This window comes from Malaclemys terrapin, chromosome 9 (assembly GCF_027887155.1).
Source record: "Malaclemys terrapin pileata isolate rMalTer1 chromosome 9, rMalTer1.hap1, whole genome shotgun sequence".
NCBI classification, from domain to species: domain Eukaryota; kingdom Metazoa; phylum Chordata; order Testudines; family Emydidae; genus Malaclemys; species Malaclemys terrapin.
The window spans coordinates 41341345-41413433 of NC_071513.1; the positions used below are offsets into that span (position 1 = coordinate 41341345).

Here is a 72089-nt window from a genome sequence, read left to right on the forward strand (position 1 = left end):
TAAATAAATAAATAGGTAATAGAGATATAAATATAAAAATAAATTTCTTTTTAATCAAGACTTAAAAAGTCTTAAACTCATAAACAAGTTTCTTAACTCAGTTGGGGGCAGGGTTGTTTGTTTTTATCTAGGTCCCAAACCATGAGGAGTCTCACATGGAAAGTTCGTTACCAATGACGGTATCATCAATTTATGCAAGGATTGGAGAAGACGCTAGGCAGAGGCAGCGCAGATCAGAGTTACAGGCTGAATACACCTCTATAAGCTTCTCTTAACAGCAGCTGTAACCCCAACATGCACAGCTGGTTTTAGGCATGATCAGCACATGCAGTTACTCTGGTAGCCATGTAGCTCAAGAACTCTACTGTAAATAACCAAATTATCCTATTTAATGGGAACGGCACAGAAATTGCAGTATTATTTAGATGGTTTATCCAGACTTCCCAACTCTTCAGAAAAGTGTATTTTACACATGTAAATGGATGATGGATTAAATCCAAAGTGTCTTTGTGAACTCAGGACTCATCTTCTTTTAGGTGCAGCTGGAGGCACTGAAGCCTGTAGAGCAGGCCTGCACAACATGCAGCCTGGGGGCCGCATGCAGCCCGCATCGGCTCACTGTGCGGCCCGCGGGGATTGAGTAGGTGTGCTCACTGTGCGGCCCTCGGGGGGGTGAGTAGGCAAGCAGAGGATGATGGAGCGGGGCTGAATGAGCAGGCGGGCAGTGGGTGGGGGGGCAGGAGAGCCGGAGGGGTGAGGGGCTGAGGAGGCAAGCGGGCGGGCAGTGGCGGGGGGGGCAGGTGAGCCGGTGGTGGGGGAGAGGGGGCTGAGGAGGCGAGTGGGCGGGCAGTGGCGGGGGGTAAGTAGGCAAGCCGGAGGGGTCGGGGGCTGAGGAGGTGAGTGAGCAGGCAGTGGCAGGGGGTGAGTAGATGAGCCGGGGGAGGGGGGCTGAGGAGGCGAGCTGGGGGAGGGGGACTGAGGAGGCGAGCAGCGAATCGGTGGCTGAGCTGTTCTACTGATCTGCTCTGGCTCCCATCCCCTCTCCCAGGGCCAGCTCCAGGCACCAGCAAAACAAACAGGTGCTTGGGGCAGGATATTTCTAGGGGTGGCATTTTGGCGCTGGCCATCATAGGCGCCGACTCCGGGGCATGGGGAAAAAGTGCCCCCGTTGCCCCAGCTCGCCGCCCCAGCTTGCCTCCGCCTGCTCCCCTGAGTGTGCCGCCACCGCCCCGCTTCTTCCCTCTCCCTCCCAGGCTTGCTGCGCGCGAAACGCAGCAAGGCTGGGAGGGAGGAGAAGCCAAGTGGCAGGGCGCTCGGTGGAGGTGAGCTGGAGCGGGGAGTGGTTCCTCTACCCCCACCCCGTTACTTCTTGCACCCCGCCACCCTAGCTCACCTCCGCTCCGCCTGCTCCCCTGAACGCACCGCTGCTCCACTTCTCTGCCCTCCCTCGCCTGAGAGGGAAAGGGGAGAAGCGGAGCGGCGGCACGCCCAGGTGAGCAGGCGGAGCGGAGGTGAGCTAGGGTGGGAGGTGCGGGGGGCCCGCAGGAAGCAAGGGGGGGGGGGAATGCGGCACTCCGGGGAAGGAAGCGGGGCTGGGGATTTGGGGAAGGGGTTCGGAAGGGGTGGAGTTGGGGCAGGGCAGAGGGTCATGAAGAAAAAAGGGGGGGCGGCCAAACATTTTTTTGCTTGGGGCGGCAAAAATCCTAGAGCCGGCCCTGCCCTCTCCAAGGATTGCAGCTGTCTGGAGGTGCCTGCCTTCCATGCCTTCCTCATTCACACCTCATTCATTCAATAGGGCAATTGATTACAAAGTGGGGGGAAGATCTCATTCTATTTCTAGCAAAAAGACATTTTTCTTTTACCTTAATTATACTACCTTAGGGGCCCACTATAACAAATTACCGAGGTTCAATACTGCTGTTTCGGTGGGGTAGCGCTGGGGAAGGAGGGTTTGTTTCCGTGGGGCAAGTGGCGCTGGGGCGGGGGGTGTTTCGGCGGCGCTGGGGGGGGTTGTTTCCATGTGGTGGGCAGCGCTGGGGGGGGGTGTTGTGTTTCAGGGGGGGCTGGATGGCGCTGGGGCGGGGGTTGGCGGTGCTCAGGGGGTTTCGGCCCTCAGCTGTTTTCTTTGGAGTCTGGCCCATCGGGGAGGTCGGGGGCATTGGGCAACATCAATTACAACTCCAATGAAGCAATGTGCTACAATAGGGGAACTGACTGAAACAAAGTGTTTTCAGTCAGTTGAGCAAAGCAAAATGAAATGTTTCAATTTGGGAATCTTGAAATATTTCCTTTCAATTGACAATATCAACATGGAAAATTTCAATGTTTCCAAATTGAAATTTTTCAGAGTTTTTCATTCTGCACAAACTTTCAATGTTTCAAGATTGTTTTTGTCCCAAAGTGGCCCCAATCTTGAAATATTGGAATTTCCTGGGGTGCAGAAATTCTGATCTTTGCCCAACTCTGCAGATAAATTTAAGGCTCTGGAAAGTTTAAGGAGAGTTCCCACCTGTGTCCACAATGTATATAATTGTAAACAGGATTATTTCACACAGCCAGATTCTCAAAAGTGTTTGTTTATTTATTTATTTATTTATTTATTGGTCCCTCCATTTCTGAGACACCTGGTGCCTGATTTTCAGATATACTGAGGATCTGCAACGCCCACTGACCTTAATGTTCACAATGTCTGTGGATTGAGTCCTACGCTGGTAGTGGGATGGAGTAGATGATGTGGTGTGTCTTTTCTAGCTCTGTGACTATGAACTGATATATACTGATTAGAGACAAAAATGTTCCATCTGATCTTTCTCTATCAACAGATGCTGATTCAACAAAACAAACATTTTGCAAGGATTGTATTGATTTTGCTGCAGGTTTCAACAGGAAATTAGTAAAACACTTCATTTCTATAAGGTCAAAATCCCTAATTTTAATAAGGCTGAAATGCTTCATTTAGACTTTATAAGTTATAACGTTATATAATATAGCATAAATTTTTTAGTCTTTTTTGACCCAATTGGTTCGCCAATTTACAAGGCCTTGAGGGTTGTTAGGGTTAGGAGGAAAAATTGATGATAAAGTCAGGTGTTTATTTGATGCAATCCTTTTTATTTACAAACCATGTACCAAGTCCTGTTTCCCTGAACACAGCAGGAATAAAACAACAGTGGATGATTTCTTTGCTCATGGTTCCAAGCCTTTTTCAGCCAGCACTCTGCCCAAAAGCTCTCTGAGCTTGTTCTCAGGGTCATGTTGCCAGGGTTTCTCTGGGGCTTTTTTGCTCCTTCTCAGAATGCTTCCAATTCCATTGTATTTTGTTCCTTCTCTCTCTCTCTCTCTCTCTTTGGCTATATCTACACTAGAGAGCTTACAGCGGCACTGCTCTACCTCTGCAGCTCTGCCACTGTAAGGTTTCCCACGTAGCTGCTATCTGTAGATGGGAGAGAGCTTTCCCACCGGCATAATTAAACCACTCACAACGAGCGGTGGTGCTATGTCGGTGGGAGATGCTCTCCCGCCAACATAGCACTGTCCACACCGGCGCTTCTGTCGGTGAAACCGGCGCTTCTGTCGGTCACGGGTATCATTTTTTTCCATACCCCCAACCAACAAAAGTTTTACAGACAAAAGTGCTAGTGTAAACATAGCTCCTCTCTTTCTCTCACACACACACACAGCTGCAATCAAATCAACCCCCCACCTTTGTGTTTACATTCAGCCCATAGTTAAACCCTTCCCCTCATATAGTTCAGATTCCTGAGTGGCCTCTGTTTTGGGTGGTGGCGCCTATTGTTTCCACTGTCTCTGAACAAAGGGGCCTTTCATATTTCCCTCAGGTAGCCTGAATGGCAGGCAGCTGCACCCATCAGCTTCAGCAAGATTTTTCCCAACCCCCAGCGTAACAATACTGCAACATAAATACTGAAACATTTCCACTGTTACATTAACCTAAAAACCAAAACGAAATGGTTTTGACCATATCAAACCAAAACATTTTACCCCCATTGAAATGCAATGTTTCTTTAAGGCATTTTGATGTTTCCAAAACGAAATATTTTGGAATTATTGTTTCACAGTAAACTTCAACTTTTTGTTCGAATTCAGAATGAAAGGAAATTTTGAAGTATTGGAATTTCCAACCAGTTCTGCTGATATGCAGCAACATGCTAGTTATAAAACAAACATAATTTCCCAGGGTTACTACTGGCAAAATATTATATTCTCTATGTTTTCTGGGGAATGGGCCTCAGCACATTACATTTAATGGGATTACTTTCAGACCTGTCCATCTGAAAGGAAGAAAAAACCCTGGACTGGCCAAAGCTTCTGGATATTCGGTGGGTATGTCTACTTTGCAATTAACACCCCAGGCTGGCTCATGTCCATTTATCCTCTTGCGTAGTGACTGTCCAGTTTGGCCGATGTACATAGCAGCGGGGCATTGCTGGCACATGATGGCATATATTACATTGGTGGATGTGCAAGTGAATGAACCGGTAATGTTGTGGCTGATCTGGTTAGGTCCTGTGATGGTGTCTCTGGTGTAAATATGTGGGCAGAGTTGGTATCAAGGTTTGTTGCATGGATTGGTTCCTGAGTTAAAGTTACTATGGTGCAGTGTGTGGTTGCTGGTGAGAATATGCTTAAGGTTGGCGTGCTGTCTGTTGATGAGGACTGGCCTGCCTCCCAAGGCCTGTGAAAGCGAGGGATCATTGTCCAGGATGGGTTGTAGATTACTGATGATGCGTTGGAGAGGTTTAAGCTGAGGACTGTAGGTGATGGCCAGTGGAATTCTGTTGATTTCTGACACAAGTCAGATATTAGGAATGGCAATATACAAAAACCTGTAGGAGAACACTTCAACCTCCCTGGACACACAATAGCAGATGTAAAGGTAGCCATCCTGCAGCAAAAAACTTCAGGACCAGACTCCAAAGAGAAACTGCTGAACTTCAGTTCATTTGCAAATTTTACACCATCAACTCAAGATTAAACAAAGACTGTGAATGGCTAGCCAACTACAAAAGCAGTTTCTCCTCCCTTGGTGTTCACACCTCAACTGCTAGGAGAGGGCTTCATCCTCCTTGATTGAACTAACCTTGTTATCTCTAAACTGATTTTTGCCTGCATATTTATACCTGCCTCTGGAAATTTCCACCACATGCGTCTGACGAAGTGGGTATTCACCCACGAAAGCTTATGCTCCAATATGACTGTTAGTCTATAAGGTGCCACAGGACTCTTTGTCGCTTTTTACAGATCCAGACTAACATGGCTACCCCTCTGATACTTGTTATATTTTTGTGCCACCTGTAGCATCAGCCTCTATTAATTTTCAAAATGCTCTAAAACCCACATGCACCATGGGATTATATTGAATACTGGTCTTCTTCTTGGTGCAAATTTGAGTTTCTCAAATAGAGCCACCAGCACCCCAATCAGAAGCGACTTTTAATATTCCAATTGCTTTGAAACCCAGGGCCATAATGAGATTGTCTTGAAAATTGCTGTTCCACAACATGGTCTGGTGCAGATGTGTAAATCTGTTGAGATGCATGGGCCAGTTAACGCCTTTTGCCTCTGCCCTCTTTTTAATAATGCCACAACTTGTCTCTGGCAGACATCATATCACTTTATCCTTCCAAATATGGAGCACTGTGGGAACACAGCACATGGGGACAGTGAGAGAGATGGTCAGACTGTGTCCTTATTAAGGCAAAAGTCACATTTAGGGCAGGCTTTGTGAACACCAGCTGTCTGCTCCTGGCCTATATTCAACCACTTCACTCACTCTATGCAAACCACCCCAGAAGTGCCAGATGTTAATCCCTTTTGAAGCAGAGCTAACCTTAACTCTGCATTAAGAAAGTTTTTGAGCAGAGAATTGAATATATATTTATATTTCTAGGTTAAAAGCAGAAGGAAAAGAGTGTAACCCCTTCTCCAAAAAGCCAGCAACATATTTCATGCATCTTAAAAAAGCAACAAAGGGCATAAATTAATGTTTCTTTTCCTATTCAGATTACTTTTAATTAATATATACTCTTATTTGGTTTGGTCTCTTTTCCCATTTCTAAGGAATACACTACAACACAATATAATCCACGCCTTTGCTTCACTTTGTTTGGCTATAAATTGCTTATTGCATGACAGACCCAGCTGAGCTTTTGTTGAAACTTTATCATCATCCTTTTCTTCTGGGCTTAGTTGCACTGGTGAAGCATGGTAAGGAAGTATAAAGTACTCCCTCCAAAACCAAGCCTGGACCTCTCCTATCTCAGTATAGTCAGGGGAGACAAAAAAAGAGATGGAAACTGGTTAAGCACCCGCCAAAACCCCCCAAAACAAAGCAAAATTATTATCCAACCTAATATAAAACCATGCCATTAATAAATGGAACAAATAACAGGGGGAGAACCTCAAGCTTGTCCCCTGCTTGAGCACCACCCCCAAAAGTAAAAATGCTTGTCACGGTAAATTCGAGGTTGCCATGCCAGGAGTGGTTTGGGAAAGGCTAGTAACACCCTAACCTGGCGTGTGAGTGGTGAAGGCAAAGCCCTGGCCCTCCCCACTCATGCCCAAAATCTCAGGCAGGATAGAACTATTTGAAGCATCCTTTGTACAAAGCACACACAAAAAACCCCATGAACTGGTGCACTTTTAACCACATTAACCACAGACATTAAACACCTGCTCCTGGAAGTGGTGCTGGCCCCTGTGGTCTAGGTGCAATAATCCACAGCACCTGCAGTGAGCGCTTTGCATGGGTGCAGTTCTCTGTGGGCACCTGAAACGAGATGGCTTGTGCTGGGTCAGTCTCACTGGTTCAAGTTGCATCAGTGCAATTCTCTAGGGTAGATGCATCCTTCTGTAAGAGATTCCCCCAAACTATACTTCAAAAGTTCAGTAGCTATAGTTGTCTGTTGCTGATGATGGGCAAAAACTCAAATCCTGTACATTTACAAAGAAAGCCCTTCTGCATAGTGTAGAGATACTCAGAGCATCAGTAATGTCCTTCCTGGGCTGCGATGACATATCACAGACGTTCATTTGGACAGTGAGGTCAGTAACGAGGGCTCTCCTCCTGCACTGTCTGCTGTGGCCACGTACACGGAGTCTGACGAGCCATGAACTCTCACAGGAGCAGTCAGATTTGCTGTTCTATCCTGCTGTTCTTTGGTATCATGTTGCCTCTATATAAATCCATGGTATGCCCACATCTTGAATATTGTGTGCAGATGTGGTCACCCCATCTCAAAAAAGATATATTGGAATTGGAAAAGGTTCAGAAAAGGGTATGGAACAGCTGCCATATGAGGAGAGATTAATAAGACTGGGACTTTTCAGCTTGGAAAAGAGATGGCTAAGGGGAGATATGATTGTGGTCTATAAAATCATGACTGATGTAGAGAAAGTAGATAAGGAAGTGTTGTTTACTGCTTCTCATAACACAAGAACTAGGGGTCACCAAATGAAATTAATAGGCAGCAGGTTTAAAACAAACAAAAGGAAATATTTCTTCACACAACGCACAGTCAACCTGTGGAACTCCTTGCCAGAGGATGTTGTGAAGGCCAAGACCATAACAAGATTCAAAAAAGAACTAGATAAATTCATGAAGGATAGGTCCATCAATGGCTATTAGCCAGGATGGGCAGGAATGGTGTCCCTAGCCTCTATTTGCCAGAAGCTGGGAATGAGCAACAGGGATGGATCACTTGATGATTACCTGTCTGTTCATTCCCTCTTGGGGCACCTGGCACTGGCCACTGTCGGAAGACAGGATACTGGGCTAGATGGACTTTTGGTCTGACCCAGTAGGGCCATTCTTATGTTCTTATGTCTTATGTTTGTGTAGTTATTGAAGTTGTCAAGGGTGGGGCAGCTGGTTTGTATAATTTTTGGTGGTGCCCAGAACGGGTCCAAGTCCCCCCCATACACACACCTGCCTTGTAAGCTGATATATATTTTTTAAAATAATGTAAAAGTGGGCTGGAAACAGTAAGCGTTTAACAGTTTTCCTATATTGCACGATGTGGGAGATGGGGTGTGTGTGTGACGGCTCAGGCTGGCGCTGGAGACAGGGGTTTGGGGTGTGGAGCTAGGGCAGAGGGTTGAGGTGCATGGGTAAGGGCTGTGGAATGGGGCCGGGGATGAGGGGTCAGAGTGTAGGAGGGGGCTCAGGGCAGGGGCAGAGGGTTGAGATACAGGTGGGGGGTGAGGGCTCTGACTTGGGTGCGGGCTCTGGTGTGGGGCCAGGGATGAGGAGTTTGGGGTGCAGGCAGGCTGCCCTGGGGCTGGGGCCAGAGGAGGACTCCCCCCAGCCCTCTCCCCGCTGGCAGCAGCAAGCTCCGGGAGGGGGGAGGGAAGGGGAGAGGAGCCCCCTCTCTCCCCTGGCAGCACACTCATCCCGCTCTACTGTCACTACACGTGCTCCTAGGGCCAATCTCAGGTCCAGGAAGCCTCTCGCTTCCCCTGTGGTGGGTGCGGGGGGGTGAGGAGGGAGCTTCCATCACATCTGTGCCTCCTCCCCTCCTCTCTCCCAGCCTGCTGCCGGCGACACTCCCTTTTGTAGCCAGCAGCGGCAGCAGTCGGCAAGGGAGTGCAGTGCGGAGTGGCAGGGCAGCCACCCGCTGCCCAGGGTGCAGGCAAGGATGCTCTGCGGGGAGGAATGGGGCCAGGAACATTGGTGGAGCTGGGCACCCAGACCCTGAATATTGCTGGAGCACGGGCCCTATGGGCTCATATAACTCACTACCCCTGGTCAAAGTATTTTTAAAAGAACATTTCCCATATTATATGATCATCTTTCTGAGCATTAATCAGTGCTGCTGCCCTACCCTGACATGCAGACTTTATTTTTATCAGAATTCCCAGCCAACGGACTCCTTCAGGAGCATTATTATAGAACCTACTTGAGCCCTATGATAACCATTAAGTTACTGGAAAATACTAAAATATATAGAATATGGTGCTAGGCTTTGCCACAACATCTGTAGTGTTTCATGTAGCAAAACCTGGGTGCAATGAAATAAACTCTTTAAAATACCAACAGATTACAATTTTCCCTATAGAAAAGCGGTATTCAATTAGAATGTTTTCTCTGGTATCAGGTGCTGGTGATTTGCTGATCTCTGTATCTGTTTATTGTAGGTTTCTCCCAGCCTGTTTTCACTGAAATCCCATAGAGTTCAGGCAATGGAACTGTAGGTCAGTCTGTCCTTATGTCTGTCTTTCTCCTATAAATTCAATAGATCTTTTCACCATCCTCTGTCAATTCAATGGAATTCCAGTAACGCCCCTGATCCACTCACCAGCTACACAGTGACTAACTGCTCTGTCAGTGCTGAGGGGATTCCCACCCCCTGCTCTGGACATAATTTTGTACATCTCACATACCAAGGCTGGACACCATTTTGACAGTCTCTTCTCACAGCAGAACCACACTCTGAAATACTCAAAGTACTATCTCATTCTGCTGCTTTCACTTACCTGTAACTTCCATCCCAAATTGTCTTGTGACTTTGAAATCACTGGAAAAAGTGAAGACCTCAGTGTCAGCCTCTTTACATTTTTCAACAAGAAGGAGCCACTGGGTGGGTAGAAAGTCATAGTTTGGGTGGGGGGGGGGTGGTTTGTTTTTTGTTTTTAGGGTGGGGGTGAGGAGTTGTATATTATTTTGTCAATACAATACTCTGGGGTGTGGTACCATTTAACCATTTTCACCAACCAATTCCTAAATATTTGTCTTGCCTTCTGAAAGGCATAAACTGGCTGCTCATTCTATGGCCCACCATCTAGAAGAGGCTGTCAGTATGCAGGTGGTATCTTAGTGCCATGTAATCAGGAGCACCTGGAAGTGTTTATGAGGTTACTAACAAGTAGCAGTGAGTGGGGTAAGGACATGAGGCATGACATCATTGCAAATGTTATGCAGTAGGTTTTGCTCACCTCTGGTTGAAAGTAACCTCTGAGGACAGAGGCTGGTGCAAGACTCTCTGCACCACGTTACCGGTAGCCCCACATCGGGGCTGTGCTAGGGGTTGACCAGATGAGTAGTTGCACGGGAGTGACTGGGCACCCGCTGTGAGCAGCAGAACTGGATTCTAAGCCAGCCCAAAGTCAATGTATGAGAGGGCTGAGGATGGCTGGTTGGTGTGGGGGCAACACTGTACTGTAGGACCAGTGTGGAAGGGCTGTAACTGCTATTCTATCCCAAAGTCTGAAGCAGCAGCTGCAGCGAGGTGAAGGGGGGGCTGCAGGAGGGCACTGGGCCTGAGCTGCAGCAGTGAATTTCACCTCCACCTGCACAGACACCAACTACTCCAGCTGTACAGGAGCAGAGTGAATCCCACCCACATGAGCCTAGATCTCGTAAATGCAAGTTCACACCACCTTTCCGCTGAGTGGGATTTCTCTGAGTGATAAAAGCACTAAGGGTGAGTTTACATTAGAGAAGGTGAGGTAGAGGCACAATGAATTTTATAATCATCTGTAATATGCATCTGTCTTGCTTTAGTGTGATGTATGGTTGCAGTTAGGAAAAAACACACAGCAGCAGCACAGAGAAGACAGGGAGGCACCAACAAGATAATGTTCAAAAGGAAACTGTGGTAACGTTGGGAAGGAGGAGATGCATCTGAAGAAGTGAGGTTCTTACCCATGAAAGCTTATGCTCCAATACTTCTATTAGTCTTAAAGGTGCCACAGGACCCTCTGTTGCTTTTTACAGATTCAGACTAACACGGCTACCCCTCTGATACATGGTTCCAGTAGTCGGTGCAGGACCCCTGCGCCCCCAGGCACAACGGAGTTCAGTTCCAGGGGGTCCCCTTGCATGGGGAGACTGGGGGATGGGAAAAATCAATAGTGTAGGCGAGGGGAAAATGCAGGTAAATGGAGTTTTCATGCTTCTCATTTGGGGAATATGGAGTGTCGGTTAGGTTAGGTTACCATCTGCTTTTCTTACCACTGGGATCACTAGAAAGATCCCACTTCCCCCATGGGGAAGGATAGCAGATCTGGTCCTTTATGTTATGTATAGCATGTAACACATTCATATATGTATGCAAAGTATATGCATATACCAACTCCTATATATCTATTTCATTTAAAGTAATCTTTGGTTGTATTTTTTTTTCCTTTTTCCATTTGTTTTCCAACCTAATAAAACTACTTTTAAAACTAAACAAAATTTAAGACTACAAATTTTAAACCTGCTGCATCTAAAGTTTGGCATGTCAAACCATATTTAGGCACATAAATAGAAGCAAACTGATTTTTTCAGAAGTGCTAATCCCTTTTAGCTCCTATTGAAGGCACCTACGTTTGAAAACATTGGTGCTAATATCTAGATACGGTTGTCGAATAGAAGAAAAAATACAATGGTATTTGGTCATGTGCAGTAGTTTTAATATATGATCCTAATCAGTGATGAGCTGCCAAAGTCTTAAGAACCGGTTCCTTACCAGTCCTTCGGTAGCATTTTGGTGGAGGGTCCTTGACTTGCTTTGGGTCTTTGGCTACACATTGGTGGTGGGCCCTTCAGAGCCGCCGAAGACCCAGAGCGAGTGAAGGACCCGCCACCGAAGTGTCGCCAAAGACCCAGTAGGGAACTGCCCGGTGAGTACAAGCCCCCGTTCCCCCCCCATCTGACCCCCACCCGACCCCCACCCACGTCCTGCTCCTGACTGCCCCCCTCAGAACCTGCAACCCATCAACACCCCCCGCTCCTTGTCCCCTGACCACCCCCTCCCAAGATCCCCCACCCTAACTGCCCCCCAGGACCCCCCTCCCCACCCAACCCCCCCCGTTCCCCGTCCCCTGACTGCCTCCCCAGAACCTCAGCCCCGTCCAACTATTCCCTGCCCCTTAGCCAACCCCTCATCCCAGCCCTGGTCCGGCCCCCTTAGCATGCTGCTCAGGGGAAGGAGGGGGAGGGGCTGGGGGAGCCTCCCCAGCCGGGAGCTCAGGCGGGCCGGATGTGGCCCACGGGCCGGTGTAACAACTGAAAAACCTCCCTCTCCCAATTGCCCACCCCTTTAACAACCAGTTCTAAACCGGCTTCTAAATTTATCAACCGGTTTGCACAAAGGCCTCTAAGAACAAGCAGGAGAACCAGTGTGGTCAGGGGAAGCTTAGCCTGAACAAAAGGGTTGATGCTGGAGGGTGAATTCCAGCAGTAAGGGTAGGACGTATGGACGAGGAGGCCTGGGGAATGTACGCTGCTGGAGTTCTTTCATGGGAGACCTGACTTGGGGCTACAGGAGACATGTCATGGGTAAGAAGTGAATTGGGGTGCGCTCAGGTGGATGGCCTGGATAGCGAAGCCATGGAACAAGGGCAGAAAGAGTCTGGGGACAGACTGCTTAATGTCCCTCTTGGGAAGATTAGTTGGAAATGATGTCCCGGGATGTGGCATTGAAAACTGCTGTGAACCTGTTGTATTTTGGGAGAATGGTGTGATTAGGAGTGTTCTTTGGTAGCCTACCTTCACTGCTGACCTTGGTGAAGAATTTCACAAGCCAAAGCCGAGCATGAGGGCCAAGTTTTTTTAGGAATTCTGGATATATGTTGTCATAGCCCGCAGCTGTTCCACACTTGATGCTACCTGGTGTCTGTTCCAGCTCTGTTACAGTGAATGGTTCTGGGCAGCTTCTGATATGATGTACACATTTAAACATATACCATTCGTTCCTCACTTGTCTTTGCACTTATTTCTCCAAAGGTGCTCTGAGCACTTTAAGTAGGTGTCCAGCTACCTGTTGGGTGTCACTGAGAGTCGGCAGAGTGCAGATGGCTGCTGCGCTGCTCCAAGGCGTCAGAGCAGACTCCAACACTTGTGGCTGGAGGGATAAAGCTCATCCTCTTGGTCGTCTCCTCCCATCTGGCTCGGTGAGCAGTGTCCAATGATTCAATCAGATGGTCCATGACATCTGGGTCACCATATGCCTCATATTGCTCGAGCAGGCAGCGCTCTCCTGATTGAGACAGGGGATGTAGACTCGGCGACAACTGCATGGGATGGGTCTGCAGCCTGCTTTGCAGATAGCACCACAGAAGCAACAGTAGGTCTCATTTACCGAGACATGCCGGGCTGGTGTTGTCACCGCACTCTTCTCCAGGGCTTCCTGGTATTTTTCCCAGTCGGCCTTTCAGATGTTCCACTGCTTCTTTTTGGAACTGTTGACAACTGGGAGCTGTAGCCCAATATGCATCATTACCTGTAAAGGGTTAAGAAGTTCAAATAACCTGGTTGGCACTTGACCAAAAGGACAAATAAGGGGAGAAGATACTTTCAAATCTGTGGGGGAAGGTATTTGTTTTGTGCTCTTTGTGTGTTCTCTCCGGGACAACGAGGGACCAGGGCAGGGAAAATACATCTGCTAAAGCCATACTTGAACTAAGCATTTAAGATTACAAATTGTAAGTAATAGGAAGGAAATGCGTTAGATTATCTTTTGTTTTAGCTTGTGAGTTTTCCCTATGCTTAGAGGGAGGTTTATTCCTGGTTGTTGTTTTTTTTTGTTTTTGTTTTTGTTTTGCCGAGAGGGGAATCCTCTGTGTTTTGAATCTGATTCTGATTACCATGTAAAATTACCTTCCATCCTGATTTTACAGAGGTGCTTCTTTTACTTTTTCTTTATAATAAAGTTCTGCTTTTAAGAACCTGATTGGTTTTTAGTGTCCTAAAAACCCAAGGGGATGGTCTGTGCTCACCTTGTTAACCTTTTTGGTTGGTATATTATTCTCAAGCCTCCTCAGGAAAGGGGGTGAAAGGGCTTGGGTGGATATTTTGGGGAATAGGAATTCCAAGTGGCTCTTTCCCTTGAATCTTTGTCTAACTCACTTGGTGGTGGCAGCGATACCATCCAAGGACAAGGAAGAATTTGTGCCTTGGGGAAGTTTTTAACCTAAGCTGGTAGAAATAAGCTTAGGGGGTCTTTCATGCAGGTCCCCACATCTGTACCCTAGAGTTCAGAGTGGGGAGGGAACCCTGACACCCCCAGTCTGTGTGATGGCTTTTGAAGTCTCCAACGTAGACAGCTGGGTGTGGCAGGCTTGGTGGAACTTGTTGGCTCCAGCTTGGAGGCTTATAAACATTTGCCAGCCAGAAACCGCCAACCTGGATGGTGTCACAGAATTCAGTAAACATCAGCTGAATGGCATCTGCAATATCGGACCAAACTTATATGGTTCAGCCGTGCTTCGGGTGTGCCACGTGGCACAACAGGTCGAAGCCATCGATACTGTAATGCCCGGCTATGGCAGTTGCCACATGTGTCTCTTGAAAGCAAATGATGTCAATAGTATGTTGATGAGCAAGAACACTGAGTAAATCAAGCTTGGAAGCCAACAAACCCTCCATGTCCAGTTGTAACATGCGTAGAGCTGGACCAATGACATAGAAGTCACCGGGCTGCACGCTGGGGTTGTCCATGACGACAGTGTCAGGATTCATTGATCTGGTGCTCGTGGAATTCAGCTCGCTGGTTGGATCATTAGCTTCCTGACAGGTACTGGGGAATGGCACAACCGGGATGCTGATCCATTGCCCCCCATGCTACCGAAAATATGGTGCATCTCAAAAGTCATCGGCCTCCTAAAGCCTGGAAAGGACCCAAGTCAAGCATAAAGCTATCGTCCCATATCATTATTGTCAGTGTGCTTCAAGGCACTGGAGCACTTGGTCCTACAGCACATATTACCCAACGTGGAGAGAATTTTGAGCCCTGACCAAGCCAGTTTTTGCCGAGGCCATAGCACATGCCACCACGTACTCGCGCTGACCACATCTATTGAAAATGGCTTCCAGAGAAAGTTGAAAACAGACGCTGTTTTCATTGCTCTAACAGAGGCATACAATATGGTATGGCACACTGGCCTGTTCGTGAAGGTATCATGGGTCCTGCTACCTTGGGTCACAGGCATCGTTGAACTGTTCCTCTGTGATAGGCAGTTCAGAGTCCATAAGGGGGAGAAGACGAGTGCTTGGAGACAACATAGCTATGGGTTACCCCAGGCTCTGTGCTTTCTCCAACCCTGTTCAACCTTTACATCAATGACCTGCCAACAACAGAGTCACGAAAGTTCATCTATGTAGATGACATCTGTTGTGGTACCCAGGCCTGGATGTTCCACAACCTTGATGCCACCTTAAACCGGGACATGTCAAAGTTAGCTGACTAGTGTAAGACTTGGGGCCTCCAGCCAAGCGTCATAAAAACTGTCTCCAGTTTGTTCCATCTTCATCATGCCAGTGCAACATGAGAACTGAATGTTTATCTGAATAGTCAGAAAGTGAAGCATGAAGTAGAATCAGTTTATCTAGGTGTGACCTTAGACCGCACACTGAGTTACCATGACCACCTGAAGAAGACAGCAGCTAAAATTAAAAAGTGCAACAATCTTCTTAGCAAATTGGCAGGTTCATCATGGGGTGCTCATGCTCCACTTTTGCGGACATCAGCTATTGCCACCTCGTACTCGGTGACAGAGTACTGCACACCAATTTGGAGTTGATCATCACAGACCAAACTGGTGGATACGCAGTAACATGCTGCCATGCTTATCATCTCTGGCACCCTGCGTCTGACACCACTCCCATGGCTTCCAGTTCTGAGCAATATTGCTCCTCCTCATATCAGATGAGAGGTTGCCACTGGCAAGTTACTGGAGAAAGTACGCGCCAAGCCTGCTGCTGCACAACGACCTTTTTAAACCACGAGCTGCACATTTGCCATCAGCTCGCTCATTATGGTCTCAACCACCATGCCAGGATGTTAGGGCGGAAACGGTTTAATGGTAAAACATATTAGCCAAGGAATACCAAGCAATGGCAGGTAAATAGTATAATGGCTAACAGGGGTCAGGCTGGAGACTCTTGCCTACATGCTCGGGGTATTACTGATCGCCATATTTGGGGTCGGGAAGGAATTTTCCTCCAGGGTAGATTGGCTGAGGCCCTGGAGGTTTTTCGCCTTCCTCCGCAGCATGGGGCAGGGATCGCTAGCTGGAGGGTTCTCTGCCAATTGAAGTCACTAAAACACAGGATTTGGGGACTTCAACAGCAGAGTCAAGGGAAGAGGTAGGGACGGTTTTGTGGCCTGCAGCATGCAGGGGGTCAGATCAGATGATCATAATGGTCCCTTCTGACCTTAAAGTTTATGAGTCTATGAAACCCTCTGGCGAGATGAACGGGGCAATTTATGGCTGTCCGGGCTTATCTAGAAAAACAGTGTATGGCAAGCTGGGGTGTGAACCTACCTCGTGCTAGCTGGGCAAACACTAACTATGGACCCTGCGCCTGCTCACTAACAGTTCCCTGGAGAGCTTTGGTGTACCCTGCTTTGGAACATGAGTAGGTCAATGTGCACCAGGGAAATTTTAGTGTGCAGTAGCATGGTCCGCACAGACACTTGATGGCCAGCAGGCTAGTGTGGGATGGATTTATGCCCTAAATTCCCACTAACTGACTAATCATCTAGACAAGTCCACAGGGCTATTGTTATAGGCTCTCTGCAAACTCAGGCAGACATCACTGTATCAGTTACACTAGGCTCATGTTTCAAGCTCTTCTTCACAACCATGAGAGATAGACACCTGTTTTTTTAAAAACTGTTAAGATTCTGATGTTAGCAGGTGTCTTCAGGAGCTGTGCCCCTAGCCATATACCTATTGTGCCTGTATCTTAACCTGCACTTGTAGTGGCACTGGTGTAACTTAAAGCCATCCTTACGCTACTCTAAATTATGCCAGGGACCAAAACATCCCCCAACATCCTACAGGATCAGGGAGTTGAAGGGGGGATTAGAGCCACTTTTCCTGCCCTACTCCCCTCAGTTATTCTGAGCAGAATTTAGCCACTGCTGGGGATCTGGCCCAAAGATTATATCGGGATGTGGTAATAGGAACAAATTCCTAAGAAGTGAAAGGTAGAGGAAATTTCAAAAGACTGTCTTCATGTTAACTAACATCTCTGCTCTCCAGTGAATCCTGGGAACAAACAGGAACAGGTAGTAACTCAACAAAACATATTTCACAGAACAGCTCTATGGACCAACTTCTTTCTGAATGATTCTGACACTTCAGCGCTATTATTCTCTAACACAATATGTACCATTTTCAATGCACCTTTCTCATTTATTTATGTAAGAATACTGATGTGGTTTGAATATGAGTCTTCATGATGAGCTAGAATTATTCCAGCAATTTAGGGAGCTCTAGGACTGAGCCACAACTGTATACTTCTCTCAGTGGTGCAGTTCTCTGCATTCTGATTGGAAAGAAACATATCAGGAAGTTTGGGATTAGGGGGTGTCCCATGGTTGTAGGAGTACATGCACAGAGAGTTCAGAACAGAAGAATTCACAATAGCCATGCTGAGCTCTAGTCTGAGAGGAAAGAGTTACCTCAGTATAATAAATTGTAATAATTTGAGATTGCTACCTGTTGACTTGGTAATATTCAAGTTTTAAATGTATTTAGCACAAGCCAGGATTCAGTTAATACCTCTCCAACAGGAAGCAATCTAAAGCTATAAATGTCTAGGTAAATGGAACTTGCAATTTATCTGATGCCTCAGCTATCCTTTAACATTTAATCAATTGCAAATGCTGACACCATAAGCATTATTTCTTAATTCAATGACTTGTTCATTCCTTGCTTTGGATTATATTTATATTGCTGTTTTAGAAGTAGTTTTATCTTTTAAACTGAGTTCATATTTTTAAAAAATACTGATACCCTTCAATTTATGGTTTTAAAACCCTTTAGCTTAATTTTGTCACTAACAATATCAGAGGACAGCACAGTTTGGTGGAAAATCAAATGCATCTCTTTCTGATTATGCAATATGAATTTTTTGGTGTTAATTGCTCTCCTGTGCTGCACCTTTGATTTCTTCACACCTTACCTCCAGGCCTGGACAACAAGGGACATCTTCCAGGACCCTATGCATGACACTTCCATGAACTGCAGAGGGAACGAGAGCTTTTGATGAGAGAAACTCCAGGAAGAAAACAGGTACTGCCAGAACTAGCATTGGTGTTTCTATATGGGATACAATTCCTTCCAAGAGCAAGAGGTTATTGCTCAGTTGCAGGGGGTTGGGCAAGAAATCGAATATTGCCACTCTCTACAACCTAGCCTGATGTCAGAACTGCACTGATGGCCAGGCATGGCATTGGAGGCATTGTGTTGCTGGATGCATTGTCATCTAGAGCAGATGTAAAATACAGAACTCCTCTCTGCCAAGTCATGAAAAATGCAAAGGGTGCCACTGGAAAAGCAGCAGAGTTGATTCCTCCATCCTGGCTACCGTCCATCTTATTTCATTACATTGTGCTTCCATTCCATTCACTTCTTAAACAATAGTCCTGTGTGTTTGTGTAACTCTATATATTTACACAAGCAGTTGTAAAGTGTTTTGAAGTACTGGAAGCTCAAAAAAGTTCTGGCTGAATTGAGGGGATTTCTCAGTTTTTGTTGTACTATGGAGAACCAATGAGAATATTTTCAAAGTCCAATGAAAAGGATTTCTGGGGCACTGCATTCTTACTTCTGCAGGTTCTCTTTCTTGCTAATCCTTTTGTTGGCTTTTTTTCTTCCTGTGATCTGGAAAGCATAGACAGATTAACCCCGCCTTAGTGCTTTATATAAACAGCAAACCCAGTGGAAGGAAAAGATGTTACACCGAGAAAGTCACTGGAGCCTCTGTGGTGTGAGAGTGAAACTAGAACCCTTCAGAAAATGGGATCTGAGAGTGGTTCTCTGATCCAAATTCCAGGACACAATTCTTGCTGCAATACTAGAGAAAACAGGAAGATTTGCAAAACATTTTTGTAAAGAAGAGGTATGGCTGAAGTGATTAGTTTTTGGCATTTTGGTGTACTCAAAGTCATACCTGCCTGCGTTTCCCTTATTATTTCCCTCTTCCAATAAAACGAAATCTATATGTTTTGAAGTTAAAGGATTTATGTTATAATATACACATGTATCATCAGCTCAGGCAATAAAATTATTTTGTGTTGGAAGGGATCCAACCCCTCCCATCACAACAGGATCATCGTCAATCTCTCCTAGTCCCTCCAAAAGGAAATCATAACCAACAGCACCGGCACACCATGTAATTGCCACCAATCTCTTTTTTCCTCCATCCATCTGCTTCTTCGCCTCTCCTTCCCCCCAGCCACCAGAGAAAACGGATCTCAGAGCCCCTCCTCCACTCTGGAGGGTGCTGGGGTCCCCCAGCACCAGGGCACATATAGGCCCTCCAAGAGCCACCCAGTTCCCAAGACATGGGCTCTCAGTGTTGCGAATGTGTAATTACATTTTAAAAAAATCCACTGAGGGTAGCAACACCATATGCACCTGTGAAGTGAGTTTGCTGCAAGGAAGTCCAGGAAGGTGGATTTCAAAATGTAAGTGGTGCGACACTTATCGTGATTGGTGAGGTTTTTTTAATTATATTAACTTCATTATAATTCTAAAAAAGAACTACAATATAATATAACTACATTATAATTATACGCTGGGCGCTATCAATATTTAACCTGCAGCCAGCAGCTGCTCTTGAAGTTCACTGTAAACAGGTTTCACCTGTATAAAAAATGTTAAGGGGAGCCCCATACAGGCTGATTTGCCCCAGACCTCGCACCTCCCTAGGGATGGCCCCGCCTGCAGTTGGCAGGGGAGAATTCTCCTGACACACCACTGTACAAGGCTGTCATAAACAATCCTATGCAGGCCTTTTTGCAAGCCCTGATGTAGAAGGTTGGAGAGGTACAGGGCTGGAGATGGGAGAGGACGTGCTGTAGGGTCCCTATAACATTGAGTGCTATGGAGATTCTCAGCTGCTGTGCAGGGAACTTGAAATCTCTATTTTGCACCAGATATAAAATTCAACTGCACAAAAGCTAGCACTGAGTCTGTATATAACTAAGTTCCCTTTAAAAAAAAAAGGCATCTTTGCAGGAAACTACACGGTATAAATTTTAATCCATGCAGTATGCGGACTTACTTTGGAGATGCTGGACATTCTGTATAAGGAAGATGGCAAATAACACAACTAGAATCACTCCCCTAGGAGCTGCAGTATCCAGAATGACCCAGTGCGCTTGGAGAGAGAAAGTAAATAATAAAATGCTGCCATACATGATTGACACAATTGAATGTTGATGGAGATTGTTTTTTTTCTTCTCTTTGTATGTAGGATCATTCCTGCTTCCTGTACAATTGCAAAAGCCTTTGAAACCTGATTCTTGAGGTGACCCATGGTGAGTCGCAGCTCACGAGACTTCAGTGAAGCAAGTAGCAACAGGAGTCAACCGGTCTGCAATGGTTTATTGAGTTTTGTAATATTTTATGCGATGTTAAGCTCTCTGTACCTATGTTTTCCTTGTTTAACATTTAAGGCAAAGCAGGAATGGGCAAACGTTACTAAATATCAGCCAGCAAGGTACAAAGTGCACTTCATGTGCTGCCAAATACTAGCAGCTGCTCAGGAGGTGTGGGGCCTTGCCCGCATCACAGTCCTGCTGGCTATGGAATTCTGCAGGCATGCTAGCCAACTGCACAGCATATTGCTGGGTCAGTATTGTGTCTGGCTCCTTGAAAGATGTGCTAGGTGAGCACGGGAGAAAACTGTCCTTGTACCTTTTACTCCCTCTAGCCACGCTCATGGGCAGCCAGAACTTTGCCCTCAACATATAGGATACGTCTACACTCTGAGCTGGAGGTGTGATTCCCAGCTCAAGGAGACAGACCTGCACGAGCTCTCATTGCACTACCATGCTAGAAATAGCAGTTCAGCCGTGGGAGAGGCAAGTTGTCCTGAGTACGTACCTAGTGTCTCTGACGGGCACATAGAAGTCTATTACCTTCAACAAGTAGGGCACAGTGTTAAGCTCATATGAGGACAATTGGAATTGGAAAAAACAGACCTAAGGCCACTAACTGCGGGAGTCTGGTTGTCACGCTTCATACCAACTGTGCCAACAAAGCTCAGCATTTCCAATGATAATCGCTACAATACATTACAGCTACACCACTCACTCTGAGAATCATAGACGTGTAGGGCTGGAAGAGGCCTTGAGATCCTCCTGTCCATCTGCCCGCACTGAGGCAGGAGTAATTACACCTTTGCCATCCCGGATGGACGTTTGTCTAACTTTTTCTTAAATGTCACAAATATATAGGTGCATGTACAAATAACCTATTACTTACTTGTTTTCTTTTAAAACATCCCAAGGTGTTGGGGACAAATTGCCGAGACTGCACTTATGAGAAGCGTTACCATGATCACCCACGTGTGGAGAGACCTGTGGAGAAATAGAGAATGAAACGAGAATTGCTGTACCTACAATTAGGCTCTGCTACTGCAAATCACTCTGCCTGGGCAGACCCCTGCAAACTCAAGGAGTCCCTTCGGAGGTCTGCCAAGATGGAGTAAGTAGCAGGATTGGGTCTTAGTTACGATGACAGAAGGGCTGTTTGGTTAATTCTGTTTCATTGTGGTTTAATAACTTCCAGCCAAAACATGTTAAGCTGAAGTTAAGGATGAGAATATGTATCAATAATAAACATCCCATTCTCAAAAGCATTGTAGACCCAAGAGATTCCTACTTAGCTAGATGTAAAACATCCAGATATGATAGGGTATGGAAACGTACAGTTATGACACCCAAACAACCTTAATTGCACCCAGCAGGGATGCCACAAGAAAAAAAAGTGGGGGTAAAAAACACTAATCTATTTATAAAAATCTGTTAAAGCTAATGAGGGAGCATTGGAACCAAAGGTCCTTGTTATTAATTGTGTGGCATGACCACAGTGCAGGTTGAGGGAAAGGGGGTGCCAAGTGGGTGAAGGGGTATGGAAGGGTCAGAGAGGTCCCAGTTGACAAAAGAACTTATTCAAGAGCTTCCCCTATTGTTTGACAATGTCATGGGTTCCATTGGCACATATCTGTCATGTGGGAGCACAGAGGGAGATCCCTTAGGTACTTAGGGCCAATGCTAGGGCTTGGAGTAGCCTCCTTTTGAAAAGAACTCTGTGTTCAGTGAGGAGCCAGTGGAGACCCGGAGCGCTAAGTAGTCGTGTTTGTGCTCACCTGTGTCCTATGCAGATGGGTTGCTACGTTTTGTACCAGTTGGAACTTTTTTGGAGAGTTCGGTTTCTTTTTTAGATATAATGACTTGCAATAATTAAGCCTGGAGATCATGAATGGATGGATCACTGTGGCCAGGTCTGTGTTTGGAAGTCCTGTGGCCTGAAGCTCTGAAGAGATGGGAACTCACTTCTACTGTCTATTGCTGAATGAGGGAAAGAACAGCCCAGAGCTGCTTGAGAACTCCAGGTGGACAAAGGATCCATAAGGGAGAGAGATCTTGGGTGACATCTGTCGGTAAGCTGTGGGAAATGACTGAATAGGCCTGGCCTCATATATATTTTTGCTATGTGAGGGTTTAGGCAATTTTTTTCAAAATTCAGTAACATTTTTTATTTTATTTTTTTTTTTGGGGGGGGGGAATAATAAAAAGTTGTTGTTGCTGTTGGATAACGAAAGGGCAAGAGAATGGCACCAAATGTCCCTGGGGTGACAGGTCACCCTGACCAATACCGCGGTCTGGCACAGTTAAGTAGCAGAGCCTAGAGGAAGTCAAAGAAAGAGGTTTTTATTTTCTGGTATGGGTGCACCATAGGTGGTAGGAACTCTGTTTAGGGTCCTATATGCCACTGATCCCTCTCTGAAGAGTTTGTGAGAGGCAACTTTTCTGTGCAGCTGCTGCATTGTGACCTGAAGCAGCACAGAGGTGTTTTTTGTTGAAGCTCTAAAGGACAACAGCAGCATAACTGGGGAAACCTAGTGATGTCTACCCAGAATTATTAGAGCTGAAATCACCACAGCTGCATTAGATCATGGGGGCCCCAGAGCAGACCTGCCAGCATTTCACTTAGGGGCTGGAGATGGATGTACTTGAACTCTGGCCTTTACTAACTCTAGACAACAAATAATGAGTGGGGGTGCAGTGGAAGAGAGGGGGTGGACTGGCTATTGAAGGAACATTGCCTGTTTGGGTGTTCACACCACAAGTGGAACACTGACTCTAAAGACTCTTACCAAAGACACTGTTGGGCTGAGGGGTGGGAGTTTTACTTAGTAGTTATATAGAGAGACATTTGTGGTTTATTTTGCTAGTTTCCCCCAAGGTGATTCTGTGTCTCTTTTCCCCCTTCTAATACAATGTTCCCTGCTTCACGCACAGACTCAGTGCTTGTCACTGGGGAAGTATTGCCTATGGAGGTTGCCCAGGTGATGTATTTAGTTTTCCCAGGTTTTCAAGGACGAGGGGCTCGAGCTGGTGGCATATGATAATTGTTAAAGGAACTACCAGCTAGCTGAACCTGACCCTTGTTGCTGCCAACAAGACCTGTCAGAAGGGTGGCAGTCTGCTAGAACAGCACACAGTTTTCTAGCCAGGTGCAGATAGAAATTGTGTCTTTGTTGCTGTGGGTATTTGGGTGTCCAACAGCACTGAGTCCAAGAAGACCCCGAGCCTATGGACTGCCTTAACATTCTGGGGGCACATGCTTTCAATAACGGGGATAGTTATGAAGGAAGGAAGCTATTCAGAGCACTTCCTTCCTTCTACCAGCATCACCTCAGGCATGTCCATGTTCAGCTTTAGCCTGCTGGTTTTCATCCAGGTGCTTATTTGGCTAACTAACCATTGAGATTACTGGCAGAGGTGCCGTTTGCAGTTGACGTGAAGCAATTATAGACCTGCGTGTTTGCAAATTGCTGGCCCTGCAGCCTGTGTTGCCTTATTTGGTCCCTTGGGGCTTCATTTAGATGTTGAATAATAAGGAGGGGGTGGACTGCACCTTGTGTAGGCAAGAGACAAGTAGGTGCCATAACAACCCTCAGGGACGTCTGATGCGACCCTGAGTTCTTATGGTACAGAGGAACCATAGTCATTGCTGCACCATTTAAAAGGGTGCAACTGGGTAGCTTTACTGTGTAGCACAGAATCAGGAATGTCTTTTCAGAAAAATTCAATGGAGGGAAGTAAAATTGTGTCAGTATATTGAATATTATGTGAGATTATATTACATCCCACAAGGTCTGGGGGTGAGAGCATGTAGATTCATGAAAATTCTGGGTGGTGGCAACTGCCTTCCTTGCCCTTGGAAAATAATTCTCCTGTGCAGAATAGGGAGCTAAAGCCCCATGTCCTCCCAGGGGCACTAGTAGAAAATAGTCCTTGTACACAGGAGAGCGTCAGGCCAGCAGTATCCTGTACTTCATGTGTGAGAGGTGGGACGTTCTGCGGGGAACAGAAACATCTGGCCCTGAAGCATTAATCTGGGTTGGGGAAGCAGTTTTGAGATGGCATATTTTGTATTAGATTAGCATGTTTGTCTGTCTGGCCACTAGGTCTTTGATGGTTACTTCATGGGTGGCCACCTCCAGCTTTTAAAATTTGCTCATAGCTGAATGCTTTTAACAATGAAGTGCTCTGGGTTACAATTTTTAGACACATCGAAGTTAAAAATGGCTTGGTCGTTCCCAAACTGCCAATGAAGCCATCAACAACACTAACTCAAAGCGGCACCAGACCTTGCCACCAGGGGTGGCTCCAGGCACCAGCGCACCAAGCGTGTGCCTGGGACAGCAAGCCACGGGGGGAGGCCTGTCGGTCGCTGTGGGGGCGGCAGTCAGGGAGCCTTTGGCGGCATGCCTGTGGGAGGTCCACCAGTCCAGCGGCTTTGGCGGCAATTCAGTGGCTGGTACGCCCAAGGCGCAGGACCGGCGGACCTCCCGCAGGCATGCCGCTGAAAGCCGCCTGACTGCCGTGCTTGGGGCAGCAAAATACATAGAGCCGCCCCTGCTTGCCACAACAACAGATGCAAAACTTGCACACATGTATCCACTATTACAATGATCAACATCCCCCACAACACCTTTCAAGATCTATCTACACATACCTATCACAAGATGTGGTGTGCCTCATTCAGTGCACGAAATGCCCCACTAGTTACTATGTGGGTGAAACCAGACAGTCATTATACTCTTGAATGAATTCACACAGGAAAATGATAAAAGAAAAAAACACCCTATAACACTTTTCACAAAGCGATCCTACTATATCTGACCTATCAGTGCTGATCCTCAAAGGAAACCAGCACAACACTCTTAAAAGATGAGCCTAAGAGCTTAAATTCATAACTTTACTAGACTCTAAAAATCATGGTCTTAATAAAGACACTGGATTGATGGCTTATTACAACAATCTGTAATCCACTAACCCTGCCCCCGTTTTTTTCCTGTGACTGCAGGTGTGTAACCTGGCCACTTCACCTTGAATGGTCCTTTAGAATATGTATTATTTCTTTGATCTTGTATTTAGCTGTGACATTCTGAGTACCTTTCCTAGACCTGAGAAAGAGCTCTGTGTAGCTCAAAAGCTTCTCTCTCACCAATAGAAGTTGGTCCAATAAAAGATACTACCTCATCCTCCTTGTCACTCTAATTAACCCATCACTCAGCCAGTAGGGGGATCTAAAAAGACCATTTAGTTTCTTAAACAAACTAGCAAACCCAACTTGCTGACACTGTTACTTGTTTCCAAAGTCTGTAGTGTGCTCCTGAAAGATGATCAAGGGTGTTAGGAAGAAAGGTGGGAGAAGGTGATTGAAGATAAGCAGTGGACAGCCACTAGCCACCACCACCACCCAGAACCTACACTAACCCCAACAACTGAAAGGGACCAAAGTATTACAGCCCACAGGAGACTAGACTTTTATGTGCCATAGGCAGAGAATAGAAGGGGCAGAGGTGCACCAGTGCCCAAGGAACCCACAATGACAGGGAAATGATTGTGAGGTATATCCAGATAATCCTGGCAAGTGACCTGCACCCACATGCTGCAGAGGAAAGCTAAAACCCCTCAAGATCACTGCCAATCTGACCTAGGGAAAAATTCCTTCTGGACCCCACACCTATGGCAATCAGTTAGAGCACATGATCATGAACTAGTCAGCCAAACACCTAAGAGAGAGAATGCTTGGTGCCACCTCAGAGCCCTGGACCTCCCTCCAATGTCCCATCTCCAGCTGTGACCATCCCTGAGGCTTCAGATGAAGGAGATTTTAAAAATCTTCCCAGAATACATTAGGGGGTCCCTTCCTGACTCTTGCCAACGCTGGCTCAAACCCTGTAGCATGAGCTTTAGGAACAATGATATATAAATCAAAGAGAGCCCCAGGACTTGTTTCCTTGACAAGAGCAAATTCATCTTGACTTTTAGCAATTCTCAGTTATTCCTACTTTTTCTAACTTTCACAGTGTAACTTTCTTTGCTGATCACCTCCTTTTTTCATTCCCTACAGGCTTTCTGACTTGGGATGCATATTTGATAGTCTTTGTGTAGTTGACCTGAAGAAATTTCAAGTTGCCTCTATATTTAAGTCTTGCAGTCTTCAGTCCAGCTGAATTTTTTAGCTAATTCCCTTAATTTTCCAAAGTCTGCCCTTTTGAAATCAGAGATAAACAGATAATGCATGTTCCAAAGGCAAATCAACAATTTTGGTCCAAAATTCCACTGCCAGGTTTAGTGCACCTATTAACACTGGGTACAAATTGCACAGATAGAACAACTAATAGTCAAGTGTTTTTATACTTAGATTGTAAGTTTTTCAGAGCAGGGACCATCTCTTTGTACAAGGCCTAGCACAATGGGGCCCTTATCCATGGTTGGAGATCTACATGTTACTGTAATCCAAAATAATATTAATAAAGAATTTCCGGATTAGATTTATTTGAGCACAGATCTAAACCAGATGCTCGGTACTTTAGAGGAAGTATAATTTTATTTTCATTTCTAAATTGTGGACATAATATTGAAGGAAGGAAAAGGACAAATTGCCTAGGAGGCTGTTGTCTTCTATACATAAAACAACATATCGGACATTCCATTCTTAGCAAACACAAGTATAAAGTGACCATTGGTCCAATTACATTTCAGTTGCACGCTAATTGAATACAATGCAACTTTGCAGAACAGAGCTTTAAACACATACATACAATTCCCTTCTCATGTGCTCCCACAACATGAATTACTACCGTTTAGGGTTGCCAACTTTCTACTTGAACAGAACCAAACAATCCAAACCCTGCCTTGCTCCGCCCCTTCTCTGAGGCCCTGCCCCTGTCCTGCCCCTTCTCTGAGGCTCTGCCCCTGCTCATTCCATCCCCTCTCCCTCTGTCAATCACTCTTCCCACCCTCACTCACTCGCTCATTTTCGCCTGGCTGGCTCAGGAGATTGGGGTGTGGGAAGGGATGAGGAGTGCAGGCTCTGGGATGGGGCCAGAAATGAGGAGTTCTGGGTGAGGGAGGGGGCTCCAGCCTGAGGCAGTGGGTTGGGATATGAGAGGGGTTGAGGGTTCTGGCTGGGGGTGCAGACTCTGGGGTGGGGCCAGTTATGAGGGGTTTGGGCTGCAGGTGGGGGCTCTGGGCTGGAAGGTGGAGCTGAGGGGTTCAAAGTATGGGAGGAGGCTCTGGGCTGAGGCAGGGGGTTGAGGTGTGGGAGGGTGTATGGGCTTGGGGCTGGGGGTACAGTTTCCGGGGTGGGGCCATAAATGAGGGGTTCAGGGTGCGGGAGGGGGCTCTGGGCTGCGGTAGGGACTTGGGGTGCGGGGTGAGGGCTCTGGTTGGGAGTGCAGGCTCTGGTGTGGGGATGGGGAGAAGGGATTTGGGGTGGAGGATGGAGCTCCAGGCTGGGGCTGAGGGGTTCAGAGTGCGGGAAGGGGCTCTGGGAAGGTGTAGAGGGTTGGAGTATGGGGGTGTATGAGGGCTCCGGTTGGGGGTGCATGTTGGGGATGGGGATGAGGGGCTTGGGGTGCAGGAAAGGGATCTGGGATGGGGCTGAGGGGTTCAGAGGGCAGGAGGGGGATCAGAGCTGGGGCAGGAGGCTGGGGCGTGGGAGGGGGTGAGCTTCCGGAAGCAGGCGAATGTCTCCGCTCCAGCTCTTATGCAGAAGCGTGGCCAGGCAGCTCTGCATGCTGCCTCATCTTCAGGTGCTGCCCCCGCAGCTCCCATTGGCCGGGAACCGCGGAGCCAGCGCTTGGGGTGGGGGCAGGGCGTGGAACCTCCTGACTGCCCCTACTGGTAGGAGGCAGAGGGGGGACATGCCGCTGCTTCTGGGAGGCACGCAGAGCCATGGCAGGCAGAGAGCCTGCCTTAGCTACACTGTGCCTTTGATTGGACTCTTAATGGCCTGGTCAGTGGCGCTGACTGGAGCCTCCAGGGTCCCGTATTGACCTGTCATTCTGGTCGAAATCCAGACACCTGGCAACCCTACCACTGTTGCACTACACAACTTTTCAGTGATCTAGTTCAAAACACTCCTGTCACAATTACTGAACATCTACATTAATTCTCAAACAGTAACTAAGCTTCTAACAGTGTGGTAACAGAGAGAACTATACTTACTTCCTTAAATAGTTACCTCCCCAAAAAACAGCAAAAGCACTTTATTTCTTCCTATTTAGCTCAGTCACCATGACTATCCACCCTCAGCTGTCTAACAATTATTGCTGAATATGCTGCATGGGTACTGGTCATTTCAAGAGACCTTAAACTGTTTAACCCTGGTGTGCTGAGCAGAGCTGGTTGATCTGTTTGCTACAAAGAACATTCGTTAAGAATATGACCTCCATTTTGGTTAGCAAATCATTTGTGAACTGTTTCTGATTTCTGCATATTCATTATTTGTAAGTATTCACCAAATAGTTTCTATGAAAAATTTTCAGCCTATTGATTACTTGCAAATTGTTCAATTAGTATATCTGGCTTTCAGCATGGGTGTTGTATGAATGATTGCCTAAGTTGCATGGTATTGTTGCTTTTCTCTGACTTGATGATTGAAAGGTTTTAAAATTAACTTCTGTAACAGGTTTTTGGATGAATAATCATGGCGACTACATTTTGGGAAACTCCTGGCATCTGCAAGCATTATCAGAAATTCCCAGCAGTCAACTAAATAGTTGCAAGTGGTGGATAACAAGACCTCACAAATCACATTGAACTGAACTAGGAAAAGCAATTTGCTAATCAGTGTGTTTGGTTTTTATGTCTTTCTGTTTAAGAATTTGACCAGGTTTCCACGTAGTGCACTCAGTAGACACTTCAGACTGGAGAGAATATTTGCTTTAGAAAATATTAAGGTTAGTCAACAAATATGTTTCTTTACTTTAAAAGAGAGAATAAAAAAATAAGAGCAAAAAAGTCATTGTAAACTCTCCGCTTGAGCTGATTTCATACACATATACCAGTTATCTATTCTGAAGAGCCGACCCATTACCACATTTGCTCTGTCTACTAGCTGCTACTTGTGTGTGGGCTGAATTTGTGGCATCTTTTACTACCAGAACATATTAGCTGCTGCTGTTTTGAACTGCTCTCTGCATGTTAGTCACCTTCAGGCTGCTGCCCCAGAAGTTGTGTCTGTGTAGCTGAATTTATTGCTTTGTACAACTGTAATTATGTACAGAAATGTGAGGGGGTTTTAAAGGCACAAGGTCCAAATTTCAGGGATGGATGGTGGATGTTAACTCTATTCAAAGTGATTAGATCAGAATGAGAAGAATTGAGGGAGAAATGGAAGTCCCATTTCCATTCTCCCCTTTGCTCTCTGAAACAGCTCTATTTCACTGGTCTAGTCCCTTGCTGGGAAAGAAAGCTCAATCAAGTGTCAATTTATAGTATGAGGCAATATGGCCCAGAATGAAATTGTGATTTTTTTCATGAAGTTTCACAGATTGTTGCTGTATTTTCCACACGGCCCTAGCTGACATCCAACTAGCTGGCCTCGGCAGGGGAGGAGACAGGAAAATGTGACAGAACATGAGTTCTGAAAAAGCAATATTACAAATGTAATATGTTCTGAGGGAGAGAATATCTGTTATCCTCCCTTCACACTCCTCTTTATCAGAGCCTTGTCTACAGTACATTACTTGTAATGCCCAGTGAGTGAAGCCCCACCAATGGTACCAACAATGGGTGCTACAGCATCAATGATACGCAGGCATTTTTACCACCTTCCCTGAGCAGGTCTAGATGACACAATTGGGGAAAAAATGCATGTGCCATCTCCAAACCACCCACCTCTGCCATTGCCACCACCAGTCAGTCTGCATCTGTTGGGAATAATTATGGGTAAGACAAAAATTCAAATGCAGACATAACCTAGATATGAACTAGTGGGGGGATAAAACCCATTCTTCCACCAATACTAAATGATGGCTAAACTTTGGCTTCGCTATGCCTGGTGGGATATTTGGAGGTTTAAGGTTATGTTCTGCTCTCAGTATTCTGGAGGAATGCCATGGAAGTCAATGGAGTGACCCAGAGTATGTAAGAACAGAACTGGACCTGAATCTGTTACTGCAATAATAATATAGCTTTCTGTGTTGGATAAAATAGAATATGTCTCTGGGCCCCAGCATGATGTAATACAAATGCATTGTGTAAAAGAACAGGCTTGTCACATAGCTATGTCCACTGGCCATGGTAGTGACAAAGATTGGGTTAGATGATAAGAGGGCTTTCTCTCTGTTTCAAACACCTGGTGGTCACAGCTCAATGAAAACACAAGGAGAGAAAACCCCATGTTTTCTCAGTCTCAAGACCAGTGAAGCAGGAAGCTGGAGTCGCTTTAGCTAAAGCAGAGTTATCATTGTGGTTAGCATGAACTCTTGAAGGGCCGTGTGTCTGAGTGAGGGGGCAAACATGTTGTCTGCAGGGGGTTGTCTCGTATATACAGAATTCCACAGGAAATATTTACTGTCTTTAATATTCAGTACACTGAATTATATTTAAATTGTTGTGTTCCCTATGTCACTTTCTGGTGATATGGAGATTTCTCTTGGGACAATAAGAAGGCTCTGTGCATGGGTTGATATTAAGGTGACCAGATAGTTCTTCACACGTGCTGGGGCAGGGGGTGGGGAGTAATTAGCACCTATATAAGAAAAAGCCCCGAATATCGGGATTGTCCCTATAACATTGGGACATCTGATCACCATAGATGATGTTGCACCATTTAATTCAGCCCATGCAACTAAGAGTTTTTGCTTGAGTCTTAAAGTAATTGGGCAAAATTCCACTGTCAATTAGAACTTGCAAGTTTGTTGAAGCCTATAGGGTAGCACTCATTAACTGGTAGCAGAATTAGCTCCTCTAATTGAACCTGGTCAGTTCTATTTAGAAATGATGTCTCCTTCTCTTTCATCTCAGTTTCATGTCATCTGACATTACCAATTCTAGACACCAATGGCCAAGGAAAATTACAAACAGGGTTTCAGCTCCCTGTGACTGGATGGACAGAATATTCATTATCCTCTCCCAAAAGTGCTCTCATATTTATACATTCTTACTGTATTTATTGGAAGCAAGACTAGTAGAAATTCTTATCTGCTTTGTTTCTTGCCTGCTTTGTTTTTCCTCCAAGTATCTATGAAAACTGGAAATAGAATTATGACATCACGGGTACCAAAGAAGTATAACCAGGTAGAGAGGGAAAGTGATTTTTATTCCAGACTATTTAAACCTTTGTTTTACTGTCACATCTATTAAATACAAATGCCCTGCCACAGCTTAAGAAAGAGTCTCTTTGGTAGAGAGCACTGCCTCTTCAGAGAAGGTTTGAACGTGTTACGGTTGATTTCCTCTCAGGGATAGCTGTGCAATACTGAGCTTGAGCCCAGTGGGTGTGGAATTCTGAGCAAAGGGCCGTATTCTGATCTGTTACCCCAGTGTAAATCCATTGACTTCAGTGGAGTTACTGTGGATTTACACCAGTGTATCTGAGAACAGAATTTGGCTCACAATGAGGTTCAGACCTTATTTTAGTAAGTACTAACTTTAGGAAGAGGTTAGCTAGATTCTATTTCAAAACTTCTACAATTTTGCATACCTGTTTCAAGTGATGGGGGCAAAAAGCCTAATCTTTTACATTTATAAATAAAGCCCTCTGCCTATTGTAGAGACCCTGAGAGCGTCAGTAACTTCCTTCCTGGCTGAGATGATATTTTAGAGACATTCATTTGGACTATGAGGTCAGTAACAAGGGGCTCTCCTCCTGCACTATCTCTGCTGCAGCCACATGTACAGATTCTGAAGAGACATGAAGTCACACAGGAGCTGCTGGTCTGTCCTGCTGTTCCTCGGTAAGTACGGGAAGGGGAGGGAGCTGAAAACACCTCACTGGAAATGTCCTAACTTGAACTTGACAAATAGGCTCTGCATCATTTCTAAATTGTAATCAGCACTTACATAGTTTCACATCATGTGAGGAAAAGGGAACTGGTTGGTACTGTCTAAAAAGGTTTTCTGTTTGTATTTGATTTAATTGAATAGCCTGTAATGGTTTGATTATATTGATCAGTTCAGCCTTGGGGACACAGTGAGAATGCAAGGTGCAGCATTTGTTAAGGTTTTATTGTAAAAGCCTCTTTTCTGAATGGGTTAATTTGCTGTTAACTATTACAACATACCTTATCTTATTTCCCTGTAGATTAGTATGAACGCTGTTTGAACCCCTCTGATTTCTGTTGGTTTGGAGCTCACACACTGTGGGCTGGGTTCACGGCATTTGTCAGAGGTCTGTAACACACACGTTTGCTGAGAGGATGAAGTTTGATTAACTTGAACTTCCAAGGAGAAGCCCCCACTCCTTCCCTCCAGCACCTCCTAGCCCAGTCTCTTCTTTCTTCCTTTTGATGTCTTTGGAAGGGAGTGATCCATTCCCCACTAACCTAGTCCTAAGCGACCTCCTCCATCTCCCTGGTGGGGTCTTCAGGGTTTAACCAAGGGGTCTCTGCACCAAGCAAGGTCCTTGGGACCAGATTGGTATAAGCTATTACATCTCCAAGTCCTTAAAGTGTCTTCTGAGAGGCAGGATTCAGCTGCATTTCTCCCTCCCTCTTTCTCTCAGTGCAGGTGCCAAGAGAGTATCCCATCAACCCTTATTCTTTTTATTAAATGAGTAAAAACTAAACATTTTTGAGAGCTCTTTGGGTTATTTTAAGAGAGCCTATTTCCCAAAATGATGAAACCACATTTCTTGCTATTACGGTCATGGCCTGCCCATTGTTGGTTCATTTGTTGCAACCCTGGAATCAACTTTATTCTGAGAGATTTCATGGGACCAACCATCTCCTCACATGCACATACACAATTTCCACCGACTTCAGTTGGAGCAGCCCCAGGTGTCTCCGGGATATGAGCATAACCCTGGAGATTTGTTGTTCAGCATGAACCAAGGTTACTGCCTTCTCCTCACATGCAGATTTCATTGTGTCCAAATTTGCACCCCAGTGTACTGCTGGAAAGCAGTGTTCTTGGAGCTACAATATTGATGATGTAACCATGATTGTATTGGAATATAATAAAACATGACACATGCAGCTAGAGTTTACCTCAGTGTGCCTAGTTTTGGTGTAGTTTTTAACACTGCATATTTTGCTGTCTTTAACAATAGCATTAGGTTATTATTTTCCTACAGACACTATGAATTATTATAAGGGGGAAGTTTTCTCTGGTGCCAGGTTCAGGTGATTTGCTGATCTCTTTCGGTATGTTTTCTGCAGGTTTCTCCCACACTCTTCTCATTGACATTCCTCAGGATTCAGTCAATGGAACTGTCAGTCATTCTGTCCTTCTGCCCATCTCCTATAGGCTCCAGGGGCCATTTCTCTCTTCTCTGTCCATTCAGTGGAATTTCAGTAACACCCCTGATCTACTCACCGTCTACACAGCGACTAACTGTTCTGTCAGCGCTGAGGGGATTCCCACCTGCTGCTCTGGACATAATTATATACATCCCAAATACCAAGGCCGGACTGTATTTTTCCCTGAAAATGCTTCTCTGCTCCTTCAGAACCTGCAGCTCAATGACAGCGGAGTCTACAGAGTCACCTTCAAAGTACCACAGCAAACCAGACACATCACATTAAATGTATCTGAATCTCACCTGAACCATGGAAATGCAGATGGTGGTATGTATGTAACTTACAATGCACACAGCACTTAGGAAGTCTGTCCCTCCATTGGTAACAGTGACAAGCAGTCCCCTCCAATGTGCATCATTTTGTGCTTATATACATTAAACCACATCTACTATATCGTTACCCAAGTATCTAATTTAGCTAAATCTTTCTTCAGTTCTTTAGTCTTCTCTAATCGTGACTAAACTAAATATCTTGTATCGTCTGCTAATTTGGCCACTCACTTCACAGTTCACTCCCTTCTCTAAATCATTAATACATAAACATCGGTCCTGGTGTGGATCCTTCAGGCACTACCCAAGCAGATGCCATCTTTCTGCCTTGAATGTTTGGAGTGTGCCTAGTATATATTGGACACTTCCATTAATATTATTAACCATCTATATTACATACTGAAGAGTTGTGCTTGCACTTTCTTTATTTTATTTTTTAACCAGTTTCCAATATATGGCAGAACTTTATCTCTCACCCCTTCATTATTTAATTGCCATAATAGTCTCTTGTGAAGGACTTTACAAAGGATTTTGGAAACTACAAGTAAATAATAGCAAATATTATTTTACTGAGGCCCTGGGAGAATTCTAGCAGAGTCGAGAGGCATATGTTCCTTCCCAGATGCCAAACTGACTGGTTTCTACCAGATCATGTTAATTGTATCAAAGGTAATTTCATCATAGAGCAGGTGCTGCCTCAGTTTCCCCTTACTCATTAGGGTAGTGTAGTCCTTTGGCCAAACCCCAAAGTTCCTTCCTGACTGTGATAAAAGCAAGAGTCCAAACAAACAAAACTGAGTTACTTCCAGCACCCTGTGATGTAGACTCATAAACAGCTATTGATCTCTTCAGGTTTCATCCAGTCTCTAGTTTTCTAGCCCAAAACAAACCTTTCTCAAGTTACTTTACCAAATCCCTCTAGTCCCCCCCTCCAAGTTTTTCCTAAACTCTTATTGGGCCTTTGCTTGGAGAAACCAATAACAGGTTTTATTTCCTTCAGGTAGAGACAATCACAATAGAGCCTGATTCTTCCCTGGTCTCTCTCTTACTAGAGCAAAAGAAGCTATTTTATATTCCTGCCCCTTTATCCAGCATACATTGCTGCCCGGTCTACTATTCTCAGTCCCTTTGGATTAGAAGTCCCAGGATGCCTCAGTCTTGGGATCAGGAACAGGGACCAGGAGACCAGGAATTGAGAACCAGAACTGGAACAGGGCTAAAGTTGGACCTTGAACCCCTTTCATAGGACCAGCTCACCTGATGGCATTCATCTAGGTGTCTTATAACATTCTATAGTTATCAATTCCATCCGCTTACCTGATACTGAAGTGAGGCTCATTTAACTGTAACTTACAGGATCATCTGTATTGCATCTTTTAAAATGGTACAAAATTGGCTATCTTCTGTTCCTCTGAGTTGTAGTAATAATATTTAGCATTTATTAATAAGTACATTAATAAATACTTTCCATTGCTCAATAGCTCATTTAATAATACAATTAGTTGGCTTTAATCATATGATTTTTAGTAACTCAGCTAAAGATCTTTTAGATCTTTTAGAACTCTTGGATGAACGCTAATCAGTCCTGATGACTTTTTTCCTCTTTATCTTATCAATGTGTTCCAGCACCTCTTTTGACACCTCAGTCTTTGACAGTGCTTCTATTTTATTACCTGAAATGAGTGTAGGTGAAATCCTGTCCCCATTGGGATCCTGTCAGTGGGTCCAGGATAGGTATCTCCCCAACATACACAGTGGGGAAGACTGATGCAAAGTAGTCATCTAGGCCAAAAGTTTCAAGAATGTTTTCATTAATTTTGGATGCCTTCATTTTGGGTACCCAACCTGGGGATTCTTAGGGCCTGATTATCAGGGGTACTGAGTACCCACAATTTGCAATTTCAAGTGCCTGTGAGAATTGGGTCTTAAGCAGTGTTGCCAACCCTTGTGATTTTATTGCAAATCTCATGATATCTGGTGCTTATCTGAAAGCTCCAGCTCCTGGAGTCATGTGAGGATCTCAGCTTTACTTTAAACAAAGAAATTTCTTTCACCCATACTACTTGTGGAGAATACTTGAAGAGATGAATCCTAAAGGATCAAAAGCCAGAAGGGAAATAAAGATTTCAAATCTATTTTTTTAAATCTCATCATTTTAAAGCCAATTTCGTTATTTTTTTCTGGCCTGAGTCATGAATTTTGAACACTTGGGGTTGGTAATAGTGTTTAAAGTCTCACAAATAGGGAGCATAAAAACTGAAATGCCCACAATCAGAGGACACTTTGAAAATCTAGGTCTGAGCTTTTCTACAATATCCTTAGGCTAGCATCTGATTCTCTCAGTCTTCATACACCAAACACACTTACATAATTTGGTGCAGTTTCTTTTTATGACTTTGGCTAATTGTTCGTCATATTCCTTTTTAATCCCCCCTCATTTCTACTTTACAATTTATCAACTTTAGCTCCTGGTCCTTTTGACTTGTTTCGCTTGGATTGGACTTTTGAAGTACACCATTCCTGCTTGAATATTCACTGATTCCCTGACACTTGACCATTTTTTCTTGACTTCCGTTTTCCTTGTTTTATTTATTGGTATAGATGCCTCTCTTATTTGATTAGCCTCTGGGCTGATTCTAGGTATTTTAAACTCTTCACATTTATCTTTAATTACTTTTTAATTGGCATCCTCTTCTTTTTTTTTTTAAAATCCCCCTTTCTAAAGTTTAGTGTGACAGGGCTAGTTTTTGATATTTTCCCCTCCCACATGGATGTTGAACTCAATTATATTTTAAGTATTATTATATTACACAGTTGCTCAACTATCGCTAATTCTGAAACTAGCTCCAGTGTCTCAATTGAGACTCAAGCGAGAATAGCCTCTCCTCTTGTGCGCTGTAGAACTAGCTACTCCAAGAAGTAATGTTATGTGGCATTGAGAAATTGCTTCTGCAAACTGTCTCTCAACATGTCATTTGCTTAGATGATATGCAGTTTGCCAAAGTGGCATCTTTGATCTACTTTGTTGATCTGCCAATTGCTATCATTAACGTTGTCAAGGCTGCTTCCCCACTTTGAACTTTAGGGTACAAATGTGGGGGCCTGCATGAAAACTTCTAAGCTTAACTACCAGCTTAGATCTGGTCCGCTGCCACCACTCCCAAATGCTAATTACCTTCCCTGGGTAGCCTTGAGAGACTCTTCACCAATTCCCTGGTGAATACAGATCCAAACCCCTTGGATCTTAAAACAAGAAGAAATTAACCATCCCCCTCCTTTCTACCACCAACTCCTGGTGGATCAAGATCCAACCCCCTTGGATCTTAAAAACAAGGAAAAATCAATCAGGTTCTTAAAAAGAAGGCTTTTAATTAAAGAAAAAGGTAAAAATCATCTCTGTAAAATCAGGGTGGAAAATAACTTTACAGGGTAATCAAACTTAACGAGCCCAGAGGAATCCCCTCTAGCCTTAGGTTCAAAGTTACAGCAAACAGAGATAAACACTCTAGCAAAAAGGTACATTTACAAGTTGAGAAAACAAAGATAAAAACTAACACACCTTGCCTGGCTGTTTACTTACAAGTTGGAAATATGAGAGATTTGTTCAGAAAGATTTGGAGAGCCTGGATTGATGTCTGGTCCCTCTCAGTCCCAAGAGCGAACAACCCCCAAAACAAAGAGCACAAACAAAACCCTTCCCCCCACCAAGATTTGAAAGTATCTTGTCCCCTTATTGGTCCTTTGGGTCAGATGTCAGCCAGGTTACCTGAGCTTCTTAACCCTTTACAGGTAAAAGGATTTTGGAGTCTCTGGCCAGGAGGGATTTTATAGTACTGTACACAGGAGGGCTGTTACCCTTCCCTTTATAGTTATGACAAACGTGGTTGGAAGGCCAGTAGTATAATCCTTTCATTTGGGATTCATAGCCAGGCACGTGTTACCGAATGCTTCTATCCCCTCAGAAATGCTATTTCTTTAGATTCTACTGGAATCTTTTAGGTACAGGGCTACTGCTCCCACCTTCATAATCAAATCTGTTCTTCCTGTATAGTATATTCCCATGTATTACAGTATCCCTTTGGTTGTGGTCATCCCACTGTGTTTCTGGGAACACTACTAGGTCTTTTCCCATTGTTTTAGAGTGTTCTCCTCCAACAAAGTAGCCTGAAATTTTATATATTAAACATAGGATTAATCAAGGTAGATTCTGAATCTACTCACACAGTTAATCGCACCCAAGGTATTATCACCGTAGAGGTGAACATCAGGAAGGGACTGACCACACCCTTATCCTGTTCCAACTCTCTCTTCCTCCAGGCTGAGATCAGAATTTTACCACAATCCCATTAGAGGAAAGGTGCAACCATACAAACCCCCATTCTTAGAATTCATGGATCTAGAGGATTTCCACTTCTTCTGGTTGGAGAGGTGTTTGTCTGTGGGTCTGTCTACACTCTAAGTGGAGGTGTGATTGTAGCATGGGCAAACATACCTGTGATATCTTTAATCTATCTAGCAGGGGTACCAACAGTGTACATGTGGCGGCACAGGCTAGCAACTTGAGTGTGTACTCAGAATCCTCGGTGGGTTTGTGCCACCATGTCCTCACCATTATTGTTACACATGCTACTCTATTAAAACTAGCATGGGTATGCCTAACTGTGCTACAATCACACCTTCTCTTGCAATGTAGACATACCCTATGAGCCCAGTCTGTCAATGGTCTGGTCAAACACTAAACTATCTTCTATTGACACATTGGTCCTAAATGTCCCTATCCTCTCAATTACCCGCACAGATTGTCATGGCTTACTAATAAACAGTGACCAATGAAATGTGAGAACAGGAGGCTTGATCACCAGTGGTGGAAGATCCACATGGAATTTGATCAACTCTGATGTAAGGAATATTTGATCCTAGACCATGATTGGGAAGGAAACAGGGACCTTTCTTCTCTAAAGCAATAGCACCTGGCAAATTTTGGCCAAAAGAACAGTTCTAGACAATGACCATCTATCCAGACTGCCTTGTGTCTACCATAGACCTGAGCATCTGCTGCTGTGAGGAGGTCCCCTCATATTTTGCAGGGAAAACTGCACATATCCTAGACAGCCTCTCACCCCTTGAGTTTTTACTTTGAATTTTGTGTTCAAATGAAACATCAATTCAAAACCATCACATTTAATTTGGTTTCGCATCAGAGCCATGTGGAATTTTGCATGATTTCAGTGCAAAGCCATAAGTCAGCCTAGGTTTTCTGGAAAGGTATATGCACCTTCTGAGGACCCAAGTCTGAGTTTCCAGGTTCTAACAAAATCCAAAAATAGCTGAGTTTTGTGTGGTTTCAAATTTCATTACAAACATTTTGCACAGTGCCAATACTGAATCAAACTGATTAGTACTGAATGTAAATCTTTTTCCGCTCAGTATGATTTCAAAAGGCTTTTAAACTTTAAAAGATGAATTCATCTTCTTTTGATAAAACTGGATGTAGGTCCAGACTGCAAAATTTTAATCTGGATCCCAACTTCCCCAGTATTTGAAATTGTTTGGATTTGGGTTTTTGATTTGGCCCACTATTTGGAGAGTACCCAACATTTGGGGATATTCGTATGTATAGTTTAGTTTCAGGATCATCTCTAGATAAAAGTAAATTAAGTCTAAGGGTAGCTGGATGGTTCTCCTTCTCAGGCCATGTCTACGCTACAAAATTAAGTCAAGGTAACTTACTTCTGCGTACAGCCACTGCAGTAATTACATCACTTGTGTGTGTCTACACTTTGCTCCTTGTGTTGGCAGTGCGCATCCTCACCAGGAGCACTTGTATTGATAGTGTCAGTGTGGGGCATTGTGGGATGGCTCCTTAAAGCCAGTAACAGTCGATGTAAGTAACTCAGTGTCTACACTGACACTGCATCGACCTAATTACGTTGACTTTGACGCTATGCCTCTCATGGAGGTGGAGTTATTAAGTCAGTGTAGTGGGGCAGTTACGTCAGCAAGAGTGAAATTTGAGTGTAGACACTTCAATAGTTATGTCAATATAAGCTGCCTTGTGTTGGCCTTACCTAACTCTAGTGTAGAGTTAGACCAGGCATCAGTTTTGTTGTTGTAACAAGTAAAAACCAAAATAAAACATAGAAGTAAAAATCGTGTGTGGCTGTTACACAACAATGGAAAGTAAATATATGGAATCCAGACAATGTGTAATACTTATCTTCTCTGAGGCACAATAATGCTCAAGAACGCCTCCTCACTTCCTGTATCATATTGCTGTGTGCCATTCATTAATGCAGACTTGCTTGTGCCAGCTAAGGTCAAAGTTCTATTCTTAGTTCTCAAAACTTTCACTGATCAAGTTGAAAATTTCAAGGAGTGGTGTCTGATCAAAGGTTACTTGTTTTGGAACGACTGAGCAAAAATAGTTCAGCAATTTTGAAAATGGAAAAATATATTTTCTTCATGATTAAAAGTTTCTTACAGCCTACTTTTAATAGCTCTGGTGCCAAAAGAGTTAGGGATAGAAAGCTGACATTGGCAGGGAGCTAGTGCTCATTGAGGACAAATGCTTTTAAACATGCTAGTGAACATTGGGTTTAATTCATTGGAGTTATAGTCCTTTGGAAATTACATTTTGTGCATGCATAGAATGAACAGCATGATTTTTAGCACTGTTTGGCAGTCATCTGAATAAAGGAAAGATTCACTACTGTACTCAGGGAATGACACAGAGCGCTAGGGTCTGATTCTCCGAGCATGTGCTGTGAAGTGCTTACTGCTCTGAACTTCCACTTAGAGCTGGATGAACGTCTTCAGACAAACAATTTTTTTTATCAAAAATGACATTTGCGTCGACCAAAAACTATTTGCAAATTTGATACGAATTCGCTGAATAGTTTCAGCCAGAACAAAATAAACAAATAAAATGCTGGGGGGCGAGGGGGAGGAGGCTAAATTCACAAAACAGCTGGAGGAGGAGGAGTTGCTACTGCTTACCTTATAACCTTTAGCCCAGTGGTTAGGGCACTCATTGAGACGTGGGAGACCCAAGCTTGAATCCTTGTTTTAGACCACAGATGTGAATGCAGATCTCCCCTCTCCCTGGAGAGGCCCTGACTTCCAGGCTACAGACTAGTCTGGGGTGACACTCTCTTCTGTTGAAGCTGTTCCACTTCGTGTTAAATACTTGTATGGTCTCTGGGCCAGAAAGCAAGAGAGAGAATGACTCTTGCACTCACCTGGAAGGGGGGTGACATGAGTTCAAGACTCTGCTCCAATGAATAGTCAATACAGAGTCCAACAGCTTCAGCAGGGGGGTTTGAGACCCTCACCCCAGAATAGCAATAGTCTGGTGGTTAGGGCACTCAGTTAGGGGGGAACTGTTGGGTTCAAATCCCTGCTCCAAAGTGGGGATATGAACTTGAGTCTCTGCCGTCCTAAGTGAGTGCCTTCACCACTGGGCTTGAAGTCCTAATGTGAGCAGCTTTTTCTTACCCATAAACTGAGAAATCAATTGTTTGTTCACCTGAATCCCTCTGCCTGTGTCTCCTAAGCATGCAGTGAATGAGGCAGGGCTCTGCACAAGCCCTTGTGTCACTCAGTGCACATCTTTCAAGGTGTAGTGGGAGCAAGGGCTCCACAGCTGCATAGTCATCCAGGTAGCAAGTGCTGAGAGACACTTATGCCAGTGGTTCTCAACCAGGGATATGTGTACCCCTGGGGTTATGCAGAGGTCTTCCAGGGGGTGTACATCAAGTCATCTAGCTATTTGCCTAGTTTTATAACAGGCTACAGAAAAAGCACTAGCAAAGTCAGTACAAATTAAAATTTCATGCAATGATTGTTTATACTGCTCCATATATTTTACACTGAAATATAAGTACAATATTTATGTCTGATTTTGTAAGCAGGTTGTTTTTAAGTGAGGTAAGACTTGGGGGTACACAAGACTAATCAGACTCCTGAAAGGGGTACAGTAGTCTGGAAAGGTTGAAAACCACTGACTTATACTGTCCGAGCACTGCTGCCTTAGTTCAGCACAATCCTGTAATTTACCAAGACCGTCTCTGAGAAATATACATTAGCCATTATAGTTATTTCCTTATAAAATACTCTAACAACTTATTTTCTTTTATATGTCAGGAACAAGAAAAGAAACTAATCAACATCCAGACCTTCTCCTTGGACTTCAGATCACTGGAGGCTTCAGTTTCCTCCTGCTCTTTCTGTTGCTGTTCTTCTGCTGCAGATGGCATAAGGGTGAGTGGTTTGCTCGTACACCTCACTCACTGCTGTTGGTGCTTCAGATTCTTCAAAATTACTTTTTAATGAATAAATCCAAGTGACCCTGACTGGCTTCTAGGAAGTCCGTGTGCTGCCCTCCCAGCCAGAGTGAAGCCCTCCCATGACACTATGCCCTGAAATGTGCAGGATGCTCCTGATCCATTATGAAACCATGTGGAAGTTGTCGCAAGACAACTAAAGGGACTTGGATTTATTTAGGGTTCTCTGACACAGTGTCAGGATAGAGATTCACAGCATGACTCCATGGCATTTGTACATAAAGACATTGTGCTGGTGCCATGCAACATTGTCTCCATGTTGTGACTCAAGATGCAAACTTTTGCGTGTTTGTAGCTCAGTATCAGGGCATTGCAACAATATATTGTCCCATATCCCAACTAATCATAGGTGATGTCTCTAGTGCAATATGGAGTCTTTGAGGTTGGAGGGATGGAAAGTTGTGAGCAACACTTTAGGACCTCACCCAAAAGGAAATGTCACAGGGAGACACCAGTATTTTGGAGGGATATGTACCTAAAATACTATAGTTAGTTCAAATGATTAAACCTAAAGGCCTGATTCTCCTCTCACTTACACCAGTGGAAATCGGGAGAAATGCCACTGAAATCATTGTGGACATACCAAAATTGGTGTTAGTGAGGAGAGAATCGGCCCCACACTCTTTAGATACCTTGCAATGGATCTTTCAAGAATGTGAGGTTAATTATTTGCAAATAACTTTTGCTCCCAGAACACGCACACAGAGAAATCTCTAACTCAAAGGCAAAAATCCATTTCTCTTTGTGTCACTGATGGATGTCTTTGGTTTCAAAAGCACAGTGCGACTATTGATTACAAGAATTAACAGATCTTCATAGATGCAAGTGATTTAACTGAATGTCCACTGTCCCTGTAAAATATTAACTATTCAAATAACTTTCACAGGTACAATTCAGCAGAGGAGGACAAGAATCATAAAGCAAAAAGAAGAGGTACTGTAAAACAATAAAACACGGGGATCTGGTCTCCACACATAATATGGAGATATACCTACCTCATAGAACTAGAAGGGACCTTGAAAGGTCATCGAGTCCAGTCCCCTGCCTTCACAGCAGGAAGCAAATTTGGGAGAATATTTAAGAAAAGCAAACAAATATAAGCATTAACACCAGAAACCTGGTTCTATAAGTGACATGATCCATGTATCCAATCAAGAATTTTGAATACTTGTAACAAGCTTTTTGCAAACAATCTGCACACCCAGAATTACTTCCGAACAATATACATCATTCACAGGACATAATAGAAGAAGACAATTTCTAAAATGATTAAAGCTGAAATATATGCTCTAAAACTAACTACGGTGATTAGTAATAAATATAGGTTGCATTAGTGAGATATTTCAACTTTTTATGTGCTTAAATGATCAGCTGTACATTTTTATTTAGATTTTGGGGAATAACAAAAACTGCTAACTATGCAAATACATAATCATACGTCTGTAAATGTGAAATTCAAATACAACAAAACTCTGAAATGATGACATGATGACAAAATGGGGTACAATAACTCCTCACAGCTCCAGCTTCCTCTGCTGCTCTTCTAATGCAGTATCAGCCCCAGTGCAGTCCGCTAGCCTGACTCTTCCATGTTGCCAGCTCCTTTTACATGACTGTAGGCTCTTCCTTGCAATGAATGTGACCAGCAGCCACCTCTCCATGGTATTGATAGCAACATTTTGGGACTCTGAGCTAACATTATGACAACAAAGCTCATTACAGAGATTGAAACACCAAGAACTGAGCAAATGCAGCTCAAATTTACTAACCATAGTAAATGAAAACCGCATCATTCCCTGCAAGATACTAGACTCTGACCCCAATGGACTGCAAAGGGACCTGTGGCCTTTGATTTGCCCCTTTCTATAAGTCATTCTTGGCCTCTTTCCACAACTACAGAAGAAGTTTAGTTGGATGTTCTCCTTTATGATCATTCAAATCCCCTCTTCTTGTTGTTCTACCCATCCCCTACTACACACAGAAACCTCTGACCATTCTGCATACAAGCAGAACTATTTTCATTTTGGGTATCCACAGATTATCTCATTCACAAAAATTAGATAATTGCACTCTGCCTCTTTCACTTATCTTCTGCCTCTCTCTCCTATCTATCGAGGAATTTATATCATTGCATATATCACTCCTGAGCTGTGCTCATTGCTACTGGAAATTATAGAGCTATTTTTTAATTGAGCTGGGAGAGAGAGAGAGAGAGACAAATGATAGGCTGCTGTCAGGATGTCCCTAACTAGTAATGCCTATTTTCCGTACAGTACTAACTGGGACATGATTCTGCAACCCTTGTGCACAATGGCTAGACTGGGGAAGTAGGTGGTTTAAAGCATCTTAAACACCACTTACCATTTAGTGTAGACTGGGTTTAACACATTTAAAACACTAGTGGGAAGCTAATGGTTGACCATCAACACAAAGCATATTTTTAAATATGCTAAACCCTGTTTACATTAACATGTTGGTTAACACATTCTAAACCATGACCTGTTTTCCTAGTATCGACATGCCCACTGAATAGTACTTACAACATCTGCAAGCCTCATACTGTATTGTATGATGTGAGTGCTGAGACATAGGAGGATTGACATCGACCATTAGCACTCCTCCCTCCCCCAGACATGGTGGCAGATACTGGAGGGTGGGCCTTTGGGGAAGAGGAGCACTTGAGTTTTGTGCAGGCTATTAAAACCTGGCTGCTGAAACTGTGGGTTTTGTGGCCCTGGAGGCCTCGTCAGCAAACCGTGCAGCGTTCTCCTCCCAGCTGGCTGGCCAGAGCGAGCATGAGCCCACAGGGGCTGAGCTCTGACATTGCTCCAAAATCATTAACTGGTTTATTTCAGCATTTCTCTGAGTGAGCAAAAGTAAATTCACTAGAGAAGGACACAGATATGAATGGGAATTAGCATTTGTAAAAGGGAAGGAGAGTTGTTAATCTGAGAGGGAGGTCAAATCTGTTCCTAATGGTGGTGATCATAGATTATTATTTAGTATTTCTATCATGGTAGCACCTATTGGCTATCCAGGCCAGGACCCCATTTGCCAGGCAGTATGTAAAAACTCCCTATTAGCTCTCTCAGCATTACAGGAGTTCTCCTTCTCAGTCTTTCTGACTCTGAACATGTTCCTCTGCAGGGACGTTCTTGCAGCCCTGACATTGGTCGTTCTGGGTGGTTATTTCCCCTTGCTGAGGGTCAGCGTGGTTTCATCATTTTCTTTCAGCAATAGCAAGGGTTGCTATAGCTCTGCAAGGTGTGGTTTTCTGTGCTTCTTCTACATAAACTGGTGATGCCTGTCTTTGCAAGACTAAGTTGTCTGCTGCTGGGGATGGAGGAACCAACTCACTTTAAAACCAAAGTTACATGAATGTCCACGTACATGCTAAACAGAAACTTGTATAAAGCTGAGATCAGTGTGGATACTGGGTCCCGTGTATGTCACCACCTCTATCTCCCAGCTCTCTCTGTCTGTCCTTCCCTCTTCCCATTCCTTACCTCCCACCAAGCTCTGCATGGCTGACTCTCATCCTTCCCACTACTACTCCTTTCCTCCCTGTGACACTCACTACAAACAAAAGCTCAGACTGTTCCACTGACTCACGTACAAACAGGCCCATGACTAGAGCTGTGTGAACGGCTCAACGTGAGTCACAAATGAGCTTAACCTCAGTCCTGACCTCAGACTGCCTCAGCCAATCAGCACTGCTCTGTTCTAATTGTGGTAGCTTCTGTGAACTCTCCATAAAAGGCTTTTTGCAAATATTTACCTCTCTCTGGGTATTTGTGTTCTGCACCGATCTGCTGTGCAAGGCATGACCCGAGTTTGGGTCAGGTCTTTAGGGATAGGTCCATGGGGAAAGCACATGGGAGAAAGATCATGTTATTTCTACCATGTGATTTGAGCAATGTCCCTGACTGGCTGAGCCTGTTTTCCATATATTGATTGGTCCAGGGCCCCAGATCACAGTACTTTTGCAGTATGTCACAATGTCAGTCTTGGCCTCTGTAAACTTAATTTGTCCCTTATTTTATTGTTTTCAATTGCAGTCAGTAGTTCCCGGCCCAACTTTAAGCTCAAGGGAGGAGGATGGAGAAGGAACAGCTGCTGAACCAATTGTTGCTCCTTAATGTTATGTGATAAAGAAATATAAATAGATAAATATATAGTAGATATATAAATATAAAAAGAAAATTCTTTTTAATTAAGACTGATCCCCAAGAACAAGTTTCTTAACTCAGTGTTGGGGGGGGGGTTGTTTGTGTTTATCTAGGTCCCAAATCATGAGGAGTCTCACATGGAAAGTTCGTTACCAATGACGGTATCAACAATTTATGCAAGGATTGGAGAAGATGCTGGGCAGAGGCAGCGCAGATCAGAGTCACAGACTGAATATGCCTTTTTAAGCTTCTCTTCACAGCAGCTGTAACCCCAACGTGCACAGTTGGTTTTAGGCATGATCAGCACATGCAGTTACTCTGGGAGCCACACAGTTCAAGAGCTCTGCTGTAAATAATCAAATTATCCTATTTAATGGGAACAGTACATAATGGCAATATTGTTTAGATGGTTTTTCCAGACTTCCGAGCTTTTCAGAAGAGTGTATTTTACACATGTAAATGGATGATGGATTAAATCCAAAGTGTCTTTGTGAACTCAGGATTCATCTGTTTTAGGTGCAGCTTGAGGCACGGAAGCCTGTAGATTATCATTATTGACTCTTCGTAGTGGGGTAGAGCCTGGATGCCCCAGTCAGGGATCAGGATACCATTGTGCCAAGCAGTGTACACACACAACCTTAAGATGGTTCCAGCCCCAAAGCATGTGGGACATCTTAAGCACTAATATGGGTTCCACTGACAGGTACCCTATGTGTCCCTGCTCCACTAGCTCTCTGGGTGGATAGGATATATAGTATGTGTTGCGTTTGGAGCCACCAGGTGGTATCCAGAATAAGAAACTTACTGTACCTAGTTCTAGGCTCTGCTGTCATCTATGTGCTCTGTGAAGATCCTAGAATGAGCTGCTCTTTATTCATTCTAAAGTTATTTTGAAAACACTGAGTGAAGATAAAAAGAACTGGGTGAGTGGGGTGTGGAATTGCTACTTATCTGAGGAAGGAAGGATCTTCCTTTTGCAACTGTTTAAATGTCCATAAGCTCCCCGTAATTTGGGAGCCTGGCAATGTAACAAAGAATTTTAGATTATTTTTAAAGTAAGTTTCTTTCCCTTTTACTGTGAAGATACCCTTCGTACATTAAACCAATATAACCTGATTGCTAGTTCTGAATATTTGTTATTTATTTTTCCTGGCATCACAACCTCTTCATGGTTCATTCTGTAGTCAAAAAGACCTGGCTTTGGGGATCCATGAAAACTGTGGCAACAAAACCCTCCATTTTGGTTCAACCCACATGGAAAAATTTTGGGTTGAAATTACCCAAAACATTTTGGTGAGAGTCAGTTCAAAATAAAACTGTGTTTCCCTGTTGTGGCTCATTGTGTTACGGGAGTCATAGTTCGGGTGCCCATTTTCTTCTATGGGCTGAGCTCCCTCGTCAGGGCCAGCTCTAGGCACCAGCATTCCAAGCCCTGTCCCTGGTCACACTACCTCTCCCATGAGGCAACAGTCTTCCCAGTCACTGAATGCTGTGCTGCATCATGGGACTCAGATGGCTGCAGGTACATCATGGAGATGTAGTCCAACCAGGGAGTCTGGCCCATTAGGGAGGTTGGCGGCATCGGGCAGCCTGAATTACAGCTTCAATGAAACAATGAAGCACAATGCACCACAATAGGGGAACTGACTGAAATGAAGGAGTGGGTGGGTGAGATTATGTGGCCTGCATTGTGCAGGAGGTCAGACTAGATGATCATAATGGTCCCTTCTGACCTTAAAGTCTATGATTCTATGAAGTGTTTTCAGTCAGTTGAGCAAAGCAAAAGGAAATGTTTCAATTTGGGAATGTTGAAATATTTCTTTTCAATTGACAATGTCAAAATGGAAAAAAAAATCATTCTGCACAAACTTTGGGACAAAAACAATCTTGAAATACTGAAATTTCCTGGGGTGCAGAAAATGCTGATCTTTGCCCAGCTCTGCAGATAAATGTATGGCTCTGGAAAGTTTAAGGAGAGTGCCCTCCTGTGTGTCCACAATGTATATGATTGTAAACAGGATTATTTCACACAGCCAGATTTTCTGAAGTGTTCATTAATTATTTTTTTTGTCCCTCCATTTCTGAGACACCTGGTGCCTGATTTTCAGATATACTGAGGATCTGCAGTGCCCACTGACCTTAATTGTATGTACATATCTGAGGATTGTGTCCTACCTTGGCAGTAGGATGGAGTACATGATGTGGTGTGTCTTTTCCAGCCCTGTTATTATGAACTGATTGATTAAAGACAGTCAAAAAATGTTCCATCTGATCTTTTTCTATCAACAGATGCTGATTCAACAAAACAAACATTTTACAGGATTGTCTTGATTTTGCTGCAGGTTTCAATAGAAAATTAGTAAAACACTGTATTTCTATAAGGTCAAAATGGCTAGTTTTAATAAGGCTGAAATGTTTCATTTAGACTTTATAAGTTATAACATTATATAATATAACATATGTTTTTGACCCAAATGGTTTGCCAATTTGCAGGGTCTTGAGGGTTTTTCTGGTAGGAGGAGAAATTGATGATAAAGTCAGGTGTTTATTTGATGCAATCCTTTTTATTTACAAACCATGTACCAAGTCCTGTTTCCCTGAATGCAGCAGGGATGGTTTCTTTGCTCATGGTTCCAAGCCTCTTTCAGCCAGCACTCTCCCCAAAAGCTCTCTGAGCTTGTTCTCAGGGTCATGTTGCCAGGGTTTCTCTGGGGCTTTTTTGCTCCTTCTCAGAATGCTTCCAATTCCATTGTATTTTGTTCCTTCTCTCTCTCTCTCTCTTTTTCTCCGGTTATGTCTACACTAGAGAGCTTACAGCTGTACCTCTGCAGCTCCGCCACTGTAAGGTCTCCCACGTAGCCCCTGTCTGTAGATGGGAGAGAGTTTTCCCACTTGCATAATTAAACCACTCACCATGAGCGGTGGTGCTATGTCGGTGGGAGATGAATGGGCCAGTTAACACCTTTTGTCTCTGCCCTCTTTTTAATAATGCCACAACTTGTCTCTAGCAAACATCATAGCACTTTTTCCTTCCAAATATGGAGCTCTGTGGCAACACAGCACATGGGGATAGTGAGATTGTCAGGCTGTGTCCTTATTAAGGCAAAAGTCACATTTAGGGCAGGCTTTGTGAACACCAGCTGTCTGCTCCTCACCTATATTCAACCACTTCACCCACTCCAGAACTGTCGCAGAACTGCCAGATGTTAATCCCCTTTGAAGCAGAGCTAATCTTAACTCTGCATTAAGAAAGTTTTTGGGCAGAGAATTGAATATATATTTATATTTCTAGGTTAAAAACAGAAGAAAGAGTGTAACCCCCTCTCCAAAAAGCGAACAACATATTTCATGCATCTTAAAGAAGCAACAAAGGTCACAAATTAATATTTCTTTTCCTATACAGATCACTTTTAATTATTATATATTCTTATTAGGTATGGTCTCTTTTCCCATTTCTAAGGCCTTGGCTACACTTACCAGGTAGTTCGACGGCTGGAAATCGAAGTTCTGGGTTCGACTTATCGCGTCTAGTCTGGACGCGATAAGTCGAACCCGGAAGTGCTCGCCGTCGACTGCGGTACTCCAGCTCGGCGAGAGGAGTACCGCGGAGTCCACGGGGGAGCCTGCCTGCCACGTGTGGACCAAGGTAAGTTCGAACTAAGGTACTTCGACTTCAGCTACGTTATTCACGTAGCTGAAGTTGCGTACCTTAGTTCGAATTGGGGGGGTAGTGTAGACCAAGCCTAAGAAATACACTACAACACAATTGTAGTGAGTCGGTGTGGCTCCCCTCCTGCCCAGAAGAGGGAGCCCACGTGCAGGCACCAGAGTGGGTGGGACCACCACCGCCTGTCCCCGCCCCCCGGAAGTCAAGGGGCGGGACAGGAAGTATAAAGGCCGGCCGCCAGAGCTCAGTCGGCGGCCAGCCACCACAGGGAGTAGACGTGTGGCCGGGAGCTCCCGGCCAGGAGGCTGCCAAAGACCAAGGCCTGGACCCTAGCTGGCCCGAGTTACCCAGGGCACGCTACGAGGAGGAGCCACCGGAGCCCGTCCGATCCCGTCACTGGGAGAATCCCTGGGAACCCCACCCCACCAACCCTGAGGGTGAGACTGTACCCGAACCCCTCCGCCCCTGCTGCTACCCAGAGGAGCCGCCTGAGGACCGTTGGCCTGACTTCCCGGCCGAGCTACCGGACCTGCCACCGAGCCCTGGCAGAGAGGAGCCCATGCAGATGGACTGGCCCGAGCCCGGCGCGACGAACGAGGTAGGCTTTGAGGGGGATCACGGAAGTAGCCCGGGGGTAGCCGACCCCGGTCCGGCTGCAACTGAGTGTGAGCCTATGTCAGTGTGTTGCGGTCTGGATACCCCACTGAGCAGCAGCGGCAGCAACCGCTGTTAGGGCCCCGGGCTGGAACGCAGTGGAGTGGGTGGCCCTGCGTTCCCCCCTGCCACCCTCCGCTCACGGGTGGCAGGCTTCCCCCTCACCCAACGCTCGGCTACAGCAGCCTAGGCATATCCTGTGCTTCTGAACTGTTTGCTCACTCAGCCCCTGCAAACAAGGGCCTGAGCTAACTGTGTTTGCCCCGCCCTGATCCAGGGCCTGGGCTCTGAACTGTCTGCTCGCTCAGCCCCTGCAAACAAGGGCCTGAGCTAACTGTGTTTGCCCCGCCCTGATCCAGGGCCTGGGCTCCGAACTGTCTGCTCGCTCAGCCCCTGCAAACAAGGGTCTGAGCTAACTGTGTTTGCCCCGCCCTGATCCAGGGCCTGGGCTCCTGAACTGCTTGCTCGCTCAGCCCCGGCAGTCAAGGGCCTGAGCTTTAACTGTGGTTGCTCCGACTCTGCACCAAAGAGCCGGAGTTTCGGGACTAACTGACTGCTTGTTCCCACAGTAGTGAGTCGGTGTGGCTCCCCTCCTGCCCGGAAGGGTCGAGCCCCAGCTAGGACCTATTACAACAATATAATCCATGCCTTTGCTTCACTTTGTTTGGCTATAAATTCTTCATTGTATGACAGACCTAGCTGAGCTTTTGTTGAAACTTTATCATCATCCTCTTTTTCTGGGCTTAGTTGCACCGGTGAAATGGGATAAAGAAGTATAAAGTATTCCCTCCAAAACTAAGCCTGGACCTCTCCTGTCCCAGTCTCGTTGGGGGAGACCAAAAAAGTGATGGAAACTGGTAAACAACCCCCCCAAAAAACTCAAAACAAAGCAAAATTATCCAACATAAAGTAAAACCATTAAATTAATAAATGGAACAAATAACACTGGTCTACAATTTTTGAGAAGTCATCTGCTTCAGAAATAAAATGTGCTATTTATTATGTATTTTGATGTGCTGAATTCAAATATGACAATTAAAACAACTGATTGGCTACTGTTTCTAAGATATTTAAGTTTTTACATTTTATGTCTATGTATATTGTGTAGATAGTAGAGTTTTAATCATAAATTGTAAACCTAGGTCTTTTCATGTGTTTATGGTTGCTTTACATGATAATATTTCACCTGTCCTGTTTATGTAACACGTTAAAAATCAGCAAAAGAGTTATATAAATAAAATTTATTATGAAACAAAAGGCAAAAAACTATTATGTACATAGTTTAGTCCTATTCAGTGTCTACTCAGTGCTTCTTGGCTTGTCTCTTGCATTCATTAAATGGAGCATCTCTTGTCACTGTCCAGCAATAGCCTGCAAGCATTGATAGGCTCCATTTGCCCTGATAGCGTTTCTCCATTGTTGCAATGTCCTGATGAAATCGCTCGCCGTGCTCGTCGCTCACCGCTCCACAGTTCGGTGGAAAAAAATCTAGATGAGAGTGCAAAAAATGGATCTTTAGTGACATGTTGCAACCAAGGCTTTTGTATGCCTTGAGGAGGTTTTCCACCAACAACCTGTAGTTGTCTGCCTTGTTGTTTCAGAGAAAATTTATTGCCACTAACTGGAAGGCTTTCCATGCCGTCTTTTCCTTGCCACGCAGTGCATGGTCAAATGCATCATCTCGAAGAAGTTCACGAATCTGAGGACCAGCAAAGACACCTTCCTTTATCTTAGCTTGACAAAGTTCTTCATCAGACCCAGCCTGATGTGTAAGGGCGGTAACAAAATCTTCCTTGATTCAACAAGTGGTGGATGTTGAACACTTTTCCTCCCAGGCTCCAATGACTGTCGGAGTGGCCAATCTTTCTTGATGTAGTGGGAATCTCTTGCACGACTATCCCATTCGCAGAGAAAACAGCAGTACTTTGTGTATCCAGTCTGCAGACCAAGCAAGAGAGCAACAACCTTCAAATCGCCACAAAGCTGCCACTGATGTTGGTCATAGTTTATGCACCTCAAAAGTTGTTTCATGTTGTCATAGGTTTCCTTCATATGGACTGCATGACCAACTGGAATGCTCACTTTGGCTAAACAGAAATGTGTCCCTTTGCAAAATCAAACACTGACAAATAAGAGCACGACACTGTATGATTTCTAGAGCAATTTGTTCCGTGATGTAAGCTTCGTTATGATTGCATCATCCATGACTTCTAGGAATAACATGATGCAATTCATATTATGTATGACGCAATACCAGCTTCAGATTGCATCATTCATTGTTTTGCCTAAAAAGCAAGTACTGTCCAAACCCAGTCATAGATTTATTCATAGATCCAGTCAAAGATGTATTTTAGTCATTTCTGGTTTAAATTGAGATCCCTTCCTTTTATAACTCACTTATCCTCCGCCATTCCCAAATCAAGGGTCATATATACTGACCCAATAGCATATCTTGAAAACTAGAGCCAATCAACAATTTTAAGCATCATTTTCATTCTCAGTGATCCAGAATTAGTAAAGTTTGACTACATTTATTTCAGAAGCATTTTGGTTGTAGAGCAGTGTAACAGGAGGAGCCAGCTGAGGTCACTCAATTAGGGTGAACTGCAAACAGAACGGGGTAGACAAACCCCAAACGCTGGTGGATATTCCAATACTTAGATATACCAAGCCAGGACAAAATAACTTCTATATTACCATACAGGATACTCAGAAGTCCAAACAACACAGTTCCCTTAAAGTGTCCAGCCTCAGGCCTCCATCCAGACACACCTGTCAGATATGATGATGATTACTGAAAATCTTATCTCATCATATAAAAGGTTCTTCCAATCCCAAAGGATCAGCCACATACCCAGGTCCAATTATAACTTAGATCTTCCCCAAAATACATGCTAATAGTCAATTCTCTCTGTATTGCTCTCCCAGCAGACATCAGGGTGATTAAAGTCTCCCATGAGAACCAGGGCCTGCAATCTAGTAACTTCTGCTAGTTGCCGGAAGAAAGTCTCGTCCACCTCATCCCCCTGGTCTGGTGGTCTATAGCAGACTCCCACCACAACATCACCCTTGTTGCTCACACTTCTAAACTTAATCCAGAGACTCTCAGGTTTTTCTGCAGTTTAATACCGGAGCTCTGAACAGTCATAGTCCTCTCTTACATACAATGCAACTCCCCCAACTTTTCTGCCCTGCCTGTCCTTCCTGAACAGTTTATATCCATCCATGATAGTACTCCAGTCATGTGAGTTATCCCACTAAGTTTCTGTTATTCCAATGACATCATAGTTCCTTGATTGTGCCAGGACTTCCAGTTCTCCCTGCTTGTTTCCCAGGCTTCTTGCATTTGTGTATAGGCACTTAAGATAACTCGCTGATTGTCCCACTTTCTCAGTCTCAGACAGGAGTCCTCCCCTCTTGCACTCTCCTGCTCGTGCTTCCTCCCGGTATACCATTTCCCCTCTTACCTCAGGGCTTTGGTCTCCTTCCCCTGGTGAACCTAGTTTAAAGCCTCCTCGCTAGGTTAGCCAGCCTGCTTGCGAAGATGTTCTTCCCTCTCTTCGTTAAGTGGAGCCTGTCTCTGCCTAGCACTCCTCCTTCTTGGATCACCATCCCATGGTCGAAGAATCCAAAGCCTTCTCTCCGACACCACCTGCGTAGCCATTCGTTGACTTCCACAATTCGACGGTTTCTACCCAGGCCTTTTCCCTGCACAGGGAGGATGGACGAGAACACCACTTGCATCCGAAGAAGTGGGCTGTAGTCCACGAAAGCTTATGCTCTAATAAATTTGTTAGTCTCTAAGGTGCCACAAGTACTCCTGTTCTTCTTTTTGCGGATACAGACTAACACGGCTGTTACTCTGAAACCTGTCAAACTCCTTTATCCTTCTTCCCAGAGCCACGTAGTCTGCAGTGATCTGCTCAAGGTCATTCTTGGCAGTATCATTGGTGCCCACGTGGAGAAGCAGGAAGGGGTAGCGATCCGAGGGCTTGATGAGTCTCGGCAGTCTCTCCGTCACATCGTGAATCCTAGCTCCTGGCAAGCAGCAGACCTCTCTGTTTTCTCGGTCGGGGCGGCAGATAGATGACTCAATCCCCCTGAGGAGGGAGTCCCCGACCACCACCACCCTCCTCCTTCTCTTGGGAACAGTGGTCGTGGAACCCCCATCCCTAGGACAGTGCATCTCATGCCTTCCAATCGGTGGAGTCTCCTTCTGCTCCCTTCCCTTGGATGTATCGTCTACTCCACTCTCCACATTAGTACTTGTGGAGAGAACATGGAAACGGTTGCTCACCTGTATCTCTAGTGCTGGTACATGGACGCTCCTCTTTCTTCTTCTGGAGGTCACATGCTGCCAATTTTCTTCACCGTCCCTCCGTCCCCTCTGTGCAACCTGCTCCGATTCTTCAGAACGTTGTGCCTGTAGACGCATATCCAGACGTCTGTCCAGGAAATCTTCAGTTTCTCGTATGCAACGCAGGGTCGATACTTGTTTCTCCAGACCTCGAACCTTCTCTTCCAATATGGAGACCAGCTTGCACTTTGTACAGACAAAGTCGCTTCTGTCCTGTGGAAGAAAGACAAACATGGCACAACCTATGCAGGTTACAACAACTGAACACTCACCTTCCATATCCCCTTCCTTCTAAGAGATGTCCGTGAGATGTAAGGCTCAGTGGGCTCTCTGCAGGCGAACTCCCAGGCAAACCCCCTCTGTTAGCCTCCGCTGTTTGCCACTCAGCTGGTTCACTGCTGACTGGCTTTTTATACCAGTCAGGCCCACTCAAGGCCCACCTGGAACAAAGCACTCCCAATTCACATTGTTCAAACAAACAATCAAACAATCAAGCACACGGTCAAACTGACAAACTCTCCCCTGCAACAGACACTCGGATGTTGTAGTGTTGGTCAGCGTACATTAAGGCTGGTTGAAATTTTTCTAACAAAACTTGGGTTTTCAACTTATCAAAAATTTTTGATAAAAGAATCTTTCTGCAAAATCTTACTTTGTCATTAAAAAGGAATGCCTGAAAATTGACATGTTTCGGCCAAAACCTGAAGTATTTTATTCAAAATGGTGGCTCCATGCATTGTACAAGTTGTAGTTTAGGTGCCTTCTGCTCCCATTCTCTTCTTTGGGGGTCTCTATCTGGACTACATATCCCATGTGGCACCATTGCCCCATGACACCCACACAACTCACCAAGAGGGGAAGAGGTGGTACATTATGGGAGATGTGATATGGCCCGACAGTCTGACCCCGAGAAAAGAATGGGAGCGTAAGACCAACCTCTACGATATGAGCCATTTTGAATCAACATCTGGTTTTTGACCAACATACTTTGATTTTCAATATTTTTGTGAAAAGGTCAACCTTTTCCAGTGAAAAGTTAGATGAAAATGAAAAATGGATTTGACAACACCACAGGAGAAAAAGACCTATTTTTCAAAGCAGCTGTAATGTTCATAGAGACTTGCCCTGAAGGTAGGAAATGTTTGTGCTGTGTTACACACCATTTATTTTTGCAGGGTTATTCATGAATGAATTTACTTACTTGGAAGAAAGGAATGCCTTCTTTGGCCTAGCATCCAGTTGTGTTTCCAGAACCACTTAGCACCTCCTCAACTTTCCACTGGTTGTGTGAGTCAAAATATGAGGGGTTGGTTTAGGTGGAATCCTGTGGTTCTATGTTCCCTCTCTTACTCTTGGTTACCATTCCTTCACTCTCTTTTCTGATGCCCAACCATGATGCATCAAGTGGCAGGGAGCCAAGACACTCTTTCACCACATGCCAGCCAGGTGGGGGAGAGGAAAAGAAGCTCAATTGCACTGACCTACCTGCTGGAACAATAAGTAACTTCCCAGGCAGCTCCTGGAGCAACTTGGATGTCACATTACAACATAAACTAAGAAGAAAACACTGGTTGTGATGGGAGCGGCGCATTCACCCAGATGCTCTGTGAGTACCATGTATGGAACATGGGTAATGTATGTTACATGTGCAGCTACTACCTATCGTGGAGCAAGAGACTTTGGTTTGATGCCTCAAGGTCAAGCATAAAATTTTACACACAGCAGGGATTAATGGTAATAGGTGTGGTCTGCATCTTGGGAAAGGCTCCTCTGCTCCATTTTGGCTGGGTGGAGCCAGTTTTTTCCTGCAGTGTTGCATGTATTCAAATGGATCTTATGTTAAATCTTTTTCTCAGACATGTTTGTGGTCAGACAGCAGTCCAGGGGTTAATGATACAAATGAAAGAAAAGGCACCGAATGTAGGTTCAGTTATAAAAATGATAAATTTATTATCAGTAGGTCTTGTTGATAATTAACTGAGTCAAACTGGCAAAGTATATTTTTAGTCCTGAGTAGTTTGGGGAGATTGGTTTGGCTGAGGTCTGAGCGAGTCAATAATGAACGTCAGCGACCTTTTAAACGGCCAAATGCACATTCTATCACCATTCTGCACTTGCTCAGCCTGTAGTTGAACAGCTCATAGACTCATAGACTTTAAGGTCAGAAGGGACCATTATGATCATCTGGTCTGACCCCCTGCATGCCGCAGGCCAGAAAACCGTCCCTACCCCTTCCCTTGACTCCGCTGTTGAAGTCCCCAATCCTGTGTTTTAGTGACTTCAATTGGCAGAGACCCTCCTGCTAGTGATGCCTGCCCCATGCTGCAGAGGAAGGCGAAAAACCTCCAGAGGCTCAGCCAATCTACCCTGGAGGAAAATTCCTTCCCGACCCCAAATATGGCGATCAGTAAGACCCCAAGCATGTAGGCAAGAGTCTCCAGCCTGACCCCTGTTAGCCATTATACTATTTACCTACCATTGCTTGGTATTCCTTGGCTAATATGTTTTACCATTAAACCATTCCCTCCATAAACTTATCTAACTTAATCTTAAAACCAGACAGGTCCGTCGCCCCGACCGTTTCCCTCGGAAGGCCGTTCCAATATTTCACCCCTCTGACGGTCAGAAACCTTCATCTAATTTCAAGCCTGAACTTCCCCACGGCCAGTTTATATCCATTCGTTCTCGTGTCCACATTAGTACTAAGCTGGAATAATTCCTCTCCCTCCCTTGTATTTATCCCTCTGATATATTTAAAGATAGCAATCATATCCCCCCTCAGCCTTCGTTTTGTTAGACTAAACAACCCGAGCTCCTCTAGTCTCCTTTCATACGACAGGTTTTCCATTCCTTTGATCATCCTAGTCGCCCTTCTCTGCACCCGTTCCAGTTTGAGTTCATCTTTTTTAAACATGGGAGACCAGAACTGCACACAGTACTCCAAATGAGGTCTAACCAGCGCCTTATACAACGGAAGCAGCACCTCCTTATCCCTACTAGATATACCTCACCTAATGCATCCCAAGACCGCATTGGCTTTTTTTACTGCCGCGTCACATTGTCGACTCATAGTCATCCTGCAGTCTACAAGGACCCCTAGGTCCTTCTCCTCTTCCGTTACTTCTAACCAGTGCGTCCCCAGCTTGTAACTAAAATTGTTGTTAGTCATCCCTAAATGCATCACCTTACACTTTTCACTATTAAATTTCATCCTATTTCTGATACTCCAATTCACAAGCTCATTCAAGTCTCCCTGCAGAATATCCCTATCCTCCTCCGAATTTGCAACGCCTCCCACCTTCGTATCATCCGCAAACTTTATCAGCCCACTCCTGCAATCGGTTCCGAGGTCAGTTATAAATAGATTAAATAAAATGGGTCCCAAAACTGAACCTTGAGGCACTCCATTAGTAACCTTCCTCCAACCTGACAGTTCACCCTTCAATACGACCCGCTGCATTCTCCCCATTAACCAATTCCTTATCCACCTCTGGATTTTCATATCGATCCCCATCTTTTCCAGTTTAACCAATAATTCCTCATGGGGTACAGTATCAAACGCTTTACTGAAATCCAGGTATATTAGGTCCACCGCATTTTCCTTATCTAATAAGTCCGTTACTTTCTCGAAGAAGGAGATCAGATTCGTTTGGCACGATCTGCCCTTCGTAAAACCATGTTGTAATTTATCGCAATTGCCATTAACCTCAAGGTCCTCAACTAGTTTCTCTTTCAGAATTTTCTCCAGCACCTTGCACACTACTGATGTTAAACTAACAGGCCTGTAGTTACCCGGATCACTTTTTTTCCCTTTCTTGAAAATAGGAACCACATTAGCTATTCTCCAGTCTAACGGGACCACCCCGAAGTTTACAGATTCATTAAATATTATCGCTAATGGGCCTGCTATTTCCTGTGCCAATTCCTTCAATATTCTCAGATGAAGATCGTCCGGTCCTCCCGACTTAGCCCCATTAAGGTGTTCAAGTTTTGTTTCTACCTCGGATACGGTAATCCCCCATCCTGTATGCCCCTCTGTCATGGTGCTAGTATCCCTAATACCTTCATTGGCCTCATTAAACACTGATGCAAAATATTCATTGAGATATTGCGCCATGCCTAGATTATCTTTAATCTCCTCTCCGGCTATAGTCTTCAGCGGTCCCACTTCTTCTTTCTTTGCTTTCTTCCTATTTATATGTCTGTAAAACCTCTTACTATTGCTTTTAATTCCCCTCGCTAGGTCCAACTCTACATGGCCTTTGGCCTTTCTCACTCTATCTCTACATTCTCTGACTTCACTAAGGTAAGTTTCCTTACTGATCCCTCCCCTCTTCCACTCTTTGTACGCTTTCTGTTTTTTCCTAATCGCCCCTTTGAGCCGGTCGCTCATCCAGCTCGGTCTAAATCTCTTGCTTAGTAATTTTTTCCCCTTTTTTGGGATACAGGCCTCTGACAGCTCATGCATCTTTAACTTAAAGTAATCCCAGGCATTATCTGCCTTAAGATTCATTAATACGTTTGTCCAATCCACTTCCCTTACCAGTCCCCTTAATTTGTTAAAATTAGCCTTTTTAAAATTATAAACCCTAGTCTTTGATTTAATTCTGTTACTCCTTCCATGTAGTTTAAACCGGATTAGCTCATGATCACTGGAGCCCAAGTTGTCCCCTACTATCACATCCTCAACGAGGTCCTCACTACTCACCAGAATCAAATCTAAAATGGCCTCCCCCCTCGTCGGTTCAGCTACCACTTGATGAAGGAATTGATCAGCAAGCACATCTAGGAACATCTGAGCCCTATTATTGCTACTAGCGTTTGTTCCCCAATCTATATCTGGGAAGTTAAGTCCCCCATAATTACACAGTTCCTATTAGTATTTACTTCTCTAAACACGTTAAATAGTTCTTTATCCATATCCTGGGTCGATCCCGGCGGTCTATAGCACACCCCAAGCACTATCCCCGGAGAGGCTCTAGTAGTCCTTTTACCCAGTGTGATTATTGCCCAGACGGACTCCGTGTTATCTATTCCATCAACTATTATTTCTTTACAGCTTATTTCACTATTGACATACAATGCCACCCCCCCACCTTTACCTTTGTCCCGGTCTTTCCTAAACAGCGCATACCCCTCCATACCTGTGTTCCAGTCGTGACTGCCATTCCACCACGTTTCAGTTATTCCTACGATATCCGGTTTCAATTCTTGGACCAATAGCTCCAATTCCTCCATTTTATTACCTAGGCTTCTCGCATTGGTGTATAAACACCCTAATGTATGTTGTTTAGCCTGTCTCCCATTAGTAACACTATATGTTGCAGGCCTCTTTGTGTCCGTCCCCCCTGTCCTTCTTATGTCCAATCTCATCTCCCCGGCTATATCTCCTCTTATCTCACTCACCTTTTCAATGTTGGAATCTGGCGTGGAGATTAACTGTGCATCTCCCAACCGTCTCCCCAAACTTCCTAGTTTAAAGCTCTTTTGATAAGATGAGCCAGCCTCCCTCCCAAAAGTCTATTTCCTTCCCTACTCAGGTGAAGTCCATCCTGCGAGAACAGGTGTCTGTCCCCGAAAGCCTCCCAGTGGCCATACATCCCAAAGCCCTCCTTATAGCACCACTCCCTTAGCCAACTATTTATTCTCACAATCCTATCAGCCCTTTGCTGCCCTTCCCTAGGAACAGGCAGAATCCCACTAAAGATAATCTGAGCCTCTATCTCCTTGAGTGTCTTCCCCAGCCTGGCATAATCTCCCTTGATTCTCTCTAACGAGAACCTAGCTGTGTCATTCGTTCCTACATGAAGGATTATCAAGGGGTTCTTACCTGCTCCTTTTAGGATCCTTTTCAACCGCAGGTCCACATCGCGTATCTTTGCGCCCGGTAGACAGCACACCCTTCTGTTCTCCGGGTCTGCCCTGGTCACAGGCCTGTCCAATCTCCTCAGTAAAGAGTCTCCAATTACATACACCTGCCGTCGCCTGGCAACAGTGCGATCTAGTAATCTAGTCTCTGATCCCTCTAGTCCTGACCTGTGTCTGTTCCTATCTTCCCTTATGCTCCCCCTTATGACTTCCTCTATCCTCTGGGGGCCCAGGTTTTGTGCTGTCTCCATCAACACCTCCCCTCTCTCTCTCGGACTAGCTGCTCTTCTCTTCTTCCTCACCCTCCCACCTTCAGTCACCACCTGCTGCCCCTCCACCTCGTTATCCAAACACCCAAATCTGTTCCTGAGTTCTATTCCCCCCTCACTGGCCCTCCTTTTCCTTGGCCTGCTTCTCACAGTAACATGCTTCCACTTCCCTTGTTCTCCCCCTTCCATTCCCCCCTCACCGTCCTCTACCTCTGCCTCCACCTGCACCGCAGAGCATTCCCCTTCAGCCCCCCCCTTGCCTGTCCTCCATCAGCTGCTCAAATCCCCGTCTGAACTCCACCAGGGTATCTACCTGCATCTCCAGCCCCTTAATCTTTTCTTCCAGTAACACTATAAGGCGACACTTCATACAAACATACCTGTGTTCCAGCTCCCCTGCTAGGGGTATAGACATACCACAGCTTCCACATGCAGCCATCTGCATTCTGTCTGCTGCTGCTTGGCTCATGGCTGCTGCGGTCTCTGCCCACAGCACCTGGGGACACAGAGCACAGAACGCACCGCGCCCTCCCGCCTCCCCGTTTACCTCCCCCTGCAAACTCCCACTCAAACTCCCCTGTTAGCCGCCCTGTTTGCTGCCTCCGGTGCCGCTGCCTGGCTGGGCGGCCGCTTTTATGGGCCCCCTACTCAGCCAAGCCCCGTCCCCTAATCAGGGCTTGGCGTCCCTCCCAGCACCCTGCCCCTACAGGCCTCTACAAACACACAAGGACAACAAAGGCAGACACAAACACTCCTGTCCAGGCTGCCTGTGTATGGCTTCATGAGCCATGGCATTAAGGGGTAGGCTGGGTCCCCAAGAATAACTATTGGCATTTCAACATCCCCAACGGTTATTTTCTGGTCCGGAAAGTAAGTCCCTTGCTGCAGCCCTTTAAACAGAGTAGTGTTCCTGAAGACGCGAGCGTCATGAACCCTTCCCGGCCAGCCCACGTTGATGTTGGTGAAACGTCCCTTGTGATCCACAAGTGCTTGCAGCACCATTGAAAAGTACACCTTGCGGTTTATGTACTGGGTACCCTGGTGCTCCGGTGCCAAGATAGGGATATGGGTTCCATCTATCGCCCCACCACAGTTATGGAATCCCATTGCAGCAAAGCCATCCAGTATGGCCTGCACATTTCCCAGAGTCACTACCTTTCGTAGCAGCACCTGAGTGATTGCTTTGGCTACTTGCATCACAGCAGCCCCCACAGTAGATTTGCCCACTCCAAACTGATTCCTGACTGACCGGTAGCTGTCTGGCATTGCAAGCTTCCACAGGGCTATCGCCACGCGCTTCTCAACTGTGAGGGCTGCTCTCATCTTGGTATTCTGGCGTTTCAGGGCAGGGGACAGCAAGTCACAAAGTTCCATGAAAGTGCCCTTATGCATGCGAAAGTTCCGCAGCCACTGGGAATCATCCCACACCCGCAACACTATGCGGTCCCACCAGTCTGTGCTTGTTTCCCTTGCCCAGAATCGGCCAGAATGGATAGAACCTGCCCCATTAACAACATGATCTCCAACGCACCGAGGCCCGTGGTTTCACAGAATTCTGTGTCCGTGTCCATGTCCATGTCCTCATCACGCTTGTCGCTGCGCTGCTGCCGCCTCTGCCTCCTCGCCTCGTTTTTCTGGTCCTGGCTCAGCATAAACTCCATGAGAACGCGCGAGGTGTTTACAATGTTCATGACTGCTGTCTTGAGCTGAGCGGGCTCCATGCTTGCCGTGGTATGGAGTCTGCAGTATTCACCCAGGAAAAAAGGTGCGAAATGGTTGTCTGCCGTCCGTTGCTTTCATAAAGGGAGGGAGGGAGAGGATGGCTATACCCAGAACCACCTGCGACAATGTTTTTTGTCCCATCAGGCACTGGGATCTCAACCCAGAATTCCAATGGGCGCGGGAGACTGCGGGAACTATGGGATAGCTATGGGATAGCTACCCACAGTGCAACGCTCCAGAAATCGACACTAGCCCCGGTACTTGGACGCACACCGCCGAATTAATGTGCTTAGTGTGGCCGCATACATTCGACTTTATACAATCTGTTTCCCAAATTCGAATTATATACATTCGGATTAATCCCGTAGTGTAGACATACCCTTAGCTTTGAAAATAAAATCCACGCCAACCCAGTAAACCCAGTATCTTTTCAAAAGATAAAAAGCTAAGTATAAGATATCAAGAAGATTGAATATTTATATAATATAAAAACCTCTATATCAGAATTCCTTGGCTCCAGCTTTTGGGCTCTCCGGCCCATCTTCTATTATGCCATTAAGGAGTTCCACTGCTTTGTTTAAAATATCACCGAACATTGTACCAAACAACCCCCCCTCCACCCCGCACGCACAATCACATACCAACATGCACACTCCTCCAACACACCATTGCACCATCCACATCACACACACCTTTGCACCATCAACACACCAGCACGCTCACAACACACAAACATGTTTTAGTTGTTTTTCTAAAAGATGTGCCATAGGTGGTCAGACTAGACTATCACAATGGTCCCTTCTGGCCTTGGAATCTATGAATACACATCACACAATCCACCCACAAAAGGCCATCTGTATAAGATTTTTCCACCTTTCTGCCCAGCAAACACTGGAGTAAGCTCGACTGCTATCCCCTTCCTAATCCCTGCACTCACACACCCCTTTTCAAGACACACCTCATTCTAGCCATTCACCTCTGTCCTCCCCTTCGAAATGAGATGGAAAAGTTTCATTTTGTTTACTTCTGAATTGCACTTTTCATTTTATTTTAGTTTTTGGCCACTGAAATAATACACTTGTTTTCAGACTTTTTTCTTCCCATTTCTATCACTTAAAAAACAAACACTTTTCCTCCTTCCTTACGGGACGAGGTGAGAAAAACAATTACATACAAAAAACACCCCATACCTTCCCCCTTCTCTCTTTTTCCTCAAAAGTAAACTTTTTTTCAATTTGAGACTGCACAGTCTCCCACCTATTATCTTTCTTGTTCCGTTGGTTGACACTGACTGAAACAGAATGAATGCCAAGATTTTGTTCTGAGGGGTTTTGGTTTCATAGAATCATAGAATATCAGAGTTGGAAGGGACCTCAAGAGGTCATCTAGTCCAACCCCCTGCTCAAAGCAGGACCAATTCCCAGCTAAATCATCCCAGCCAGGGCTTTGTCAAGCCGGGCCTTAAAAACCTCCAAGGAAGGAGACTCCACCACCTCCCTAGGTAACGCATTCCAGTGTTTCACCACCCTCCTAGTGAAATAGTTTTTCCTGATATCCAACCTGGACCTCCCCCACCGCAACTTGAGACCATTGCTCCTTGTTCTGTTTCTTTCACTCTTTCCATTTTTTCCCTTTTGATACAACTTTTCCGCACTTCCTCATGGCTCCAGTCCTATAAACACGTATGGATGGGCTAATCCTACTCTGAGTCAGTGTGAAGCAATGGAAACAGCTGCAATCATGGCTGAGAGCACTTTGTTCAGAATATCACCAGGATGAATAAACACTGTACTGTGCAATCTGTTAATATCCCATTTTTAAATTCTCAGCCATTTTGACTTTCCATATTACACTTGTGCAGTGTACAGCAACAGTATGGAAGGTCTGTGCCATGCCAAGAGTCCTAGACCATTGTGATATCAGGGGAACCCAACCAATCACCACCCTTATTCTACAGCTAGTTTGCATGCAGCAATTTCATTGGTTGTATGAGGGTTACTGCACTGAAGGTGAACCAACTGCCTAACCTGTGTGCTCAATTGTCATGTGCACAAAATACAACTCTCCCAGCCCAACTCTTTCTACATACAAATCAACACAACTAACACACACAGCCCTCACCACAGCATACACCCTTCATTTGTTACCTGCACAAACTAACGACTGTCCCAACACAACACACCCATTCTCTCACTCAGACTTATCATAAACTTGAGCAGCAAAGCTGCAGGTCAATTTCTAGCTCAAAATAAGATTTTTTTAGGAAAACTGGTCTATTTCTAACCCTGATTGAGATCAACTGAGGGAATAATGTGAAAAAGATCAGCATTCCACCATTCTTCCACCAATACTAAATGATGGCTAACCTTTGGCTTCGCTATGCCTGGTGGGATATTTGGAGGTTTAAGGTTATGTTCTGCTCTCAGTACTCTCTGTTCTTCAGCCACACCATCTTGGGTTGTGCTTTCATAAATTAATCAGGGTCAAATTAAGATGGCTTTGGTGGGAAACCTCTAAGAAAATAATGGCTGTGATATAACAGTTGGCATTTTTCCTACAGAGTCAGAATTGACTGAATAGAGTGAACAGATCTCATAATAAAAACTTTTTCCCTTCTGATATCCAGCCTTATTTTTGATTTTTTTTTTTTTTTAGGAATATCATCCCCTTGTCAAGCGTAATGGATCCTTGTTCAACATTATAGGGGTAAGTGTTTTTCTTTATAAATGATTTCAAGGCTGTTTTATGTGGTCAACAGGTTGTGCAGCTGCTTCCTTGAAATGTGTACATGCACAACCTCCATTCACATTGGTGCGATCCATTCAGTACAAATTTTGTATGTGCTGCCAGCTGTTTTAATGTACTGCTTTATAAATACTTCTGCTCTTTCACTTACCTAAGCCCTGGTCTACACTGTGGGGGAGGAGGGGAGGTCGACCTAAGATACGCAACTTCAGTTACGCGAATAGCGTAGCTGTAGTCGGCATATCTTAAGTCGATTTACCTGGCCATGAGGACGGTGGCGAGTCGACCGCTGCTGCTCCCCCATTGACTACGCTTCAGCCTCTCACAAGCTGGAGTTCCAGAGTCGACAGGGAGCGCGTTTGGGGATCGATTTATCCGCGTCTAGACGATAAATCAATCCCTGATAGATCGATCTCTAGTTTGCCTGGCTTCAATTTTGCCAGATGGTAGCTCTGTAGGTCCCGCTGTCTGTCTCTTGTACGTTTTTCAACAAGAGGGAGCCATTGGATGAATAGAAAATGACTCTGTCTTCATAAGGTTTACAGATCATAAGTTTTCTTCCAGTTCTATAATAATCCACAATATTGGGAACTGTGGTGATATTTATGTATTCCCACTGTGTATGTTCTATGTCTGTTTGGTCATTGGTGGGCAATGCAGTCAGCAGCACTGAAGAGCCCGTACCAACGGTTCTATGTTCTTGGGCTTCTGCTGTTTTTGGACCCCAGTGGGAAACCAGCAGTAGCACTAGAGAGAAAGGGAAGATAGGAAGAGCCAGGCTAGTCAGTTTTATGCCGTATTTATCCCAGATCTATGAAACAATAAGAACAGGAGTACTTGTGGCACCTTAGAGACTAACAAATTTATTAGAGCATAAGCTTTCGTGGGCTACAACCCACTTCTTCGGATGCATATGAAGTGGGTTGTAGCCCACGAAAGCTTATGCTCTAATAAATTTGTTAGTCTCTAAGGTGCCACAAGTACTCCTGTTCTTTTTGAGGATACAGACTAACACGGCTGCTACCCTGAAACCTATGAAACAATGTTCATTTGGGGATCTAGGACAGGGGAATGGTAATGGGGACCTGTTCCTCAGGGACGTTAATGTGAATCTGGCCTAGAAAGGTTGTGATGCAACATTAACCTTTCTGATAGTGGTTGGGTGGCGTATGTTTAAGCAGTTGGTGCTCTCTGTCCATTTCCTACTGGACAGGTGGCTGGATCGCAATTAGGCCTCATCCTATACGCCGCCAATGTAGATACATGCCACAGTGAAAAGCAGGCTGCGTTCACGCTGCAGTGTATAGCTACATGTGGCAGGGAAAGGCTCTGGCAGAGGGGATGCACCATAGAAAGGTTCTGGCAGCTCTCTGCAGTGGGTGAAAGGCTCTGATGGTGAGCATGTGAGGAACACTGCAGCATAGATGGAGGAGGCATGGCTTGGGTATGCAGAGACATTTAGGGTACCTATCCACCGGTTCTCTTCTCTGCTTGCCTAAGCAGTGCCTAACCGTCTACACAGTTATTTATAGCTAAACTAGGGGTATGAGCTGTGAAAGTACTCTACACACTGCCATAAGTGTAGATGTATCCTTAGAGAGGTATGAGCCAGAATCCCAAATTCAGACGTCCCTGGTGGTGTGGGCAGGGGAGGGAGTTGAAATCTGAACCTGTATCTGAAATTGTGTAGCCTGGGCCCATCTCGAGTTGCAACTGGCACTTTTGTTTCATAGATGGTTAGGCCAGAAGGGATCACTGATCATCTCGGCTGACCTGGGGTATAGCACAGGGCCTAGGACTTCTCTGAAATGATTCCTGGTTGAACTAGAGCATCTATTTTTAGAAAAAAAACACCCAATCTTGATTTGAAAATTGCCAGTCCCGGCGAATCTCCTGCAGCCCTGGATAAGTTGTTCCAGTAGTAAAGTAGAAGATTCAGCCCCTTACATGCAGAGAACAGGGGATTAGTGGTCCATTGTCTTTACCACTCGACCACTTCCATCTCAGAGGCTGGTAGCCTCAGAAGGGTGGCGAAGAACAGAACAGGCATAGAGGAGTGCATCCTGACAGGGTTGGCAAAAGCTAACGTAGAAAGTTTTCATTGCTGCTGTTCCCCATGCTGTGCTTATTGTAGGCCTCATTGATCCCTGCGCTGGTGCAGAGCCTGAGACCAAGAGTAGGCTATTTCCTCTGTCCAAGGGGCCAGTTCAACTCTCAGGGTAGCTTAGAGCAGTTCTGTGGGATACCCTAACTTGTGCCCTGTCAAGGCTGTACATCTCTGGGAAATTAGATCACATCATAGGAAATGGGGCAGGGGGTGTCCTGGCTGATTCCCCACTCTGGCACTTTGAGTGCAGAAGATGGGGCCCGCAAGGATTCTAAACATTAATACTGGACACTCCAGGCTTGTATTAAACTCCCAAGGTTACAGCTTCTCTCTGACTTTTGATGGGTAGATGCTGCCACCACCCAAGTGCAGAACCCCTTGAGAGCCCAGGAAGGCGCACTTGGGAATTCCTTCCTGTGGGCTACCCTCAAGCCCTTTCACCCCTCTGCCCCCCGAGGGAAGAGCTGAGAAAGAAAAACAAAGGAAATCAGCTGTTGCCACCAGCTAATTAAACAACATGTGCACAAACCTCTTAGGGACACAAAAATCCAGTTCTGTTCTTAAAAAAGGTAAATTTTATTAATAAAAACAAAGGAAAGAAAATGCATCTGGAAACTCAGGCTATTGCTAGATTTAAAAAGAGCAATTACAAGGATTAAGCACCGAGAATAGCTTTCTTGAGGTTCAGCTTAATGGTTACAAGCAGAACAAAGCACCTGGGGTTAACACAGAGGAATCCACAAGCCATAAAGAAATAAAAGGGATAAACCTAATTGCATCTTCCTAGACATTTCCAGATCTACTTACATATCTGGGGTTTTAAATGAGTAGTTTCTAGGTATGATACTGATGATTTTTTCTCACCTGGCCCAAGCTTCTTACAGCATAGCTCTGCCCCGTCCCCTCTCTCCAGGAGAACAAGAACAGATAAACAAAAGGAGAGTTTTTTCTCAATTTTAAAAAGTTCTAGACTTCCCGTTGGCTCTTTTGGTCAGGTGCCCACTCACTTCCTTTTACCTATGCATAGTAGTGAGACTTTTGACCCTTTACAGGTAAAGCAAGTAGAGAAGAGCTACTAAGAGGGATTTTATAGTTAACTGACTGGCTGGGTGTCCATAAAATGGAGCTACCTCTCTCCCCCTTCATTTATCATGTGCCCTGTCTGCCATAGGCCTGGCTACAAGCTGGGACTAGCCAAAGCATAGGGATGCTGCAGCCACACCTCCTCTCATTCATTCTTCTGGGAGCTCCACCAAAGGGTGTGGAGAGTTAATAAAGCTGCCTCTGCGCCTGGCAGGCAGGCCCCTTACCAGAATGGATAGTGGGGAGAGGACTCCGCTGGTCAGCTGCTTTGTGGCCAGTTTGCCGATCACAGAGCACTAGTGAATAAGGCCCTCACTGAACAAACTGAGGACTTCTCTCTCAAGTACTCTCAACCCAGCACTTTTCGCAGGCACTCGGGGCTGGCCTTGGGTCAAAACATACCCCAAGAGAGCCAAAATTTGGGGTCCCAAAGCAAGTGGTGGTAATTATTCACCTATAATTCCAGTGGGGCATTGGCCACTGTCAGAAGACAGGATACTGGGCTACATGGATCCATTGGTCTGACTCAGTGTGGCCGTTCTTATGTTCTTAATACCCAGGTAAGTCTCATCAGTGTTATCGCTCAGTAAAACAGAGTGGAGTGCCTAAGGCTGGGCTTGAGCTATTGCAGAGAATGTAATGCGTACAGAGGCTGCACCAGCAGATCCTGATTCCCACTCACACGAAGGTCCCTTTGTGCTGTTTTGGCAGCATAAGGGGGCCTTAAATGGGGTGGAAATGAGTCCCTGAGGATACTTTTCATGCTGAGGATCTCCATAGCCAATGTAGAGCTGGAGTAAGGGCTCTGGGTATGTCTGCATTGCAATATGAGGGTGTGATTGTAGCACAATGGAAATCATGCCTCATAGTGATAGGCTCAAGGAGCTCGATATAGTTAGCTTATAGAGGAGGTTAAGCGGGGGGACTTGATCATATCTATAAGCAGCTACATGGGAAAAATATTTGATAATGGGCTCTTCAATCTAGCAGAGAAAGGTCTAATATAATCCAATGGTTGGAAGTTGAAGCTAGACAAATTCAGATTGGAAATACAGTATAAATGTTTAACCAGGAGGTAATTAACAATTGGAACAATGTACCAAGGGTTGTGGTGGATTCTCCATGAGTGGCAATTTTTAAATCAAAATTGGATGATGTTTTTCTCAAAGCTCTGCTCTAGGAATTATTTTGGGGCAGTTCTCTGGCCTGTGTTATATAGAAGGTCAGACTAGATGATCACAGTGGTCCCTTCTGGCCATGGAATCTACAAATATCAGTGCTAGCTTTAAACTAGCTAACATGGGTAACCATGGTAGTAAAAAGCAACAGAGGGTCCTGTGGCACCTTTGAGACTAACAGAAGTACTGGGAGCATAAGCTTTCGTGGGTAAGAACCTCACTTCTTCAGATGCAAGTAATGGAAATCTCCAGAGGCAGGTATAAATCAGTGTGGAGATAACGAGGTTAGTTCAATCAGGGAGGGTGAGGTGCTCTGCTAGCAGTTGAGGTGTGAACACCAAGGGAGGAGAAACTGCTTCTGTAGTTGGATAGCCATTCACAGTCTTTGTTTAATCCTGTTATCCTGTTTGTTTAATCCTCCAGTTTAATGAACTGGAGCTCAGCAGTTTCTCTTTGGAGTCTGGTCCTGAAGTTTTTTTGCTGTAAGATGGCTACCTTTACATCGGCTATTGTGTGGCCAGGGAGGTTGAAGTGTTCTCCTACAGGTTTTTGTATATTGCCATTCCTGATATCTGACTTGTGTCCATTTATCCTCTTGCGTAGTGACTGTCCAGTTTGGCCAATGTACATAGCAGAGGGGCATTGCTGGCATATGATGGCATATATAACATTGGTGGACGTGCAGGTGAATGAGCCGGTGATGTTGTAGCTGATCTGGTTAGGTCCTGTGATGGTGTTGCTGGTGTAGATATGTGGGCAGAGTTGGCATCAATTTCATTTGCAAATTTGACACCATCAGATCAGGATTAAACAAAGACTGTGAATAGCTATCCAACTACAGAAACAGTTTCTCCTCCCTTGGTGTTCACACCTCAACTGCTAGCAGAGCACCTCACCCTCCCTGATTGAACTAACCTCGTTATCTCCACACTGATTTATACCTGCCTCTGGAGATTTCCATTACTTGCATCTGAAGAAGTGAGGTTCTTACCCACGAAAACTTATGCTCCCAGTACTTCTGTTAGTCTCAAAGGTGCCACAGGACCCTCTGTTGCTTTTTACAGATTCAGACTAACACGGCTACCCCTCTGATACTTGAATGGTAGTAAAGACGTGGGGGCACAGGTTAGCTGCCTGAGTACAAGCTGAGGTATATATTCAGGTTGCTAGTACATGCTGAAGACTGGGCCACCACATCAACGCAACTACTGTTGGGATTGAAAAGGACCATGGTCAAACTGCCCTGCACTGCTGCTATTTTTGTCTTGCTAAGGCTTGTGGGCCATGGGAAGCAGAGCATAAGTTGGAGCAGCTCTGAGGCTGATCTAGATTACACAAGGGTCAGACAGGTCCTGGCTGCTCCAGAATACAGGGGGTGCAGAAAGGGCTTAGAACCTCCCCCTCCAATATCTCTACTTCCTGCCTTGAGTGCAGGAATGGAATGGCTGAGAGTCAAGCCCCCAGTGCCGCTACTCAGTGAAGCACATTGGGGTACTTTCGATATAAGAGCTGTATAAAATCTGACAAAAGAGATTGATGCATATTTCAGTATCTAACTAATACTTTTTTTAGATCTGTTTCGATACTGGAAGGAATACATACATACTCAGGCACCAGCTCATCATTCTGTAACTCATCCTGCCGAGAAGGCTTGCACTAGCAGGTAACGTTTTGGTACAATGCCAGCAGGATCCTGTAGAAACATTCGGGGCTGTGAAGGATTTTGAAGAAAGGGGAGGAGAGGATTTGTGGAGCTCCCGGGCATGTGACGACATTCATTTTGCAGCAGCAATAACTAGTAATTGTCCCCAAAAGTTACCAGTGGTCTGAGCATTGGATTATAGGCCAGGAACCCCTGGG

General features: G+C 45.0%; 1 protein-coding gene across 5 annotated transcripts; it reads left to right on the forward strand.

The window, feature by feature from the left end:
* The first annotated feature begins 11894 nt into the window (after positions 1-11894).
* Positions 11895-47695, forward strand: LOC128842827 (uncharacterized). Of its 5 annotated transcripts, none has more exons than XR_008446128.1 (11): positions 11895-12897; positions 17924-18027; positions 20216-20333; positions 21254-21450; positions 22190-22408; positions 29156-29233; positions 32054-32236; positions 33659-34066; positions 42211-42327; positions 43297-43343; positions 46693-47695. XR_008446128.1 is itself a non-coding variant. In XM_054039026.1 (7 exons), the coding sequence occupies exons 3-7, from the start codon at positions 32194-32196 to the stop codon at positions 46846-46848; spliced, it is 771 nt and encodes a 256-aa protein (XP_053895001.1). In that variant the 5' UTR covers positions 28678-28780; positions 29156-29233; positions 32054-32193; the 3' UTR covers positions 46849-47695. The 5 variants fall into 5 exon arrangements, 2 of the variants coding, with proteins under 2 accessions (XP_053895001.1, XP_053895000.1); XR_008446130.1 differs by having other exon boundaries at positions 33949-34066; XR_008446129.1 differs by lacking the exon at positions 29156-29233.
* The last annotated feature ends 24394 nt before the right edge of the window (positions 47696-72089 follow it).

Bases quoted from the DNA above. Each gene is read 5' to 3' on its own strand.
- LOC128842827 (XM_054039026.1), top strand. From the start codon at position 32,194: ATGAAGTCACACAGGAGCTGCTGGTCTGTCCTGCTGTTCCTCG. The intron at 32,237-33,658 runs GTAAGTACGGGA...TGTTTTCTGCAG, and splicing joins GTCTGTCCTGCTGTTCCTCG to GTTTCTCCCACACTCTTCTC. The intron at 34,067-42,210 runs GTATGTATGTAA...TTTATATGTCAG, and splicing joins CCATGGAAATGCAGATGGTG to GAACAAGAAAAGAAACTAAT.